Source organism: Muntiacus reevesi, chromosome 2 (genome assembly GCF_963930625.1).
Source record: "Muntiacus reevesi chromosome 2, mMunRee1.1, whole genome shotgun sequence".
In the NCBI taxonomy this organism is placed as follows: Eukaryota; Metazoa; Chordata; class Mammalia; order Artiodactyla; family Cervidae; genus Muntiacus; species Muntiacus reevesi.
The window spans coordinates 104,815,445-104,887,533 of record NC_089250.1 but is presented as its reverse complement, the minus strand read 5'-3'; the positions used below and the strand labels follow the sequence as shown (position 1 = coordinate 104,887,533).

At 44.6% G+C, this 72,089-nt stretch overlaps 1 protein-coding gene across 3 annotated transcripts; it reads right to left on the bottom strand.

Moving 5' to 3' along the window:
• Positions 1–30,114: 30,114 nt before the first annotated feature.
• On the bottom strand, positions 30,115–71,500 carry HKDC1 (hexokinase domain containing 1). 3 transcript variants are annotated; one of them, XM_065922488.1, is made up of 18 exons: positions 71,253–71,500; positions 65,630–65,792; positions 61,105–61,253; positions 60,893–61,012; positions 56,835–56,930; positions 54,916–55,018; positions 52,545–52,728; positions 49,426–49,581; positions 48,084–48,317; positions 46,734–47,038; positions 45,018–45,163; positions 44,803–44,922; positions 40,215–40,310; positions 39,939–40,038; positions 38,373–38,556; positions 36,107–36,262; positions 35,236–35,469; positions 30,115–31,593 (listed from the first exon to the last, which is right to left on the bottom strand). In XM_065922488.1, the coding sequence occupies exons 1-18, from the start codon at positions 71,313–71,315 to the stop codon at positions 31,446–31,448; spliced, it is 2,757 nt and encodes a 918-aa protein (XP_065778560.1). In that variant the 5' UTR covers positions 71,316–71,500; the 3' UTR covers positions 30,115–31,445. The 3 variants fall into 3 exon arrangements, with proteins under 3 accessions (XP_065778560.1, XP_065778561.1, XP_065778562.1); XM_065922489.1 differs by having other exon boundaries at positions 54,916–55,015; XM_065922490.1 differs by lacking the exons at positions 61,105–61,253; positions 71,253–71,500 and having other exon boundaries at positions 65,630–65,763.
• Positions 71,501–72,089: the final 589 nt, after the last annotated feature.

The following is a 72,089-nucleotide window of genomic DNA, read 5'->3' as shown; positions in this document are numbered from 1 at the left end:
CTTAGTTTTATGCCTTGTTCCTCTTAGTTTGCTCCACAGGCACTAACAAAAGGTAATGGGTGCTATCAATCTAGCACTAATGAAATTCCAATCTTTGGCACAGTCCAAAGAAAAGTATGACCTATGGGCAACAAACATTTTGCTTTGTAATTTATGATTTAATTCTATTTTTATAAAAAGAATGCTAGATAGACTAACAGAATAGCAATGCAGCCTAGGACCTGGGCTCAATCCTTGCTCTGCTACTTACTGAACTTCTCTCTGTTTCCTTGTCTATAAAGTGGAGATCATAATAGGTGAGAATGAATGACCCTCCTCTGCTTTCTTTCTTGGCTGCACCACATGGCTTGCGGAATCTCAGTTTTCTCATGCTTGCGTGTGTGCATGCTCAGTTGTGTCTGACTCTGCAGCCACATGAACTGTAGCCCGCCAGGTTCCTCTGCCCATGGAAATGTCCAGACAAGAATACTGTGGTGGGCTGCCATTTCCTCCTCCAGGGGATCTTCCCGACCCAGGCATCAAACCCAAGTGTCCTGCGTCTCCTGCATTGGCAGATGGATTATTTACCTGGGAAGCCCCTGAGCTCTCTCACCAGGGATTGAATTCAGACCGCAGCAGTGAATGCCTGAAATCCCAACCACTAAACCACCAGGGTACACTCCTATTTGCACTAGAACATGGCCTTAGTTAGTGCTCTAGCTCTGTTCCCCTACTCACCTGGTAAGGGTAGTATGTCAAATTTATTTCTAAGCATCATCTCCTAAGATAAAGATCATCCCTGATTGGTAGATTGCTCTTGTTTGAACTATAAACACTAGATAGAATGCCATAGCTTTGGGCTTCCCTCAGAAAGGTGATTCTTGTCCTGTCTCCATAGGGACCCTGGAAGATGTCCCCATGGAATTGTTACAGGAGAATTTGTCTCCTGTGGGGAAGGGGGATTTTAAGCTAAGAGGAATCCTGCACCTGCCTGATGAGATTTTGTCTCCTCCTATCTGTGAACTGCGACACAGACTCCCTCAGAAAAGAAACGCTCAGACTTGTTCTGCAGGCAAGTTGTGGTTCCTGTCTTATAGTCTTGCATGCAGAATGGGGCCAAGTGTGTCCTGTGGCAATCTTTGAATCTGGAGGTTTAGTAGAGTCTAGGAACTCTCCTGATGTGCATTGCAGATTAAGTAATGTGGAAAGCCTGGCATACATAAGTACTTAATAAGTGACAAATATTAGTACTAAACAAATATGGCCATTATTATTAATGTTATATCTACACTTACCAACTCAGAGTGGGAAACAGATTATTCTAACCCAGAGAAGCCCAGGTGTGGGTATCAAGCTGCCCATTATGAAGCATGAGAGAACACCTCTCTGTAATTCTCAAAGCTGAAATTATAAAGATATCCATTCCCTGACTATTTATTTGTACTAGATGTTAGGAGCACCATAGTGAAAAAGATTGACACAGTCCCTGTCTTGCAGAGTTTATAACAATTAAAGAGCATTGATAGTGTTAGGTAGTTAGAATAGGAAAAAGGAGTCCAGAATGGTGGTGGCTAAAAGACAAAGGGAAAAGTCAGTGAAAATAGAACAAAGGAAGGTCTGAGGACTGGATTGAGGACCTCAGGTAAAACAAACAGCCTTCCTGGCTAGCCCAATTTGCATAGGGCAGGCTCAGGGGGAGGAGAACAAACATAAAAATAGGAGCCAAAATTGGGCTTCTCTTCTCTTCACATCTTTTGGGTCGTATTTTCCTTTGCTTGCCAAATAAAACTGAGCTGTAACACTGATCCATCCGTCACTTCAAATTTTTGCTGCGGTGAGACAGAACCGAGGAAATTACAAACTCCCCTGACATCTATGTTGCCATTTCTCGGATTTAACCAGGCTGAAACAAGCTCAGCTTGGTTCCCGCAAGGCAGAGGCAAAACACAGCAGAAGCCCAAATCAGCAAAAGCTCCTGCGGTGGAAGCTGAATGCAAAGAAACCTCAGCGCAGTGGAAGTGACAAGAAGCCCAGCGTGCTGGAAACCGGGACAACAAAAACAAACTCAGCAGAAAGCTCACGCAGCTCAGTCCCAGATTCCAGACGGCCTCTGGTTGGAGTAGGAAGTCCTTGCCCCTATGGTTTGAAGGACATATGGCTAACAAAATCTTAATTCCTTTACAATCTCTTGTTTCTTGTCTCTTTGAACTCCGCTGCAAACAGGCGAGTGGCAGTGGGTGCAACTGAGGGACTCTGGAGAGGCTAGTCCCAGTGTATCACAAAGGTTCCACTATCCTCTGCGCTCTAGTAGCTGTTGCCCAAGCGGGTGGGGGTTCTTCTGGCCTTAATCTTCTTTGTGCCAAGGATCAGGCCAATGAAAACTGTGAGCACAGGTCAGGTATTTAGTAGATTTTCCAGCAGGTTATGAAGGGGATTCCTCGGCACGTTTTTTTCCCACTGCTTTTCCCTCCCATCCTTCAGGTCCTCTCTCCTGACACTTGAGCCTGGGCAAAACCCATGGTGCCTGGTTTTAAGACCTAATGAAGCCCAGGCTTCTGACGGCTCATTGCAAAAAAATTCAGTGAGAGACAGAGCAATAGGTGAGAGGTGGGTTTGTTCGGATTTAGAGAGTATAGTCCACAGGATGTGGGCCATCAAAGAGGATGAGTGTGGTGGCCATAGAATGTGGTATGGTTAGTTTTTCCAAGCTGGGTGATTTCATATGCTAATGAGTGGGAGGACAATCCCAACAATTGGGGAAGCACCGACTTCTTGGTCTTTAGACAGTGCCTTGGAACTGTCCTGGCACCTCTGGGTGTGTCATTTAGCTTGCAGATTGAGGATCAAGGTTTAGTTGAATTTGACTTGTCATCTTGAACCCATTTGATTTTAATCAGTTTATGTAATGCCCTTGGGCCATGTCATTCTTTCAAAAATTGTGCCCTTCCCCCTTCTCTCCTGTTACATGCTCTTTTCCTGAGCCCACAATGTTCTCTGGGCTCACAGTGTTGCCTCTACAATCTTCTGGATGGACAAACAGAAGATAGCTGGCCCTTGCAAGATAAACACTGTGTAATATCCAATCCCTCTAGATATTCAGGCCTTCATCTTCCACGTTTCCTACAACATGTGCAACAACAGCATCTCTCAGTGAACCCGCTACGGTGGGTGACAGGCACACAATGCCTGCTAGAAGTCCCATCTGTTGGTGGCATCCCTTCAAGGGCAATTTGGCTTCAAGGGATAATGTTTGCCACTTTGGGAGTTAGCCCTGCAGGCTCTTTGGGTCCAGATCCTTACCATCCTTCCCCTAAAGTTACAAACATACCCCCAGATCAAATATCCACTCCACTTTTATGGAACATCTGGTTTGTTGCCTCTTATCAATTTGTTCTTAAGCCACTTACTAACTCCTACAACCAAGACCCTCCCCCCTTGTAGGTAATATTGCTCCATCCTGCTTATTATTAAAATACTCTTAATGCCTCTAACAGGACCAGATAACCCACTCCTTTGTCATTACTTCTGTTATTACCTAGAGTGGGTCTATGACAATGAAATGTTTACCACTGAAAACACCCTTAACTGCTCTTATGGAAGACTAGGAGAGGAAATCAGTGATTTACATTCTCTCAGCAATAAGAGGATAAGGCTTATGGCCGTTTCATCAGGTTCTCAGTCTCAGGGCACAGACTTGGGTTGCTTTACATCATGGTATCTATTCCCATCCACAGTGGACAAACCAGCAATGAGTTAAGATTCCAACCCCTTAATTCTACCCAGCACTGGTCACGCTGGAGACCTTGGGGATGCCCAACTCCAGTCCGGGGTCCCCAGGAAGTCGACCTGCCTTGATCTGCCTAGGGATCTGGTCCTCGGAAGGTTGTCATGCCTCAACCTACTTGGGGATCTGCCATTTCAGGGGTCCCAGGAAGTCACCATGCCTCAACCTGCCTGGGGATTAGATCTCCAGGAGGCTGTCAGGCCTCAGCCTACCTGGGGATGTGCACCCTGACCCGGGGATGCCTAGCTGTCAGGTTGCAACAATACTGGGTAGGATAAGCTTTAGAAAGACTCACCCCTAATGAAGTCCACCCATAAAAATAGAAGGAGGCCTATTAGTTTTTTCTTTTCTTGCCTGTCATCACTGTCTTTCAGATGGGAAATAACCGATCCACTTCCCAACAGATGTCCTTGAGATGCATCCTTGATAACTGGAAGCTGTTCGATCCTCTAACCCCAAAGAGAAGTCACTTAAAATTATTTTGTGCCACTGCATGGCCACAGTATCCTCTGGGGGACAAGGAACATTGGCCTGAGGATGAGAGCTTAAATTACAATACCATCCTGCAGCTAGACATATTCTGCAAAAGACAAGGGAAATGGACGGAGATCCCGTATGTCCAAATTTTCTTTCAACTAAGAGACATGCAGGAACTCTGTCTTACGTATGGGATTGTTGTATGCCATAAAAGTGACCCTACTAGGCAAATGGTGTGAGGAACAGAGAATCAAGAGAAGGAAGCTCCTCATGAAGGCTCACCTCCCATGGCTCCCAAGTTGCCTGGCACGCCTTCTTTGTATCCAAATGTGCCCCCATATCCAGGAGTACCCCCTCCATGAAAGCCAACATGAGTGTGTCCCTTAGTTGAAACTGGAGGAGAATTCAGACCAACCCAGGTCATAAGCCCTTCTCCCTCTTAGAACTAAGACAAATCAAACAAGACCAGGCAAATATATACATTCCAACACATTCCCTTGGCCTTTGACTTGACCTGGAAGGATATCATGGTCATATTTAGTAAAACTTTATCTGAGCCTGAGCTTGCTAAGGTCTTAAAGGAAGCCCAAAGTTATGTTATGGGGCTTCACATGTCAAGAGATAAATACCCAGCCGGGGAAAATGCAGTACCCTTCTCAGATTCTAATTGGAATTATAATGACCCTGAGCACATTTGGGAAAGTGATCATTCTCTAATCTGTGTAAAGGCAGGACTAAAAGCAGCCCAGCAGAAAGTAATCAGCTATGACCAGGGCTCAGCAATAACTCCAGAGCCCAATGAGAACCCCATTGCCTTTCTGGAAAGGGTAAAAGAGACCCTCCAGAAGTTTGCCAATCTGGACTTAGACTCTTATGACAGACAGGAGTTTTTAAAGGACAAATTCCTGTCCCAGTGTTCATCAGATGTCAGGATAAAGTTACAACAGCTACAGTAGCAGGACTGTGCTGCCTCTTTAGATGAGATCATCCAGACAGCCACCAATCCCTTTTTTAACAGAGAACAGGAGAGAGAGGCCAAGGTCCAGGAAAGGGAGAAAAGGAAAGAGACAAGGCATGCTGGACGCCCTCCAGGGAAGCCCTATGGCAAACCCTGAGTCCTTAAAGGACAAAGCACAAGGCGAATGCCTAATCTGTACACAGGCAGGACATTGGGCCTAAGACTGTCTAAACTGTGACAAGTCTCCCAAAACGTGCTACAAATGCCATCAGTTGGGACATTGGAGGCACACTGCCCTCAGAACCCAAGAGCCTCAAGGTCAAGCGCCAAGCCTTCCCTCACAATGGTTCAACAGGACTGAAGCGGCCCACACCAGCCAACCCGCCTCTCACAAGTAACCATCACGGGCTGGAGCCAAGGGTGCAACAGGATGTGGCAGGTAGGTCCAAGAATTTCTTGATTGACACAGCGCCTACCTACTCTGTCCTGACTTCCTACTCTGGAGCCTTCTCCTCCCAAAGCTGTACCATTTTGGGTGCTACAGGAAAAACAGTTGCAAAAAGATTCACCTGAGCACTTCTTCGTTGCTGGGATGGACAAATATTTTCCCACCAGTTTCTTGTGGTCCCTGAGTGCCCTATTCCCTTATTGGGAAGAGATCTTTCTCTGCTTCAAAATCTTGCAGCTATTGCAGTCCTGTTAGAAGACGCTTTAAAACTCTCTCTTGTGGACAAACTATTTTTATCAGCCACCAAGTGAAACAACTGCTGAATGGGAGAGGCCATTTATGGATGTCTGATCAAATAATCCTCAGATATCAAGTAGTTCTGATGGAAAATCCAGGCCTGACTATATCCCCTTGTGAGGTTCTTAACCTATCCCTGAGGGCTCTCTCCCCTTTCACTCTTGCGTAGAAACCTTGGACCACTGGACAAACCCCAAGAAGTATTGTCAGAAGATCCTCTGAAGACCCTCTGATCTTGAGGAAATCTGGTACACTGATGGAAGCAGCTTTGTCTTGGATGGAAAAAGAGGAGCTGGGTATGCAGTAGTCTCCAATTTTGAGACCATAGAAGCTAAACCTTTGCCACCAGCTACTTCAGCCCAATTAGTTGAGCTCATAGCCCTGACTTGAGCTTTAGAGCTGGGAAAAGGAAAAAGAGTAGCTATTTACATTGACTCCAAGTATACTTTTCTGGTGATACATGCACATGCTGCTATTTGGAAAGAAAGAGGCCACTTGACCACCCGAGGGTCCCCAATCATATATGGTGATCAAATCCTTAGACTCTTGGAGGCAGTCCATCTGCCCACTGATGCTTCAGTCTCCCACTGTAAAGGGCACCAAAACGGGAGCACGGAAGTGGCACGAGGGAACCAAGCAGCTGATCAGGCAGCTAAGAGAGCAGCGTTACAGAACCATGACCTAATAGGGGCTGCCACCTTAGTTCCACAGACTAATTTGCCAGAAACTCCTTCATATATTGAAGGTGAGACTCTTAAAGCTAAGAGTGAGGGCTTTCAAGAAGATCATATGGGGTGGTTCCAAAAGGACGGACTTCTTTTTCTGCCTGGGAACCTCTAGTGGAGGTTGGTTAACTCCTTACATGCCCCACCCATTTAGGGGAAAAGGTCCTCCAAAGATTACTAGAAAGGTCCTTCAGAGGAATAGGCCTCCAAACAACTATAAGGCAAGTTGTCTCCTCTTGTTCCACTTGCCAATTAAACAACCCCCAAGGAACTCAAAGACTCCCGCTGGCCCAGTCCATCCAATGATGTGGAACCTACCCAAAAAAGGACTGGCAGATGGACTTCACACAGATGCCAGTTTTTCAAGGATATAGACCCTACTAGTTATGATAGATATATTCACAGGATGGATTGAAGGCTTTCCCACCCACACTGAGAAGGCTGAGGAGATGGTAAAAAACACTGCTCCATGCAATCATTCTGAGATTTGGTCTGCCCAGGTCATTACAAAGTGACAATGGGACATCATTTACTTCTAAGGTCACCCAAGGGGTCTCTAAAGCATTGGGCATTACTTTTTATCTCCATTTTGCCTGGAGGCCTCAGTCTTCAGGAAAAGTAGAGAGAGTCAACAAATTCTTAAAATCAGCGGTAAAAAAGATAATCCGGGAGACCTCCCTGGGATGGAAGGAGGCTTACCAATAGGTCTCCTCCTCACCTGTATTGCCCCTAAGGAACAGGTTGGTCTTAGTCCTTATGAGATGCTATATGGGAGACCTTTTGTTTATGCCAATGACCTCTTCCTAGATCCAGAGGCTCAAACCCTCCAGTCTTTACCATGGCTATTGGGCAATTCCAGCAAATATACACTTGTGGGGTGTCTACCAGGACCCAAAAGATTCTAAAGAGTCACCACTATATGCTCCAGGGACTCAAGTCCTAATTAAAGCCTGGAAAAATGGGTCCCCAAAGGCTTGAACTCCAGCTCACATGGAAGGGCCCCTACCCTGTAATACTTTCTACCCCCACAGCAGTTAAGGTACCAGGACATGACTCCTGGATTCACTACTCAGGAGTCAAACCATGGAAGAAAACAGAAGAGGACACTCAATACACCTGTGAGCCCCTGGGAGCTCTCAGATACCTATTCAGGACTACAAATGAGTGCCATTCTAATGAACAACCCCAAAATTAATTTTCTAGGGATAAGATTTCTCAGGACAGCTCTAAAGAGCCAACACAGCTTGGCAGGGGTTGTACTCCAAAATAGACAGGAGATGCATCACCAACGCAATGGATATGAGTTTGAGTAGGCTCTGGGAGTTGGTAATGGACAGGGAAGCCTGGTGTGCTGCAACCCATCGGGTCACAAAGAGTTGGACATGACTGAATGACGGAACTGAGATCTCTTGATCCCCGAACAAGGAGAGACTTGAGACATCTTGAATGAGACGTGTTGTTTCTGGGTAAATACTTCCAACTAAGTTAAAGAAAGTCTCACAGTGCTCAAGAAAAACCTTCAGATCCTACAGGATCTCAAAGAACGAGCTGGAGAGTTCTTGGAGTGACTACAATCTCTCTTTGAGAGATCCTTCTCATGGCGAGAGGGAATTTAGAGTTGGCTAATGCCCCTACTAATCCTTATTATCACCATATTGATGCTGCTTATGATTGCCTCATGTATTATCAATTGTCTAAACCATTTTGTCTCTGTCCAGGTCAACAAGCTAAAACATGCAGTGCCAGTTCAACATGGATATATAAAACTACACCCGATCACAGAAAATATCACGCACCCTTAGATGGACCGCTATAAGGACTCTGAGGCTTGAGACTAGCAAGAGGAGGAGGCCCAATGCCCTTCGCCATCCCAGCTCTGCAGGAAGTAGCCAGAGAGACTTTGATGCCCCAATTCCCAAAGAATTGGGCCTCCCATCTCTTGAGGGGGGAATGTTAGGTAGTTAAAATAAGGAAAAGGAGTCCGGAATTGTGATAGCTAAAAGACAAAGAAGGGAAAAGCCCACAAAAATAGAACAAAGGAAGTTCTGAGGACTGACCTCAGTGAAACAAACAGCCCTCCTGGCTAGCCCAATTTACATAGGGCAGGCTCAGGCGGAGGAGGAAAAACCATATAAAAAGAGGAGCCAAAATTGGGCTTCTCTTCTCTTCACGTCTTTTGGGTCAGCCCACCCTCACGCCTTGAGGATGTATTTTCCTTTGCATGCCAAATAAAACTGAGCTGTAACACCGATCCATCTGTTGATTCAAATTTTTGCTGTGGCAAGACAGAACTGAAGAATTTACAAACTCCCCCAATCACACTACTCCCATCACAGTAGTGCACTGTGATGTGGAAGAATGAGGAACTATATTTTGAACTATAGTTTAGGAATCCAAGGAGACTTCTCAGAGAAAGAACACCAGCCTCTGGCCCATGGCACAGACTCCTAGGGTGAATAAAAACTGGACCCCTGACACTCATCTTCTCCCTCTCGTCACTATACACATGTCAGAATGCTGCAACTGTGGATAGATTTCTTTGTATCCATGCCCTTGGGTAGTTCCCCAGGGAACTACAAAACCCAGGTTTCACCAATGGCTTGCCTTGGGCAATTGGCCAACAGCAACTGTGCCACAGGAAAAGACTTGAAAAGTGCCTACACATAAGAGGCTTTCTCTTGTTGCCTTCGGGAGCCCTGCCACTGCTGTCATGGGAAGAACCCCCAGCTGGCCTACTGGCTAATGAGGAGCTACAGTGGGGCAGAAACAGCCATCTTAGTTGAGTATCTGTGGCTGGCCAGCCCCCAGCCACCTAGGGAGTTGACAGAAATGCAGGAGTGAGCCTGACCAAGACTGGCCACATGTGCCTCAGATCTGCAGTACCACTGTGATAATGTGATTTTCAATAAGAAATATACATTTGGTCTTTGTCTCTGTTCCTGGCACAGAGTTCCTAAAACCCTTGTAATTTCCTAAGTGATAAAAACAATAGGAGACTCCATTGTTACAATATTTGGTCTTTTGTCCTCAAATAGCTCCAATTCCAAAAACAACTCAAGTGATAAAGGGGAGTGCCTTATTATTCACAAGTCCCTTTCAAGTTTATGTTAACGAGGATGGGACTGGTTGCCAGGGGGAACCAACCATGTGATTTGAGGATTGGAATTTCAGGCCCCTCCCCTCCCCACTGCCACACCACCCGTGGGGAAGGGACAGGGGCTAGAAGATGAATTAATATCAGTGATTTAATCAGTCATGTCTGTGTATTGAAGACTCCTTGAAAATCTAAAAGGATGGGGTTCAGATAGCTTCCAGGTTGATGAACACATGGAGGTTCTGTGAGGAAGGTGTACCCAGAGAGGGCATGGAAGCTGGATGCCCCTTCCCACCTACCCTGCCCTATGGATATTTTCCATTTCGTTGTTCCCGAATAATACTCTTATAAATTTTTTTCTTTTGGCCATGCCACACAGCTTGAGGGATCTTAGTTTCCTGACCAGGGATTGAACCTGCACCCTCAGCAGTGAAAGCATGAGTGCTAACCACTGGACCACAAGGGTATTCCCAAGTTACATCCTTTTATAATAAACAGGCCGTCTAATAAGTAAACTGTTTCCCTGAGTCCTGTGAGCTGCTCTAGCAACTTAAACTTGAAGAGAGGATTGTGGGAAATTCTGATCTACAGAGTCAATTGGTCAGAAGCACAGATGACAACCTGGATTTGTGACTGGCATTGATGTGGGGGTAGAGAGGTGGCCTTGTGGGATTGAGCCCTTAACCCATGGAGTTGGTAGATGGTGTCAGAATTAAGTTATAGGACAGCCTATAATTCTGGTGTCATGGAATTGTTTGGTTTGGGAGAGAAACCCCATCCTCCTGGTGACCAGAAGACTTTGGAGTGAGTAGAAGATACAGAAATGAAATGGATCTTCCTTTTCAACCACCCAGCTCAGCCCAGCCTACATTGCTATAACACAGAATCTCAAGTTTATTTTTGTAAGCCACAAAGTATGGTGTTTTTCTTTTTTAATTTATTGGCCATGCCACATAACATGCAGGATCTTAGTTCCTTGACCAGGGCTTGAACCTGTGCCCCCTTCAGAGGAAGCATGGAGTCTTAACTACAGGACCTCCAGGGAAGTCCCTGGCGGTGTTTTTTTAACATCACAATAAATAACTGAGCCCTCCAGGAGCATCTATAATAGGAGAGTGCTGAGCCAGGAGTCAGAGAGCTGCCTCCCTCTAGCCTGGTTCCACCAGCTACTACCTAAATGGTCTCGGGGAAGATGCTTAACCCCTGCAAGCCTCAGAGTGTCACCTGATCACAACTGCTCTCCTGTCTACTTAAGTAGGTCATTGCAAAGATCTCATCCAACTACTTGTATCCCTCAAGGGAGCTATTAGCATGGCCTGAATGGCAGCTGGCCATAAAGAAACTTTGCTTTCCAATAATTAATAATGCTATAAGAAGAGTTGCATTTGCACTTCTTATACATTTTTTCCTTTGATTCTGGTAACACCTTTGGAAGGGGGATAATATGACCGACACTCAGTTGTAAGAAGATGCGGACATTCAGAGAGGTGCTGTAACTTGTTCAAGGTCACACAGCAGGACACAGGGAAACAAGCATGGAGGAAGATCTCACAGACTCCTGAGACCTTGTCCCCCTCCACGAGCTGCCTGTCCTCCAGAGTCTCTGTCGTGTCATCCACGCCTCCTCATGCCTCATCCTCCTGAAGGCTGGAGTGGAGTGAATCACACATTCCCCAGGTCCAGGCCCTCCCCAAGGAGAGTCTGCAGGAACTGAGTTGCCCACTAGCATTCAAAGCAGTTCATCAACACATTCTACATGCACCCTTTCTGATACCCAGGCAGCTTCCCAAGTCTAGTTCAAACACTACCCTGGATCACCAAAGCAACCTAACAGAGAATAAACGTCCATCTTTCCCATTGGTATTTGTTTCTTAAAGACACTACGGGTCTGTCATGTGACTGAGAAGATTATGCTCTCATCCTCTTCTTTGCTTGGCTTCCTATCTGCTGTTACCCAGGAGATGGGAATGAGGGGAGAAAGAAACCCTCGGGACTGGCCCAGGGCACTCAGTGTGAAGGTCATTCAAAGCAGTGTTTCTTTTTGTCAACAAACTGCTTTGGCCCAGAGCTCCTGTGGAAATTGGTGGCATTTCCACTGGCCCACTGTGGTTCTATCAGCACACACACCCTCCTTCCTTCTAGGAGCTGGCATTACCCTGTAAGCCCACTAGTCCTCTTTCTGGGGCTCACACAGTCTCTCTTCAACTCCCTCCTCAGAATTTAGAGCATCTGTGTAAACTGAGAGCTGCCCTTCCTAAAAAACCTGGCACAGTCAACATCGCAACACAGCTTCCAAACAGATGCTTCATTTCTTGAGTCATTTACCTGAATTTAAGTCATTAAATTTAAGTCAATTTAAGTCATTTACCTGAATTTAATAACAACAACAACAAAAAATTCACAATTCATTTGCACATACCAGTGATCGGATTCCTTGTTGGTTTCCAGAGATGCTTTCTCGGTATCATCTGAGACTTTATGAGAGAGCATGAATCCTCTAATCAATTGACTTCAAATCTTTCTCTTAAACAACTCAGTTGGAGGTGATTGTAACTAGCAGTTATTGAGAGCATATTATTTCTCAGACACTGCTACAAATAAGTCAAGATACTAATTCACAAGAACATATCATAAGTAATATTATCCCATTTTACAGATGAAGAAACTGAGGCTCAAAGAGATCAAGTAACTTCCCAAGGTCACACAGCAAGTAAGTAGCAGAGCTGAGATTGGAGATCAGATTGGCTCCAGCTCCTGCACTTTTCACCTCTGTACTACACGATCCCTCAACAGCAGAGCATCAGCTCAAACGCTGACATTAATAAGAAGGGCAAATGTTACTCAGGGGAGAGAGACCCTTTACAGTTTATTAAGCTATGATGAATACCAGTACAGATTTTACCTTAAAAAAAAAAATCACAGTTAGTCCAGTTATTTAAAACCAAAAGACTTAACTGAAGTGAGTTTGGGTCCAGTTGAAAAATCACTGTGTAGGGCTTTCCTGGTGGTTCAGGAATTAAGAATCTGTCTACCAATGCAGGGGACATGGGTTCGATCCCTGGTCCAGGAAGATTCCACATGCTGTGGAACAGCTAAGCCTTTGTGGCACAACTACTGAGCCTATGTGCCACAACTGCTGAAGCCCACGCGCCTAGAGCCCATACTCTGCAACGAGAGAAGCCACTGCAGTGAGAAACCCATTGCACTTCGTTGCACTGCAATGAAGAGTAGCCCCTACTTGCTGCAACTAGAGAAAAGCCTGCACAAAGCAATGAAGACTCAGTCAGTGCAGTCAAAAATAAAGAAATATATCACCGTGCAAACTTAGGAAAGTCTTTGTCCCTCTCTGGGCTTCTTTAGTCAAATAAGTGAGTGTTAGTCTCTCAGTCGTGTCTGACTCTTTGCAACCCCATGGATTGTAGCCTGCCAGGCTCCTCTGTCCATGGAATTCTCCTGGCAAGAATACTGGAGTGGGTTGCCATTCTCTTCTCCAGGGGATCTTTCTGACCCAGGGATCAAACCTGCGGCTCCTGCATTGCAGGCAAATTCTTGACTGTCTGAGCCACCAGGGAAGCCCTTAGTCAAGTAAGTGGGTTTGAACTCCAGGATCTACCCGTTGAGATCATAGTATCTCTTTATTCATCCTGTTTTACACAGGACAGGAAACTGTCTAATGCAAAGGTCAGGGAGGGCGTGGCTCTGGGTGGAGTGTGACCACAGGGTTTGGCCGCCCACTCACTTGCCTTGGGATCACTTGAGACACCTCTGCTGGCTCTTCACTTGGTCTCACTTTCATTTTTCCAAAAGGACAACATGTGCTGCCTGGCAACCCAACTGTAGATTCTTGGCACAAAGCAAGTGTGGGTGGGTGTTTGGTTCTTTTCTTCCTTGGGAACAATGCGCTGGGTAACAGTTCTTCAGTTGGTTAGTTGGAGTCCTGAGAACAGAAAGGGACAAGAGATGCATTTGTCGCTGGATCAAGAGTCACCAAAGTACTGGGAGGGGTAGAGGCTGCTCCAGCATCCTGAGGATGGAAGGACACAGGCCTTGTTTCCAATGAAGGGGATGTTACTGTGGCCTTATGGGCAGGGGCTGGGGACCTTAGTGCCCTTGACGTTCAGAGGTCAAGGTTATGGTTTTGCTTTATGGTTATGCTTTATGGTTGTAAAGTTCTTTGTCCCACTGGGCTCTCACAGAAGCCTTGGGTGGGGAGGACAGGAATGGTGACCATGGTGAAGAGGATGGTAATGACAGTGGAAGCCCATTGCACTGAGCCCTCACTTGTGCCAGGCTCTATGCTAAAGATTTCCAGAGGCTTCCCCACAGCCTTGGGAAGTAGAAACCTTTTCCTTATGCCTAGGGAAGCTGAAGCTTAGAGATGCTGAGTCAGGTGCTCATGGAAACACAGAAGAAAAAGCAGAGCTGACTTTTGAATGCAGATCTCTCCCATCCTGGGGCTTGACTTTTGCATTTTATGGGTGCAGTAGCTGAGGCTTAGAGCTAGCAAGTAGCTCAAAATTAGTAAAACCAACTCAGGTTTTTAAATCTGGAAAGAAATGAAATGCTCAGGTTGGCGGAAAAAACAGAGAAGGTAAACCTCATCTGGGCTTTCCTGGTGGCTCAGTGGTAAAGAATCTGCCTGCAATGCAGGAGCCACAGGAGATGCAGGTTTGATCCCTGGGTTGGGAAGACTCCCTGGAGAAGGGCATAACAACCCACTCCAGTATTTTTGCCTGGAGAATCCCATGGCCAGAAGAGCCTGGGGCGCTACATGTCCATAGGGTTGCAAAGAGTCAGACACTACTGAAGCAACTTAGCAAGCACACACACACCAGCCTCATCTGTTGGTGCCAGACTGAGCTGACGTAGACCTGAGCCAAAAGTCCTAGTTACTGTCCCAGGCCACCTCCTTCTTTCCTCCTTCCATCAACAGGCCCTTCTTTCAGGACAAGACCCCCTGTTCTTCCACCTTCTTTCACAATCCTGGGAGTAATCTACTACTGTCCCTTCACCTCTTTCTTGCTTAAATCCTGCCCTCATGGAGCTTAGAATCTCTGGAAGAGAGAGAGATTAATGAAGAAATCACATGAAGGAATGCCCTGGCTCCAGTGGTTAGAACTCTGCACTTTCACTGCTGAGGGCAAGGATTCAATCCCTGGTTGGGGAACTGAGATCCCGCATGCCACACTGTGGGGCCAAAAAAAAAATTTTTTTTTAATTTTAAATGGCTTTCTCTGAATGGAGTATAGCCTTTCAAAATTGTACATCGCTATTTTGTACACCTGTAACATATAATATTATACATCAATAATACTTCAATAGTATAACTGTAAAGAATAAATAACAAAGCAACTTAGAAAAGACGTCAGAAATTTCCTAGCAATCCAGTGGTTACAACCTGGCACTTTCAGGGATGGGGCGGGGATTCAGTCCCTGGTCAGAGAACTAAAATCCCATAAACCGAGCAGCATGGCCAAAAATAAAAACAGAAAGTTTTGAAAAAGTCACACATTACAAACTTTGGATCTGGGACACATTGGTCTGGGTCAGAGTTTTCTTTAAAAAAAAAAAAAAGATTTTTTTGTTGTGGACCATTTTAAAATTCTTTACTGAATTTGATACAGTATTGCTTCTGTTTAACATTTTTATTTTTTGGTATGTGGGATCCTATCTCTCTGACCAGGTATTGAACTCGAATCCCCTGCATTTGAGGGCGAAGTCTTAACCACCAGACCACAAGGGAAGTCCTCAGAGTTTTTTCTGAGGCCTCTGAGCCAGAGAGAAGTGAGTCTTGATGAAAGAATAGGAGAGCAGGATGAAGGAGGAAGGTGTGCCCTAAAACTTATTATTAATCTATCCCTCCAGATTTGGGTCTTACTGAGAGTGGACTGGCTTGGGCCTCTAGGGTTCTCAAACGGTTCTAAAATTCTTCTCCCTGGGCCAGTGGTAGCAGCATTATCTGGGAACTTGTTTAAAATGTACATTCTTAGGCTCTGTTGCAGAACTATCGAACTGAAAACTTTGAGGACAGAACCAACCATCTGTGTTCAACAAGACCTCGTGGCCATTCTGCAACCGATCAAGTGGAGAGCTATGTTCCAGATTCCAACAGTAAAGTGGATTCACCCACTAAAAGTATGATAGGTTCTGGTTCTCTCCCACTTTCTCATGTGTTCCCTATGGAAGAGGAATTCACAGATGATCTTCTGCGAGTAGGCCTGATAGGGATCTGCAGCTGTAGAGAGAAATGGGACAAGTGATTTGATGGTGTTGAGAATGGGGGATAAAATACGAACATTTTAGCAAGTCAGATCCATTGCCCCAGACATGAGACTCCAGGAGGTAAAATCAGATTCTTTGAAAACTGGAAAGAACTTGGCAGATCATATCCTATTCCTAACTCCATTCAAGAAAATATCTGGGTAGGTGATACCCCACCCTTTAAAGTAGGCTTTTCCATTGATGGCTAATCATGTCTGGGATGAAATCTGCCTCCTTTTCTTTTTTCTTTATAAAGAGATTTATTTTTATTTTTGGCTGTGTTGGATCTTTGTTGCTGTCTGCAGGCTTTCTCTAGTTGTGGCAAGTGGGGGCTACTCTTTACTGTGATGCGCAGGTTTCTCCTTGTGGTGGGCTTCTCTTTTTGCAGAGCTTGGGCTCCAGGCCACACATGAACTTCAGTAGTTGCAGCCCTCGTACTCTAGAGCTTGGGCTCAGAAGTTGCAGCACACAGGCTTAGCTGCCTCACGGCATGTGGGAACTTCCTAGAGCAGGAATCAAACCCATGCCCCCTGCATTGGCAGGCAGATTCTTAAACACTGGACCAGCAGGGAGGCCCCCAAATCTGCCTCCTTTTGACTTCCTTTCATCAACCTTAGTTCTCTGGATTCTTGCAAAGAAGTCTTCTTTCCTATGACCTCCCAAGGATGATAATCTTGTTTATCTAAGGTTCTTAGTGAAGACACAATAATTGATCAACTGAAATATAAGAGGAGATCCCAGACTTATAAATGCTTTTATTAAAGCAAGAGTGAACATGATAGAGACAACTACAAGTACACGTGCCTTTCAGCTGGGCTGATTGACATGAAGGTGGCTTTGCAGACTGCCTCACATTCTGGAGAATGTTCAACAAAGGTTACAAGGATCTGACTCCTGACTCTGGACTAAGCTTCCCATGACACCTAGCATGTGGTTTATTTCAAGTCCTGCATTCATGACTTGGCTGGCTAGGAAGAAGTTTTTGGACTATATATGTAAACTATCAATGCTTATGGGTATTAACTACATAACAGCCAGGATCTACTTAGTTTCTGGAATAAACATCCCTCAGAACATGTTTGTTGTGTCAGTCTGAGGTTCTCGATCACATTCTACCAATTGTATGTTCATTCACACATTCATTTATTCATTCTGCATGTCCAGTCCAGTCTAGTGTCCTCAATCAACTTGCATTTGGGCACTACCCAATTTCTTCTCCAAGCTGAGAAGCCTAAGAGAACTCTAGGCAAGTTCTACTCCAAAGCTGATGCTAATGAAAGAGCTGGAGAAACAGAAATGTGACAGTGTGTGAAAGAGTAACTTAAATTCACTTTTGAACCTGCATTTTCATGCTCTCCCAACTTCCTTCGCAACACGAGGAAGAGAGTAGAAAGATGATCAGCCCAGGGAGAGCCAGACAGAAACCTAGAATACAACACAGGGGTCAGCCTCCCAGCCTGGTCATCCCACCACCACTCAGCACCTCCCAGGCCTGGGAAGGCTCTCCAAACACCACTTTCTGAAGATGAAGTCAGTCCTTGAGGGATGATATGAAATTTATCTTCAACCAAAATAAAGCATCAAAAGAAACTTACTATGAAATGGGGCTCTGACATTTCTTGCATAAAGATGATCTTTGGAGAATCACATCGAGATAAAAGCTCCCTCCTCTGAGGCTGGAATCACAGCTTCTCCATGTTCTTGATGATGCCGGACAAAAATGTGACCACATGCTCTTACACTGGCTTTCCACCGAACGCCAAAGAGTCAGCTCATTTGCCCACCGCCTCATAATAATTGGAGCCAAATCTCTGTTTCATTTTTCCTAAAAAAAAAGACTCTATCCCACCACAACAAGCCTCTACTCAGAGGAAGCAAAAGGCTTCCTAATCTCAAGCAAAAAATGCCAGCTATGTGCTCCCACAGGCTTCCAGTCCCCTGGAGGCGCAGGGCACCAGGGCTATCACAATAACCTCCCAGCCCATTCACAATTCAATTCTCTTTTGTACAAAACTCCAGACACTCTCCAACCATTCAGATCCAGGCTTCAGTCCCAGGACAGTCCACCCTGTGTTCCCCCTCAAAGCATTCTCCAGCTTCAGAAATCTAGATAGATGAGAATCTGGGACCCAGAGACTGACCACTTTGCTCCAGCCTTCTCTGAGAGGATAGACGGATCTCCAGTTTCAGCCAGTACGTGCTGCCTTCTGTGTACCAGACACAAGAGGGGAAGGGCATGGGTGAGTGGTGGGGAGTGGGAGGGCAGAATAGTCTCTGAGGCACTCGAAGAGCTGGTAGAACAGATTAAGCATGCACATATCTAAAAACGAGCCACGCGGCCACCGTGTGAGCAGTGAGCTTTGCACCAAGTGCTTTAGGTGTCAGAGGAACTGCTGGGTGGTTGCAAGAAGATAGATTTGACCTGGGACATGGGTCAAACATGTCAGTCTCTCTGGGAAATATCAACCTCCTTTCCTCTGCTCCTGCAGATTTATTTTTGTGCCCAGCCCTGTTCCCTGTCCCTCCATAGTTCACTGTAAAACATACTGTTTTTTATCAGCACTGAGGTAGCTGGTGAGTGTTATTTTATTTAAGCTTATAAGGAGCTATCAAAAAAAAAGACGTAAATCATAATAGTTATCCATGATGTATTGTTAAGTCAAAAAAGCTAGATACAGGGAAATATGTAGGCTTGTTGTTCAGTCGCTCAGTCATACCTGACTCTTTGCGACCCCGTGGATTGCAGTATGCCAGGCTTTCCTGTCCTTCACCATCTCACAGGGTTCGCTCAAACTCATGTCCGTTGAGTCGATGATACCATCCAACCATCTCATCCTCTGCCTCCTTTTCCTCCTGCCCTCATTCTTCCCCATCCCCCCAAAAAAACAAGAAATAAGTGTTGGAAAGAATATGGAGAAAAAGGAATCTTTGTGCATTGTTGATGGGAATATAAATCAGTTCAGCTACTAGGAAATACAATATGGAGATTCCTCAAAAAATTGAAAATAGGATTACACGAATCAGCCATTCTACTCCTGGGCAGTTATCCGAAGGAGATGAAATCACTATCTTGAAAAGATAATCTGCACTTTCATATTCATTGCAGCCTTATTTACAACAGTCAAGGCACAGAAATTAAGTACCCATCAGTTGATGAGTGGATAAAGAAAATGTGGTATTCATGTATACTGAATGGAATCTTATTCAGCCATAAAAAAGAAAGAAACCCTGCCATTTGTGACAACATGGATGGACTTTGAGGGCATTATGCTGAGCTAAGTAAATCAGATAGAGAGAGACAATACTGTATGACCTCAATTATGTGCAGAATCTTAAACACTCACAGATACCACCTTTGTGTGGTTACAAAACATGAGGCATAAGGGATGGGCAAAACAGGTGAAGGTGATCAAAAAGTACAAACTTCCAGTTATGAGATAAATACTTCCTGGGGATGGAATGTACAACATGATGACTATAGTTAAGAATATCATGGTGTATATTTGAAAGTTACAAAGACTAAATTTTTAAAGTTCTCATCACAAGAAAAAAATTGTTAACTATGTATGGTATAGAATTTTAACTAAACTTATTGTGGTAATCATTTTACAATATGTACATATATCAAGTCATGTTATACATCTGAAAGTAATACAACAATATTATGTCAATAAATTTTTTATAAATATCAATTTATGTTGCCATAAAGACATTCTATTATCACTACCCAATAAAACTAGAAATCAATATAAAAATAACAAAAAACATTTTCTCTTAACCCACCCTAATGATAATTTATTGTGCACTCCCCTTTTCAAGTCCTGTGATAAGCATTTTTTTCATATAATATTTTGTAAAAAACAAAAAGAAAAAGAATGAAAGGAGGAAAGAAAGGAATGGAGAAAGGAGGAAAGGAAGAAAAAGAATTCATTGAGTAGGGTTAAGGCAAATTAGGTAAAATTTACAAAAGAAAACAGAAGGGCAAATCTTCTTGGCTTTGGGTTAGGAAGTGGTTTTCAAGACATAACACCAAAAGCAGAAACAGAAGAAATAATAAAATCATTTATGTTGTTTGCTTCAAAGGACACTATCAAGAAAATGAAAAGATAACTCACCAAAATGAGAGAAATTATTTGTAAACCATACATCTGAATATAAAGAACACTTAAAACTCAACAATAAAGACAGGAATAACCTTTTTTTTTTTTAAATGGACTAAGGATTTTAGTAGACATGACTCCAAAGAAGATAGACAAATAGCCCAAAAGCACATAATAAGATGCTCAATAGCATTAGTCACTAGGGAAACGAAAATCTAAGCCATAGTGAGATATTACTTCACACCAACTAGGATGGCTGTAAACAAAAAGACTGATAGTAACAAGTGTTGGTGAGGATGTGGTGGTGCGATGCCACACCACACACACACACATTGCTGTGGTGGGAATGTAAAATGATTCAGTCACTTAGGGAAACAATTTGAAAGTTCCTCAAAAAGTTAAAACACAGAATTATCATTTGGCCCAGCAATCGCACCCTAGATATATATCTGCGAGATTCAAAATCATATGTTGACACAAGAACTTATTTTAAAATGTTCATAATAGTGTTATTTCTAACAGCCAAAGGTAGAAACAAGCATATGTCCATCAACTTATGAACAGATAAACAAAATTATTTGGCATTTAACAGGAATGGGTTCTGATACATGCTACAACATGGATAAATACCTTGAAAACATTATGTTGAGAGAAGTCAGACCCATGAGGGCACATATTGTGTGATTCCATGACGTGAAATTTTCAAAATAGGCAAATCCACAGAGAGTAGTTTTTAGGGTGATGGATATGTTCTGGGATTAGATAGTGGTGATGGTCTCACAACTTGTTAATACTCTAAAAACCACTGAATTTTACACTTTAAATTGGTGCCTTTTATGTCATATGAATTACACAAATCTAAAAAATTATGCAAATATACTTTAAAAAAATAAGACATAATGGATAATTCTTGGAAAAATACAATATACAAACTTGATTCAAGAAAAAAATGGCAAGCCTAGATAGTCTGATTATTCAAAATAATTGCAGAAGTAGTTAAAATGGCTTTACAAGTGGGTTTCACAAAACTTTCAATTAACTCTTCCAGAAAATAAAAACTCTTTCTATGAGACTAGTATAACCTTACAAAAACAAGACAATGATAATACGAAAAAGAAAGATTATAAGCTCATTCCACTTGAAAAGATGCACAATTTCTAAATAAAATATTAGCAAATCAAATTCAATAGTTATAAAAAATGATAATAAACCATGACTAAGATGAGTCTATTCCAGTGTTGTAGGGATGGTTTAATATTATTAAATTAATAGGTGATACTCATTATTGTAAGTAATTGAGAAAAAATTTTAAGTACATCAATAGACGCAGTAAAAATACAGGAGAAGGGGACGGTGGAGGACAAGATGGTTGGATGGCATCACCAACTCAATGGGCATGCGTTTGAGCAAGCTCCAGGACATGATGAAGGACAGGGAAGTCTGGCATGCTGCAGTCCATGTGGTCGCAAACAGTCAGACATGACTGAGCAACTGAACAGCAACAACAAACGCTTCCATTTACATAAAATTATAGCAAATGCAGAAGAAATTATTTAAAAACAAAGCAAATCAGTAGCTACCCAAATATGGATGAGGAAGAGAGGGATAGGAAGGAGAGATTACAAAAGGTCACAAGGAAAGTTTTGTTGCTAATGGATAATGTTCATTGTCTTAATTTTAGTAATGAGGTCATCAGATTACATCAAATTATACACTTTAGATAGATGCAGTTTAGTGTATGTCAAGAAAAAGTGCTTGTTGTAACTTGACTCTAAGAGAGCAGAATGATTTCCTTTTAGGGCGAAAATCCTTTTTATTCAAACACCTCAATGGGTCTTTTTGGTTGGGAAAGGTGAAGTTCCTTAGGCTGTCCTAGAAGTAGGGGGAAACCACAGGAGAAATCATTTACTCTGTTAAAAATAAAAGTTATAGAAAGTTTTCACTTTATGGAGGAGTCCAGAATTAAGAAAAGAGGAGAAAGAAGTCTCCAGAGAAAGTGGCAAGAATCCATATAACATGTAGCCAGCAGAGCCTATGGAGAAAGATGGCTGGTGAGAAATTCTCTGGGGCAGAGATGGTGATAGAACTTTGATATTCATATTCAATTTTTTTTCCTGGGATTTCCCTGGTGGTCCTGTGGTTAGGTCTCAGTGCTCTTGCTGCCAGGGTCAGGGTTCAGTCCCTGGTCAGGGAACTAAGATCCTGCAAGCTGTGTGTTATAGCCAAATAATTAATTAATTAGTTCAGTTCAGTCCAGTCGCTCAGTCGTGTCCAACTCTTTGCGACTCCATGGATTGCAGCATGCCAGTCCTCCCTGTCCATCACCAACTTCCAGACTTTACTCAAACTCATGTCCATTGAGTCAGTGAGGTCATCCAACCATCTCATCCTCTGTCATCCCCTTCTCCTCCCGCCTTCAATCTTTCCCAGCATCAGGGTATTTTCCAATGAGTCAGTTGTTTGAATCAGGGGGCCAAAGTACTGGAGTTTCAGCTTCAACATCAGTCCTTCCAATGAATAGTCAGGACTGATTTCCTTTAGGATTGAGTAGTTGGATCTCCTTGCAGTCCAAGGGACTCTCTCCAACACCACAGTTCAAAAGCATCAATTCTTCAGTGCTCAGTTTTCTTTATAGTCCAACTCTCACATCCATACATGACTACTGGAAAAACCATAGCTTCGATTAGACGGACCTCTGTTGGGAAAGTAATGTCTCTGCTTTTTAATATTCTGTCTAGGTTGGTCATAACTTTTCTTCCAAGGAGCATGCATCTTTTAATTTCATGGCTGCAGTAATTACTCCATCTGCAGTAATTTTGGAGCCCAAAAAAATAAAGTCTGTCACTGTTTCCATTATTACCCATCTATTTGCCATGAAGTGATGGGACCAGATGCCATGATATTAGTTTTCTGAATGTTCAGTTTTAAGCCAATTTTTTCACTCTCCTCTTTCACTTTCTTCAAGAGGCTCTTTAGTTCTTCACTTTCTGCCATAAGGGTGGTGTCATCTGCATATCTGAGATTATTGATTTTTCCCAGTGACCTTGATTCCATCTTGTGCTTCATCCAGTCTGGCATTTTGCATGATGTACTCTGCATATAAGTTAAATAAGCAGGGTGACAATATACAACCTTGATGTACTCCTTTCCCGATTTGGAACCAGTCTGTTGTTCCATGTCCAGTTCTAACTGTTGCTTCTTGACCTGCATACAGATTTCTCAGGAGGCAGGTTAGGTGGTCTGGTATTCCCATCTCTTTAAAAATTTTCCACAATTTGTTGTGATCCACACAGTCAAAGGCTTTGGTGTAGTCAATAAAGCAGAAGTCTATGTTTTTCTGGAACTCTCTTGCTTTTTCAATGATCCAGCAGATGTTGGCAACTTGATCTTTGGTTCCTCTGCCTTTTCTAAATCCAGCTTGAACATCTGGAAGTTCATGGTTCACATACTATTGAAGCCTGGCTTGAAGAATTTTGAGGATCACTTAGCAAAGTGATGCTAGCAAGCATGTGAGATGAGTGCAATTGTATGGTAGTTTGAAAATTTTTTTCTTGAAGAGATCTCTAGTCTTTCCAATTCTATTATTTTCCTCTCTTTCTTTGTATTGATCATTGAGGAAGGCTTTTTTATCTCTCCTTACTATTCTTTGGAACTCTGCATTCAAATGCATTTAAACTCTGTATTCTCCTTTGCCTTTAGCTTCTCTTCTTTTCTCAGCTATTCGTATCGCCTCCTCAGACAACCATTTTGCCTTTTTGCATTTCTTTTTCTTGGGGATGGTCTTGATCACTGCCTCCTGTACAATGTCACGAACTTCTGTCCATAGTTCTTCAGGCACTCTCTCTATCAGATCTAATCCCTTGAATCTATTTGTCACTTCCACTGTATAATTGTAAGGGATTTGACTTAAAGTCATACCTGAATGGTCTAGTGGTTTTCCCTAGACCTAGTGGTTTTCTTCAATTTCAGTCTGAATTTGGCAATAAGGAGTTCATGTTCTGAGCCACAGTCAGCTCCTGATCCTGTTTTCGCTGTCTGTATAGAGCTTCTCCAAAGAATATAATCAATCTGATTTTGGTATTGATCATCTGGTGATGTCCATGTGTAGAGTCTTCTCTTGTGTTGTTGGAGGATGGTGTTTGCTATGACCAGTGTGTTCTCTTGGCAAAACTCTGTTAGCCTTTGACATTCTTTATTTTGTACTCCAAGGCCAAATTTGCCTGTTACTCCAGGTAGCTCTTGACTTCCTACTTTTGCATTCCAGATCCCTAAAATGAAAACGACGTCATTTTTGGGTGTTAGTTCTAAAAGGTCTTGTAAGTCTTCATAGAACCATTCAACTTCAGCTTCTTTAGCATTACTGGTTGGGGCATAGACTTGGATTACTATGATATTGAATGGTTTGCCTTGGAAACAAACAGAGATCATTCTGTCATTTTTGAGATTGCATCCAAGTACTGCATTTTGGACTCTTTTGTTGACTATGATGGCTATCTAAGGGATTCTTGCCCATAGTTCAGTTCATTTGCTCAGTCGTGTCCAACTCTTTGTGACCCCATGGATTGCAGCACGCCAGGCCTCCCTGTCCATCACCAACTCCTGGAGTTTACTCAAACTCATGTGCATTGAGTTGGTGATGCCATCCAACCATCTCATCCTTTGTCATCCCCTTCTCCTCCTGCCCTCAATCTTTCCCAGCATCAGGGTCTTTTCAAATGAGTCAGTTATTCGCATCAGGTGGCCAAAGTTTTGGAGTTTGAACTTCAACATCAGTCCCTCCAATGAACACCCAGGACTGATCTCCTTCAGAATGGACTGGTTGGATCTCCTTGCAGTCCAAGGGACTCACAAGTCTTCTCCAACACCACTGTTCAAAAGCATCAATTCTTCAGCACTCAGTTTTCTTTACAGTCCAACTCTCACATCCATACATGACTACTGGAAAAACGATAGTCTTGACTAGATGGACCTTTGTTGGCAAAGTAATGTCTCTGCTTTTTAGTATGCTGTCTAGGTTGGTCATAACTTTCCTTCCAAGGAGCAAGCGTCTTTTAATTTCATGGCTGCAGTCACCATCTGCAGTGATTTTGGAACCCTCCAAAATAAAGTCAGCCACTGTTTGCACTGTCTCCCTATCTATTTGTCATGAAGTGATGGGACCGGATGCCATGATCTTAATGATCATCTGAGTTAAATTCGCCTATTCCAGTCCATTTTAGTTCACTGATTCCTAAAATGTCGATGTTCACTCTTGCCATTTCCTGTTTGACCACTTCCAGTTTGCTTTGATTCATGGACTTAACATTCCAGGTTCGTATGCAATGTTGTTTTTTACAGCATTGGGCTTTACTTCTATCATCAGTCACATCCACAACTGGGTGTTGTTTTTGCTTTGGCTCCATCTCTTCATTCTTTCTGGAGTTATTTCTCCACTGATCTCCTGTAGCATATTTGGGAACTACCGACCTGGGGAGTTAATCTTTCAGTGTCCTATCTTTTTTGCCTTTTCATGCTGTTCATGGGGTTCTCACGCAAGAATACTGAAGTGGTTTGCCATTCCCTTCTCCAATGGAGCATGTTTTGTCAGAACTCTCCAGCATGATCCATCCGTCTTGAGTGGCCCTACATGGCATGGCTCATAGTTTCATTGAGTTAGACAAGGCTATGGTCCATGTGACCAATTTAGTTAGTTTTCTGTGATTGTGGTTTTCATTGTCTTCCCTCTGATGGAGAAGGATAGGAGGTTCACAGGAAGCTTCCTGATGGGAGAGACTGACTGAGGGGGAGACTGGGTCTTGTTCTGATGGGTGGGGCCTTGCTCAGTAAATCTTTAATCCAATTTTCTTTTGATGGGCGAGGCTGTGTTCTCTCCCTGTTGTTTGACCGAAGGCCAAACTGTGATGGAGGTAATGAAGATGATGGAAACTTCTTTCAAAATGTCCCAGGCATGCACTGCTGCACTCAGTGCCCCCGACCCTGCAGCAGGCCACCGCCGACCCACGCCTCCGCTGGAGACTCCTGGACACTCACGGGCAAGTCTGGGTCAGTCTCCTGTGGGGTCACTGCTCCTTTCTCCTGGGTCCTAGTGCACGCAAGGTTCTGTTTGTGCCCTCCAAGAGTCTGTTTCCCCAGTCCTGTGTGAGTTCTGGCAGCTCTATGGTGGGGTTAATAGTGACCTCCTCCAAGAGGGCTTATGCCATACCCAGGTCTGCTGCACCCAGAGCCCCTGCCCCTGTGGCAGGCCACTGCTGACCTGCACCTTTGCAGAAGACACTCAGACACAGTTCTGGCTCGGTCTCTGTGGGGTCTCTGGGTCCTGGTGGGCACAAGGCTTGTTTGAGCCCTCCTGGCATCTCTGGTGGGTAAGGGGTTTGATTCTAAATGGGATTTCACCCCTCCTGTCTTGCTGGGGCTACTCCTTTGCCCTTGGATGTGGGGTATCTTTTTTTGGTGGGACCCAACATTCTCCAGTTGATGGTTGTTCAGCAACAAGTTGTAGTTTTGGAGTTCTTGCAGGAGAAAGTGAGCACATGTCCTTCTATTCAGCCATCTTATGCCATCAATTAGTTAATTGTTTCCTATTCTGTGATGGAGCCCCCCTCTACAGTCCCCAAATGTTTAGCTAAGTGTGTTCCAGTCACTGGCCTTGAGTTAATGGTGTTTTGGGGAATCAAAAAGGGACAGACCCACAGATCAGGCAAAACAGACAAAGAGGCAGCAGCTGTAGGAATTGTGAGATCAGCTGAGATGAGTGGGAAGCAAACTGGAGGCAGGAATTAGAGAAGTAATGGGAAGACATAAGCATTCCTTTTAGGAACTGCTGAAATACTAGGGCTGAGGGACAGAGCTTTCTGCAGTATCTGGATATAAGTATGGAGAAATAAGCCATTTCATTCAAGTGTTAAAGGAAACAGTGACTGACTCCAGGGACTAGTGAACTTGGGAATATCCAGTTAAACTTAGAACATACCTTGTGAAAGGCCACTTGAGACCATGAGAGTTAACACACAGGTGACTCGATAGGAACTGGGTCACATACAGATCATGACGTGAACTGCAGACCTTGCAGTTGTCCCTTGTGCTGTTAATCCATCCCTGCTCTTGAGGTCAATCCCTCAAGCCATGCTGATTCCCAAGGTTGTCAATAGCCTATCTTTCTTCCTCTCTCTCTCTCCTTCTCATTAGAAAAACAAAAAATAAAAGAAAAAAAACTGGAAGAGTTTTTGTGTTTTCACTTTCTCCCCAGCTTCATTCCTTCCCTGACTGGAGCAGAAAATAACCCAACTCTTTTACTTTAATCACCTCTTACTTCACCCTAAATATGAGCTACCAGATTCCTCTATTATTTATTTTCCAACTTCTCCCAAGTCCCCTGCTTTCTCTAATAAAATATAGTTCACTAGGAATTTCAACTGTGAAATGGCAAGAGAGGGAATAACAAGGCAGTAGAGATGGAAGGAAGGGGTTGTGAGAAATGCATTTGCTTCAGTTGCCAAGTCATTAGCCATTTATATGTCCAGACAATGGGCTCGGAAGGACCTTAATGCTGACATTTGAGTTGATCACACCACTGGTAAGATGCCCATAACAACCATGACGACTATAACAGAACCACCTCACATGTACAAATGGCTTATGGCTTATCCACAAGTCCACATGTTAAGCTTGCATTGCTCACACAACTGTGTTAGGCTGTTATATTATTCTCCTTTCTCACATGAGGAAGTTGAAGCTCAGGAAGTTTAAATAGCATGTCTAGTTCTTCTGAATTCAAACCATACTACCTCTTTGCCATCTAATATGCTATCCCTAAGTAAGCACCAGTTCTATTTTTATCAGAGATTATTAACCTGGACCCCATGCTGAGGGATGGGGGGTGGAGGGTGCAATGACTCTCAAAGCAAGGAGTTCATAAACTTCTTTGGGAAAGGGTTTCAACTTTATTTTAATCATTTCTAATTAAAATTTGGCCTTTCCTTCCATTACAAATATGAGCAATACCTGCACCTGTAACTTTCTCTCCAGTGAAAACCATGGAAATTTTCATATACGAGCTCTTGTTGCAAATGTCTCAAAATACTGTTTACACTCATCAGGAAGACTATGATTGTTATTAGGTTTGTCGTAGAATGCATTAACAATAAGCACGTCTATTAATACACTACCAATGTAATATTCGAATAACTCTAATTCACTACCACTGACTTCCTTTGTAATCCTAGGTATTTAATGCATTTAAAAACATGCTGAGAAAGGACCCATAGATTTCTCATGATTGCCAAAGGGGTTAATGGTCACGTTCACACACATGCATGCACACACACAGACTGAGTTCCTGATCTAAAGGATGCAGCACACAGTCATGAATTGCACGTTCACCTTGTTCCTGTTCACCCTGTTCCTGTTCACCCTATTGTATCATATATATATATAATATACCTATTTGTATAATATACCATATTGTATCATATATAAATAATATACCTTTCCTTCCCTGGTAGCCTGTGAGTCCTCACGAAGCAGGAATGGTACCTTACATTCCTTGGCTCCTCAGTGCCTAGAACAGGGCTCAGCATTTGTTGAGCTATCATTTATAGAGTATCTATTTTGTGTAAGGCTCAAGTCCCATTGGGTGGGGTAGAAGAATGGAGTGATTCAAAGGAGAGCAAAAATTCATTCACATGCTTGTTTGAGCATTCATTCATTTGTTCGTTTAGAGAACTGTCCAGCGGTACTCAATGCCAGCCACTGGGGTAGGCTCTGGGGACAACAAGAAAAATGAAACCCAACTCCTTATTCTCATGGAGCACCCATTCCGTCTGATGGAGAGGAGAGAAAACAAGATTTCTGAAGAGAGAGAGTGGGAATGATCCCATTTGTTCTGGGGTCATAGTCACGGGGAAACTCTAGTTCTTACACTTATATTCATCAGTTGTTTCTGGACAAAAGGTGGCTGGGAGAGTCACCACAGAGGTAGAAAACATAGACAACAATGCCTGTTCTAAGAGGACAAGCCTGTGGGGTGTGCGTGAGGACAGTTTACCTTGTTGTGTGGTTGCTGGTCCTGCCTAGTAAACTGTGAGAGGTTAGCCCTCCATTGCCCCGGGTGTTTCTGGGGCTGGCCGGTTCAAAGACGACAGAAAGGGTATCTGCCCTCTCTGTAGTTCCGTTTTGGTTCAAGGATTCTATGATGCTATAAGTAGTCAGAATGTTGCCTAGATACCTTGGGGCTTCTCTTTCTTGCAAGAAACCAACCCGAGAGACAAGTAGGCCAGGTGACTTCGAATCTGCCAAACATGTGCTGAAAGACCAGGGGTGGGAGAAGGTGGTGGTACAGATCCCTGAATCTCTGGGCCAGGTCATCCATCCAGGCAGGATGGCAAAGGGAGAGACTCCAGCAGAATCAGGAGAGAAAGGGACTTGGAGCTGGGGGTATCTTAGGAATAGCAGACCTGGGGAAAGGATAATAAGGACAACAAGGTCTGGGGCTAACTAAGTAAAATCTGTTAAGGTGAAACATTTCCCCAAGGAGGCATAACCTCAAAATGCAAAAAGATAACTTTAACAAACACACACAACATCCTTGAAGAGAGGTATAATGCCAATGCAAAAAAAAAAAGTTCATTTTCGTAAATCTAAAACCTGTCCACAACAGTATCTCCATACCTATTTCATAAATGTGTGAAAAACATATTTCCTAGGGAACTCCCTCATCTGTCCCCAAGCCTCAACTGAACTCTCTCTTACCCTCCCTCCAGCCTCCTCCGTTCTATCTGTTTGAAAGTCCTGCTTTAGCAAATGAAGACAATTTAGCACCATTAAGTACATGAAATAAATCAATCTGCATGGTCTGGAATATCAAATATCATTCTATTCAGTTTGTTACCCATGATAATGGCCAACACTTATTCTAAGAAAAATTTCTTGGAAGACTTTATTTCAATCATGCTTCTATCTAGGAAATATTTAATAGGAATAGCACAGTGCTGGGTTCACTGGGCCAGAACAAAAATGTATCTAACAAAGCACTTACAATCTACCAGGCCTGATAAGAAATGTGTACAGTTAACTCTGTGATAAGGTAGAAGGTTACAGGTGGTTTAGAGAATGGGAGCGGGGAATTAAATGAATAGAAAGAAAAAGAGAGAGGACATCCAGTGGGAAAAAGGTCAAGGACAGGCCAATTCCTCTTAGTTCTGGAGGGTAGAATAGACAGATGGAGCATGTAGGAGGGGCCGAGTTCCAGAGAGGTAGGGGTCAGTTTGGAAGGTGAAAGTTCTTCTGGTCAACTCCTGCTGTTCCAAAGCAAGAGCTGTAGGATCATGTGGTAAATGCCCTGGTCACAGGAAGTATTCATTCAAATCAAATTCAGATAATTTGTTGAAGATATTATAGAAAATAGTCCATATATTTTCTCCTTGTTGGTAAGAGGTTTAAAGTTTAAACCACAACTTCTGACTCTATGTGTCTCTTCTTCCACCAACAGAGCATGGAGTTCCCAAGGGATGAAATCATGTCATTCCCAGATGAAATATTAAAACTTCATTCAAAGATTCTTGGGAAATCAAATATTTTTTTATTTACTGGATTTCATATACCTGATAGTCCTTTATAAAGCTATCATTAGCAGTGGCACAAACCACCTGTAAAATGACTAACAGGTGCCCCGAACAGCACCCTCTCTGTCACTCACATGTATTGAGAAAGAAATCCTACAGGGAGCTGATATAACTCACTTTAGGCGTGAAGAGTTTCCTCTGGGATCCCTGGCAATCAATGTTTCTTCCTGGGACTGAATACTCCAAAGTTTTGTTCTCACTTCATGCTTGAAGTCAACATGACAAGTTAGAGTAGATCTCCAGGTGATTACGTGAGCCCCTATCCCTCTGAAATGTGCATTCCCAGTAGATGGCCCAATCTGCTACAAGCCATGACTGAAGCATTCCCATAAGGAAGTCAGCCAGCCAAGCCACCTGGGCAGATTGTGTGTTTGCTTCCAAGTCCAGCAGTCACAGGACCCTAAGCCACAGAAAATTAACAGCTCAGCTCTCAATTGAGAAATTTGCTGAAACGGAACCTCTCGGGACCAGTGCTTTGGTTTTTACAAGTTGGCCCATCTTTGGTACAAAGATGGCAAATAGAGAGTCATTTAATGCCGTTGAAAGCCAGTAACAAAATTCTAAGAGTACCCAAGAACCTGGGGTTCTCTTTTGATCATCCAGAAGGTGAAGCCAGCCAGAAGCTTGCGTGTTGGTCTCGACATCTGCCAGAGGAAAGGCTGGTCAGTAGCCAAAGAACACCAGGCCCAACCCCAGGGGCTTCCTAGTGCTCCCTCTGTGCCTGCTGTAGCCTCTTGGCCACAGCAGTGATCAGAGCTGCTCCCTTCCCACTCCCGTCTTCTGACAGCATGAACATCACATCACATTGAGGAGCTAGTTCTTTCACAGTTTCCCGCAGTATCCGAGAAAAGCTATAGAAAGAGAAAGGGAAAACATCATTGGCACTTAGTTGTGGCATGTATCAGTAGTTCATGCCTTTTTATGAGTAACGTTCCATTGTACAGATGTGCCACATTTTGTTTATCCATTCATCAGTCATCAGTTGATGGTGAGACTGTAAACTTGCATAGCCATTATAGAAAACAGCATGGAGGGTCTTCAAAAATTTAAAAGTAGAACCAGCACATGACCCACTAATTCCACTTCTGGGTATTCAACCAAAGAAAACAAAACACTAAATAGAAAAGCTACATGTATTCCTATGGTCATTGCAGCATTATTTACAACAGCCAAAATATGGAAGCAACTCAATTGTCCATCAATAGATGAATGGATAAAGAACTATGATACACATACACATATACACACAACAGTATATTAGTTATAAAAAGGATGAAATCTTGCCATTTGCAAAAAGATGAATGGATCTAGAGGGAATTATGCTAAGTGAAGTAAGTCAAACAAAGAAAGACATACAGCATGATTTCACTTATATGTGAAAAAACAAAATAAAACAGAGCTACAGATACAGAGAACAAACTACTGGTGGTCGTCAGAAGGGAGGGGACTAGAGGATCAGGCAAAACAGGTAAAGAGGATTAAGAGGTATAAACTTTCAGTTATAAAATAAGTAAGTCAGTGGGATATAATATACAGCATAGAAAATATAGTCAATAATATTGCAGTAACTTTATACAGTGACAGATGGTTACTAGACTTATGGTGGTGATCAATTTGCAATGTATATAAATATCAAATAATTATGTTGTATACCTAAAACTAATATAATATTGCATGTCAATTATACTTCAGTTAGACAAAAAGATGGTAAATTTTTCCCTTAATAACCTTAAGCCTTGCAACCCACTAGTATAGGATATTTTTCCAATTATTTAGGCCTTTCTTAATTTCAACAATGTTTTGTAGTTTTCAGTGTACAAGTCTTATACCTCTTTTGTTAATTTACTGTTAAGTATTTTATTCTTTTTGATGCTATTTCAATGGGATTGTTTTCTTAATTTCATTTTCAGATTATTCATTGTTAATGCATAGAAATGCAGTTGATTTTTGTATACTGATCTTATGTCCTGAAACTTGACTGAATTTGTTTCTTAGTTCCAAAAGTTTTTCGTGGATTCCTTAGGATTTCTATATACAATATCATGTCATGTGCAAACAAAGATAGTTGTAGTTTTGTTTTTCCAATATGGATGCCTTTTAGTTCTTTTTCTTGCCTAATTGCCTGTCTAGACTTACACTTGATTCTCCCTTTGAGGTCACATAATTTTTTGATCTGGATCCTATAAGCCTCTCCCTTAAATAAAGACTTGACTGAGAGACAAAAACCACACAATCATCTGTAGGCAGTGTTAGAAACAGCACAATGTTGAAGAACAGTGGTAAGAGTGGACATCCTTGTCTTGTTCCTGACTTTAAGGTGAAATCATCCATCCAGTGCTTCCCAGTAAGTATGGGAAGTGCTTCCCCAGTAAGCATCAACTGCGGGTTTTTCACAGATGCTTTTATCAGGTTGAAGGAGTTCCTTTATTCTTAGTTTGTTGAGTGCTCTTATCATAAAAGGTGCTCAATTCAGTCGCTCAGTTGTGTCCGACTCTTTGCGACCCCATGGACTGCAGCAAGCCAGGCTTCCCTGTCCATCACTAACTCCCAGAGTTTACTCAAACTTATGTCCATTGAGTCAGTGATGCCATCCAACTATCTTATCCTCTGCCGTCCCCTTCTCTTTCTGCCTTCAATCTTTCCCAGCATCAGGGTCTTTTCAAATGAGTCAGTGCTTCACATCAGGTGGCCAAAGTACTGGAGTTTCAGCTTTAGCATCAGTCCTTCCAATGAACACCCAGGACTGATCTCCTTTAGGATGGACTGGTTGGATCGCCTTGCAGTCCAAGGGACTCACAACAGTCTTCTCCAACACCACAGTTCAAAAGCATGAATTCTTCAGTGCTCAGCTTTCTTAATAGTCCAACTCTCACATCCATATATGACTATTGGAAAAACCATAGCTTTGACTAGACAGACCTTTTTTGGCAAAGTAATGTCTCTGCTTTATAATATGATGTCTAAGTTGGTCATAACTTTTCTTCCAAGGAGCAAAAGTCTTTTAATTTCATGGCTGCAGTCACCATCTGCAGTGATTTTGGAACCCAAAAAAATAAAGTCTCTCACTGTTTCCCCATCTATTTGCCATTAAGTGATGGGACCAGACGCCATGATCTTAGTTTTCTGAATATTGAGCTTTAAGCCAACTTTTTCACTCTCCTCTTTCACTTTCATCAAGAAGTTCTTTAGTTCTTCTTTGCTTTCTGCCATAAGTGTGGTGTCATCTGCATATGTGAGGTTATTGATATTTCTCCCAGCAATCTTGATTCCAACTGGTGCTTCATCCAGCCCAGCATTTCTCATGATGTACTCTGCATATGAGTCAAATAAGCAGGGTGACAATATACAGCCTTGACATACTCCTTTTCCTATTTGGAACCAGTCTGTTGTGCTAGATTTTATCAAAAGTTTGATCTGCACCTATTGAAATGATTATATGGTTTTTGTCCTTTGGTCAGGTATTGGTTCAAAGGAAGAGGCTTGCAGGAATCACAGCAAAAATCTGTGACTTCAAGGGAAGAATCAAGAAAACAAATCAGTCAGTTATCCTGGATAATTAGTCAGCATCATAGGAAGGGCTAAGCATCAAGGACTACAGTAATAATATGTTTATCTATATATTTCAGCATGATTAGAAATTTTTACAAGCTGGCTAAAACCTTTCTTCATCTACCAAGGTAAAATGTGAAACATTAAATAAAAATAAAAACTGCCATCATTGCCATCTTCGTAATATGTCACATAGTCTACAGACACTATTTAACTGAATTCTCCTGACAACCTATGAGGTCGGTATGCTTTTTATCATCCTTTTACAGATAAAGAACTAGGGTCAAAGAGGGTAAGAAACTGGCCTTGGGCCTCCCAGCTTCTAAGCAGTGGAGCCAGGATTCAAATTCACTCTTCATCCTTCTGCCTGCTGATTCTGAGCTCATACTTGACACACTCTCTGTGGTGTGCAAAATACTCAGTTCTCATTGCTCCCTGTGAGGTCACTTTGGACTGTGTTAATGATAACCACCTGTATTTACTGCGTGTGTGCTAACGTGTTTCAGTCACGTCTGACTCTTATCGACTCCATGGACTGCAGCCTGCCAGGCTCCTCCATCCATGGGATTCTCCAGGCAAGAATACTGGAGTGGGCAAGAATACTACAGGCAAGAATACTGTTGCCGTGCCCTCCTCTGGGGATCTTTCTGACCCACAAATCGAACCCATGTCTCTTATGTCTCCTGCATTGGCAGGCGGGTTCCACTAGCACCACCCAAGGGCTGTGTAAAACACTTTACATGTATGAACTCACCCAATCCTCATGCAGGCCCCTGATGTAGATTATTTCTGCCTGCCTGATACAGATGAGGAGCCTGGGGTTTGGGGAGGGTGGTGAACATTCCCACATCATAGCACTAGGAAGCAGAGCCACTTTGTCTGTCAGCCCCAAAGGGGTCCACAGTCAGCCTCAGCCCCCAGCCCTGAGTCTCTGGGGCACTCACTGCGGGTGCAGCTTGTACAGGGTGCCGTCCACGCCCACGGTGATCCTCATGTGCTCAAGTCCCTGGTCTTCCCTCCTCTTCTCCACGATGGCAGCCAGGCCGGCACCATAAAGCTGGGCGGCCCGCCGGGACACAGCACCGCACACCTCCTTCACCACGATGCTGTCCTCACACGTGCTGTCCAGGCCGAGCTGCTGCAGGATCCTCCTGACCTGGAGGAGGGCCAGCCGGTCGCTGCCAGCAAGCAGAGCAGGATGTCAAGACCTGTTGCTGGGGCCCTGGAACCTGCTCCCCAGGACTCCCAGCCCCCCATCCCTAGGTGCCTGAGCAGGAGAAGAAATGGTCCCAGCAGAGGCAAGGTTGGAGCAGGATGCCTTAGAAGCTGAGATTCTAGAAGGTCTGTCACCCCCAGAAAGGGGGTGACAGAATAAAGTATGAGCACATCATCTTTTCAGAATCAAAAGAGGATCATTTTTTTATTATTTATTTGGCTGCACCAGGTTTTAGTTGCAGCTTGTGGGATCTATTTTCCTGACCAGGGATGGAACCCAGGCTCCTTGCACTGGGAGCACAGAGGCTTAGCCACCAGACCACCAGGGAAGTCCCAGAAGAGGATCATTTTTTAACCTAACCTAACTCTTCTGTAACCATTTAGGAATCTAGGGGCCCAGACAAGCTTCTGGCTCCTCAGCTGGGTGCTGTAGTACTGATGTAACTGGAGAGTGGGAGCAGCCCCATGAGGCAACCCTCTGCCCAGCCAGGCCCTTACTCTCTATTTTTAAATTTCAAATCTGCTGGAGCCTGGTGATACAGCAGCATGTCCCAATATAGGACCTTTTACATCAAGCGGGTGAAATTGACCACGAGTCACCTTTCGATCTGAGACAAGAACTTGGTTTCAAAGATGCCCCTGGTACGGAGACGTTCTGAAATCTGGCCGCGGAAGAGGAGACCCTGCTTGGTCAAGTCGATCAGGATCTGCCGCACAATCTCCCCCAGGTACATCCCACTGGTCATTTTCTCGTATCTGTTGAGAGAAAGAGAGACAAGGTTGGTGTGGCAGGAAAACCAGTGCTGGTGAGTGGTTCCCAAGAGGATCACATGTCAGAGCATGGAAGGCGTGCCACTGGCATCCACTAGCTGCCTGGGTCACAGTGGGGTGGAGTGGGCAGCAGGCCCAGATAAGTGCATGCAAGAGACAGTATGATGTGGGAAGGCCAAGCTTTGGAGACATGTTGAGCAGAAGTCAAGTTCCAGCTCTGCCACGTATTAGCTGCATGACCTGAGTAAGGACTATAAGCCATCATCTATGAAACAGGGAGCAAATCACTGACCCCACAAGGCTGTTGGGAGCCACGCATCTGGTGCACGGTAGACCCGAAGCTAAAATAAGTCCCTTTTCTGGCCCCAAAGCTAGTTTACCTTGGCTTTGTATTTGAAAAAATCTCCACCAGAGCTTCTGTTCCATGAGATAACACATTTGAACTGTATACACACACCATGCATGGTTCAAAATGTTAGCTCCCTTCCCTCTTCCTACCAGGCTGTGAGCTCCATGATGGAAGGTGCAAGAGAAAAAGAAGCTCTACAATCAACAGGCACTGACCAGGCACTCTGCCCAGGTATGTGTGACAGTATCAATAACAATGAGGTGCAACTGGACTCCCACTGCCTGCAGGATCAAGTGAAAATCCGAGTGTGCCTGAGACTTACATGCTCGACTTTCGTTCTCTTAACTGCTCAGGATTTCATCAGTCTAAGGAACCAATACTCAGACAAACAATGGGGACAGCAAAGTAAACCCAAGTATGTTGCCCCCTAACACTCTTCACTCCAGAAACGAGGACCTCCAACAGATTCAGACACAAAACTTGGATGCCCCAACTTGGAATTCAGGTCCCTTGTGATTTAGGCCCCTGGTTCAGCTGGGCTTACAGTAACTCACCCGCCTCCCAGCTACAAAGATTAGAGCCAAAGGAAGATGTGGGACCACCAGGGCTGGCCTTGGTCTTGCCAAGCCTCTTCCTACTGAGTGTTCTCAGTTGAATAGTCAGCAAGGCGTCTGAGACCCAGGCATCCCATCATATTTCCTAGCTCAACTTTTCCACTTGGATATTTTCTCACAGTAAATCTATATCTTTATCTTATTTTATATAGAAAGACACTGAGCTTAGTCGTGACAAAGACCACATGGTCTGAAAGTAAAACATTTACTCTCCGAACCTTTACAGAAAAAGTATGCCAACTCCTACAGAAATAGACGGGCCCAGGCTAATAATCAGTTCCCCCCATGCTAGCTCTAACCCTTTCTCTCTGACTAAAGAAGCTATATGAGAATGCAAATGAAAATGTATTCTGTTTTCTGTTTATTTTTTTAACCATTCATTGTTGTCAGTATTTTTAGTATGGTTAGCAATTGGAATAACCCTTACAAGTGATTGTGACCCATGCTGGGACATGAGGTCATGGCTGAGAACCAGGATTCCCATCCTTCACTTGCAGTTACTTCCCCAACCCCAGAACCACAGAGGTCAGCAATCTGGCAGCCTGCTCTTGAAGGATTGAGGATATCGACCTCTAAACAGGACTTACCAGAAACCCATCTTGAGAGGCCCACCATGCCCTTGCCGTGTGACATCAAGGCCACAGTGAATAGACTTCCTGACAACCTCGGCCTCATTTCCAAAGCCACCTCTAGACCTTATGGTAACGTTATAGTAATTAGAAAAAGGTACACTTTCTGTTTGTTGCAAACTTATCATAACATTTTGCTGCTTCTGTGTCCATGCTCTAGTTGTGTCAGACTCTTTGTGACCCCAGGGGCTGTAACCTGTCAGGTTCCTCTGTCCATGGGATTTCCCAGGCAAGAATACTGGAGTGGGTTGCCATTTCCTTCTCTAGGGAATCTTCCTGACCCAGGGATAGAACCTGTGTCTCTTGCGTCTCTTGCATTGCACGAGGATTCTTTACCACTGGGCCACCTTTGCTTTTGTTCAAATTAGACACTTCACTGACATCTGACAAAGAGTTGTCATAAATATACAAACTATACACATATCTGTAATATGAAAAGGGCACCCCCATAGATCTGCTGAAGTTGGACAACTTACAGAAATGTCCACACACCCTCTTCTCACCTCTGTTTGCCAGGATTCAAGGACCCCTCATCCACCTCCTTGTCATATTGGGTCTGGATATCATCTAGGCAGCCATTATCTCCAAATCCTCCCCACTCGGTATTAATGCACATTTTCCCTTCATCCCCTTCCACCAGTTCAATGTTTCTCATTTCCTCCATGTAGCACATGTTGCTGCCTGTTCCTGGAAGGAATCATGAAGGGACTTTAGTCTTCAGAAGATACCACTAGGTCTTAAAGAGCCAGCAGGGTACAGAAGATAGGAATTTAGGTTTGGAGTCAGATACAACTGGGTGTGGACTTCAGCTTTATATTTATAGTTGGGTGACTACAGGCAAGTATTTCATCTTTCATAGATCCAATTTCATCTGTCAAAAGAAACTAACACCTGTCTTATAGATTTGTTATCAAGGAAAAAATGAGATGATGTAAGTTTCCTCCACATAGAATTCGAACCTGTGATACCATTATCCTCCTCCTCACCCTCCTCATTATTGATAAGCCACAGGCACACAAAGTGAGCTCCAAGTAGTCACAGAGTTAGCAGAGCTGGAACGGACCACGAGGAACCATCTAGTCTTGGATAAGCAGACACTTGGTATCTGAACGCCACCCTGTTCTCCTTTGTCCATGACCTGGTCTCAGAACTATTCTCAAGACAACAGTCCAGGCAATTATCATCTTCAGTCAAACAAATCTCACCTCTTTGACCTCCCAGATCTAGCCCAACCCTTCCCCTGGATGAGGAAGCTTAAGTCCAGACAGAATAAGCAACCTGCCCAAGGTCACAAAGCAGGTGAGGTTTAGAGTGAGATGAAACCTCTCCTTGGCACTGAAGACATCTCAATATATCCCCATCTCCGTGTGCTATGTACTACTTACCCTCAGGAAACCCAGACAACCAGCTGGAACAACTTTCTCAGATTCTATGATTACTTAACCAGTGCCTGTCACTTGGAATGCCCACCGCCCCTGTCTCCACCTGTTCAAATGCACCTGTCTCCTCACCACTTACAGTCATCCCCCTGGAATCTACCCTTGCCTTAATCACTGCCAGACTTTTCCAGAAGACTCCTAAAATGCCTGTATCATAACTTGGGCCACTCCCTGCTCCTCTCCTAGGTTTCTTTCCAACTCTTCCCCATCCTGTGCACCTTCTGACAGCCAGAAGAAGTCAGAGAACAGAGGAGGTACAAGTTGGAGCTGGAATGAAAATCTAGCTCTCTCAGCTCCAGGCCAACCAACATGATCCAACTGTGGTCTCCCTCCACCCAGTAAAATCTGCCCCAAGGCCCAAATGTGAAAGTTCCCTCTTTCCAAGTTATTCTTCTTCCTCAACAGAAAAGACAATCTTGGTTTAGAACCCTTAGGGAAAAAGATACTAAGTAAAGACTTGGGAATTAGGAGACCTGAAATCCCAATGTTAACTTCATCTCAGCCATGGACAAAGCTGGCTTCAGAGCCCCTATGTAAAGGAATAATGGCCCCCTGCCCCTCAGTATGTTAAAAGGAAACTTCCAAAAGATCAGATGGGAGCAGGCCAATGGGACATGCCTGATCACTCACCTGCAATCAGGCCAACCTCACAATTTCGATCTTCATAGCCACAGGTCATCATGGTCCCCACTGTGTCATTCACAACTGCAACTATGTCCAGGTCAAATTCCTGCAAAGGAAGAGAGCTCTACTGTAAGTAGGATGTGCAGGCCAAACAGTCTCAAGAGGGGCACATCAGACTGAGGTGGGCAGAGGCCAGAGTCACAGGGCTGGTGTCTGATGACACAGCACAGGGGCCTTGGGGAAGGGACAAGGTCAGGTATGCACTTCAACACCATATCATACATTTCTCCTCTTGATGGCCTCCCTGAGCATATCCACCACATCTTCCCCTTCACAGTCAGTAGCTTTGAAGCCTTTGGTCCACTCAATGAGTGTTCCCTGAAAGAAAGGAAGGCAGATTCATTTGAGCAATAGTTTGCTGGAACCACTGCACCACCTCAGCATCAAATAGAAGCAGGGGACTACAGCTAACTGCTGGCCAAATGCTTTTCACTGTGCTTCCATCTGGATCCCTAACACTGAACCCAGAGGCACCACGAAGCATGCTCAGACAAGGTCTACTGCTGGGTGGAATAATCGCAGAAATTTACATCAACTCACGTTCCCTGGCCATGACTGCACAGAACAAAGACCACTGCTGATTTATCCAATCAATCACATCTTCATGATCAAAGATAAAGCTACAAAACGTTCATCAAAGCATGGTTTCACAGGGAAAATGGGTGGCTAAGGCAGCAAAGAATCTGCCTGCAATGCAAGAGATGTGGGTTTGATCCCTGGGTTGGGAGAATCCCCTGGAGAAGGAAATGGCAACCCACTCCAGTATTCTTGCCTGGAAAATTCCACGGACAGAGGAGCCCGGTGGACTACAGTTCATGGGGTCGCAAAGAGTCAGACACAACTGAGTAAATAACAGACACACACACACACACACACATTCCGTCTTTCCAACAATATGGATCTATCATTGTATATCAATATAGGAAATGCTCTAGAGCCACAAAAACATAAAATTTTAAGAGAATGTTAGCCGTTAGAGGAAGATGTTTACCATACACTGTTAGGTGAGCTCACATTAAACAAATACAGATGGTGAACTATTCTATTATTCTTCTAAAAACCACACACACACACACACTCAAATCTGGAAGAAGGTCTGGAACAATGCATACACCAGAGGGTTGGCAGTGATTCTCTTTAGATGTAAGATTACAGGTACCTTTCGGTCTCTCCTTTTTGCTTGTCCATATTTTCCAATTTTCCTAAAATCAATATGTCTAACTTTTTATAATACCAAGAAGAAGTATATCTAGTTTTTAAAAAGATGGTTACACTGTTGGCCAGAAGCAAGAGGTATCTAGCCTCAAACTCCATAGCCTAGAGCTGGGGGTGGGTGAATGCAGGGAAAGCTGGGGTGTCTAGGCCAGGAGAGTGGCTGGGATAGGAGAGATGGCCAGAAACTCTAATGGCAGCACCCCCAACCCCAGGGCATGAATGGCCACCTCACCCTGAGGCCCTCAGCTCTGGGCTCCCCCCTTCTCTCCACAGTCCTTGGGAAGCTGGGCTTCCTTGCTCCTTTCCTGGTGAATATGTGTAGAAACTTAGAGATTCAACCCCAGTTGAAAAACCTTTCTAATTAGTTGCAATTATACCAAATCATATTTTTTTAAAGTCTCTCTTTTTTGAAAAACTACTGGTTACCTAAATGAAGAGGGGTGAGGAGAGGGGCAAAATAGGTAAAAGGGATTTAAAGATATAAATTACTAGGTACAAAATAAATAAGTTACAAGGATGCAATGTACTGCAAGAGAATATAGTCAGTATTTTACAATAATTTTGTATAGAATACAACCTATAAAAATATCAAACTATTATGTTATATACCTGAAACTAGTATAGTATTGTAACTCAACTACATTTCAATTATTTTTAAAGAAAGTTTTTTTTTCTCCTCAGCCATTGGTGTCTTTGCTCCAAGCTCTCCACTGGTCTCCCTTCCTTCTTAGTTATGTCTTCATGAACCTGTCAGAACTGCTGGGAGGGAGGCCTGGAGGCCCAGTGGCCCAAGGCAGGAGGAGCAGCTGTGTACTGGCGCCTGTGGACCACTCAGGACCATGGACAGCTGCACGTGGCTCTCCCCTCCCCACCCCCGACTTCCATTTCCATGTGTATTAATTTTTAACGGCAGTAGTAATACAAGAATGCATTACCTTTGTAAGAACTCAGTGCTATTGATAACAACAAAGTCTCCTCTAACTCCCCATCTCCCTAAATGTGGGAGGTAACCTCTATTATCAGCCTGATAATGAATCCTTACAGATTTTTTTTCTATTTATGTACGCTTTCAAATTCATACTGTGTGTGGACTATTGCAATTTGTCTTTATCCATAAACTGTAGCCCACCAGGCTCCTCTGTCCATGGGATTTCCCAGGTAAGAATACTGGAGTGGGTTGCCATTTCCTTCTCCAGGGGATCTTCCCAACCCAGGGATCGAAACCATGTCTCCTGTGTCTCCTGCATTGTCAGGCAGATTCTTTCCTCTGAGCCACCTATGAAGCCCTTGTTTTTCTCATTCAGTAATATATCTTTTATACCATTGCTGGTCAGTTAAAATGGAAAATACTCCTCAAGTATAACTGCATAGAAATTTTAAAATCCACAAAACATACGTATGAGTACTATTTTAATCCCTATTTTTCAAGTAAGGAAGTAAAAGGTGCAGAGAGGTTAAATCATTCACCCAAGGCCATACAGCCAGTAAGTGTGGAGAAGCCAAGATGCAAACTGAGGCAATCTGGTTCCAGACCCATGCTCTCAAACCATTGCACTCTGTTGGCCTCCTGACTGGGTAGCTAATGTCTGTGAAGCATTTAGTATTACATCAGGCACCAAACAAGCACTATGTACGTGTTTGTTAAATAAAAATCCAGTAATCTCATATGAGTGATATACTATATTTAGTCATTTTTCATTTTAGGGGAAATGAAAATTTATTTCCATTTTTTATTTGTCATTTTCCATTGCCAGGCATTTGGGTTATTTCTAATTTTTCATTATTAAAAAGTGATGGTGTAGTGAACATCCTTGTTCATTAATCTTGAGAAATGGGTCTTATGGCTCTTAGCATTCTAGCATTTTTAATTTTGAGAGATCTAGCCATATTACCAGATAATTTCACCTTCTGAACCCCTCTTCCTGTCTCTGAATGATTAGGAGTGAGAGGTAAGCCTGGTGAGTGGGTTTTCATGGCATTCTCAGAGCCCTGGAGAGTTCTGTTTCAGTTCTGGTTTTGCAACTGCTGTTTAGATGAGACTGTATACCTTGATTTCCTCATATGAAAAACAGATAGAAAATAAAATGCACAGAACAAGGGTAGGTACTATTTCTTGATTTTTTGGTCTTAATTACATATATATATGTAAGTATACTGGGTATTACAGCCGAATGGTCCAAAAACACTGGGTTCCAGGTCCTGAGTGCAAAGTGCAAGAACCTGGGCTCTCAGGTCAGTGTCCTGGACTGACCCCTCCACCACTGTTTATAGACATGGTAACCTGGACAACTTAACTTCTCTGTGCCTCTGCTTTTCTTAACTACAAAATGGTAATTAAAAATAGCATGTAAACATACAATAAAATAACATTCAGCTTTAAAAAGGAATGGAATTCTATGTGAATCACCCTTGAGAACATTATGCTAAATGAAATAAGCCAGTCACAAAATGACAAATACTGTTATGATTCTACTTAGATGAGGTACCTAAGATTGTCAAATTCATAGAGACAGAAAGTAAAATAAAGGCTGTCAGGGGCTAGGAGAAGGGCAAATGGAGAGAGATTGTTTAATGAGTATAGAGTTTCAGTTTGGGAAGATGGAAGACTTCAGAAGATGGATAGTGGTGATAGTTCACAATGATGTGATGTACTTAATGCCACAGCACAGCTGTACTTTTTAAATGTACCAGTGTATACTTAAAAACAAGGTACACTTAAAAATAGTCAAAATGGTAAATGTTATATAAATTCTACCACAATAAAAGATGATAAAATAAACAAAACAAAAATAATATGTACATCATGGAGACACTGACTGGATCAGACAAAGTCTTAAATCTTTGGTGTCATTCTTATCATTGCCACGAGCTCTCTGCCTGACTTGCTGTGCTGACCAGGGTTCTCTCTGTAAATTGAAGGTGGTGTTCTGCTTTTACACCAGATCAGACAGTTTGACTGACATAAGCCTATTAGAGAGCAAGAGGGTACTCTGTTCTTCTTGAGCAGGTAAATGGTGCTTTTATCCATGAAAAGTCATATGATACGCATTTTTAAATTATTATGAACAATTTATTAAAATTATCATCCATGAAGTTCTTCAGTGTCAACAAAATATGTGTCAATGTGATCAATGTCTCCTGAGAGTCTAATATCAGGAAAGAAATGCATTTCTTCAGAAGCACTGGTAAGCTTTTGTTCATCAGACAATAAAAGCCTTACAACCTACTGTGTTTCCCTGTTTACACTGACCACCCAGGAAGACACATGCAATATTACAGACTAAGAGTTATAACTTGCCTTAACTGGTCATTACCTCTTATCTCTTGATAACATGCCTTGACCTCTCTTTTAACAGTAATTTTATCCATGTGTCCTTTTATACAACCCTAAAGCATTTTGCAAATTTCAGTCCATAAAACAGTAATAGTGAAAATGGAACACAGTAAATAGAAAAAATTAAATAGTCTAAATTCTTGATCATGTCTCCCCAGCTGCTCTGAACCTGAGACCCCTAAATAAAGTGAATGGTGACTCAGAGCTGCCTTGAGACGCCCCAGGTGCAGGAGGGAGGCCCTCCAGGCTGGACCGTCGTACCTTGTCAATGCTCGTCTGCCTGCAGGGAAAGGAGAACGTGAAGCCTAAAGGCAGCTGGGCTCCCTTGAGGCCCATGTAGTCCAGGAAGTCGGCGATGCACTGCACGATGTGGTCAAACAGCTGCAGGGAGAGAGAGCGCAGCATGCTGGACCTGCACTGTCTGGGGTGGATAGCAGGCTGGCCCCTCGGAGGGTGAACCCCTGGCCGGCATTTACCTCCTCGCCCGTGCCCTGCATGATCTCCAGGGGGATGGCGAAGATCTTGTTGTACATCCGCACTGACCGTCGTCCACTTCTGATCTTTACCAGGAGGACCCGGAAGTTGGTTCCCCCCAGATCCAGGGCGAGGAACTTTCCTTTCTCTGTGGTGGAGGAAGCGAGGGTGGCATCCCACCAGCATGCACTGAGCAGGGCCTCGTGTGCAGGCATTGGGAGGAAGAAGAGATGCCGAAAGAGAACAGCCCTAGAGCTTGTTGGCCTGAGGTTCAGGGGCCACAGGGGCGTGGTGGTCAGCCAGCATGGTGTCAGAGCCCTGGGCAGGCATCCTGAGCCCATCTGAGGCCAGCTTGCTTTCCTCGGTGTCTGCTAATGGCCATTCATGATACTTGTGTTCAAGGAACCTCTGAGGGTGAATCCAGGTCAGGCTACCTGACTACAGTGGACTCAGGAAGGTGCTTCCATTCCGTCTGTAGGGCCTGAGGAACTGCTCATCCCAAGCATGAAATGATTCTCTGTCCCACTCTTCCCATTCCTGGATTCCCACGCCCCCACCAGACTGATAAGAAACCATATCAAGTCCAACACCCATTACCACCTCTTGCTTCTCTGACATCTCAGAGATCATAGTCTGTTCTGGTGATCCCTCCCCTTGCTGACTGCCTCATTCACTCTGTTATAATCACACTGGTCATTTTTCTATTCCTTGAATTTGCCAAAGCCCTCACCCCCGGCCAGCTCTCTTACTCCTGACTCTGCTCTATTTGTCTTCATAGCCCTGTTATGACATGGCATCATCTGGTGTTTATTTGTTTACTGTCTGTCAGTCCAACAGAACAAAGGCTCCATAAAGGTAGGGACTGTATTTTCTTTACTGCTCTGCCACTGTGCCTACAACAGAGCCTGACCTATAGCAAGTACTTAATGAAATTTTGAGGAATGGAGGCAAAAGGAAAAAAGAGATGAAAGAATGAATAACTGAAGAGTGTTTTTTCCTGCTCTCATTTTCTCCCCCCAAGTAGACTCGAAGGATACTGGCTCTGGAAAAGATCTTTGTTGTTGAGAGACTCCAGGTGCAGCTGTATAACCTTAAGTATGTCACCTAACTTCTCTGAGTCTGTTTTGGCATCCATAAAATGGGAATCATTCCCTCTTTACATAACATACAGAGTGGTTGTGAGCACAAAATGAAATTAAAGAGTCAAAAGCAAACTAAAGAGATGAAGCATTTTACAAAGATCACTATATCTTAGTGAGATTCATGAGATGCAAAGAGGTGGAATTACTTGTCTAAAGAACTGACTTCACTGTTGTGTAGCTTCTGTCAGCTGAGCACCGAGGACCAGCAAAAGGATCAAGTATCAGAAAAGTCAGGGGCAGAAAATGAAGAGAGGGGAGAGGAAGAGAGCCAAGCCCCAGGAGAGAAGAAAGCCAGAAGAAAGGGCAGAAGACAAGCCAGACACGCCACAGTGTCCAGATGGTAGCTCCCGGGGACAGCGTCTGTTCTGGGTCTTCACACACATGGAACCTAACTTAGGCATTCTTCATTGCCAGTGTCCTGGATCAACCAAAGAACAGATTCAGCAGAGTACTCTCCCTCCCTCCATTATAGACACGAACCCAAGGCTCTTGAAACAAAGATCCTAACTGGGTTTTAAGGAGCTTAGATGGAGCTCTGAGTGGCCCATCAGAGAAGGGAGTGGCGCAGGGCCCCACCTGTGCCATCCGGCATCCCACAGACGTAGGTGGGCAGCATCTTGACTGTGGCCAGCGGGTGGGTATCCTTCTTCAGCCCGTACTCAAACTCAACCTGCATCTTGTTCCGAATGCCCACCAGTTGCTCTTGGGTCAGCTGGAACAGAGCCAGCACCTTGTCAATCTGCTTCCGCTGGGCCTGCACGCGGGAGGCTACTGCGGTCACCATGGCGGCGCCCTTGGTGCTGCCACTCTCGGACAGCAGGAAGCGGACGTCACAGTTCGGGACCAGTTTCCTCACCACCTTGTGCAGGCGTTTCGGGTACCTGAAGGCAGGGGTGATGGCAAAATATGTAAAAACCATAAAGGCCCAGGCCCAGCCAATAGAAACAGATACAGGTGAAGCAGTGGAACAGCATCCTGGGGAGCCCTGCTGGGCCAAGGCTCACCCCTTTAGTTGCTGGATGGAGGGAGACGATGGGGGTGACTAGTGTAGGCTCCAGGTCATCTGAGGGAGTGGAAGGGACCCTTGGAAGCCTCAAAGAAGTGGTTATTTTATCACTAACATTACAACTAGTAGGGCATATCCACACATAATATATGGACTTCCATGGTGACTCAGCAGTAAAGAATCTGCCTGCAATGCAGGAGCTGCAGGAGACGCAGGTTCAATTCCCAGGTCATGAAGATGCCCTTGAAGAGGGCATGGTAACCCACTCCAGTATTCTTGCTTGGAGAATCCCATGGACAGGGGAGCCTGGTGGGCTACAGTCCATAGGGTCGCAAAGAGTCAGACACAACTGAAGCAACTTAGCATGCACACACTCATAATATATTGATTGAACATCATCTCTGCCCACAGGGAAAGGGTTTTTTTCCCCCAGCTCCTCCCAGGTCTACACGCCTGACTTTCAATTACACCTCTGTTAGTCAGAGGGGCTTTCATTCTCCCTTCTTCTGTGTTTTCCTACCAGTATCCTTCATGTGAACATGGCAACCTCTGCCATCCAGATATTTCCCTATTTATAACTGGACATATCTTACTTTCCTATCTTAACATAGTGAGTATTCAATAATAATAGATAGATAGGTGAATATAGGGATAGACAGATAGATAAGCACATGGATGGATGGCCTTGCTAGTCAGGCTATTGGCTTTAGCAAAGCATTCCTTTAAGAATGAGCCCCTAAAGCAGCCCTGCCAGCTAGATGAATGTAATCTCTAAATTCACCCTTTGCTGTATAATCTCAGAACCATAGAATATGGCTGGTTCTGGCAATCCAGAGAAGCGGCATAGTTTAGAAAGAAAACTGGACTCTGCTCCAGGGGTGATTGCTTGCGGAGGGTGTGGGCCGGCGGCCAGCACTCACTGGGGGTGGATCTTGTAGAGTGTGCCGTCCATGCCCACCGTGGTCCGGAGCCGTACCAGCTTCTTGTTCTCCCGGAGGCGTGTCAGGATGGCTGCCAGGGCGGCTGCACAGAGATTCGCTGAGCGGAAGGAGACGATGGTGCAGACGTGCTGGACCGCAATGCAATCTGCATCCGAAGGTTCCAAGCCCAGATCTGTCAGGATCTCTCTCGTATTGGCTAGGCCTTCTTTGTACCTGGCCAGCGGACAGGAATGAGAGGACCACACTGCCCCAATCCCATGGGAAGCCCCCTCAGAGAGAGTGTTCCCACCTCCCGGGACTGTGAATATGCACAGGCTGGCACATCGTCATATAATAATAATGATGATTTCAACAATGATCATGGCGGCCACCACTTATTGCTCATTCACTATGTGTCAGGTGCTCGTCTAAGGACTTGACATGTGTTAACTCAGTCCTCACAACAAACCTGGGGGGAGGACTGTCATTATCCTACTGTGCAGAAGTGGGATCTGAGGCACAGACAGAGTAGGTAACCTGTCCATAGGCACACAGCTGGTGAGTGCAAGGGTCAAGATTTGAACTCAGGCAGTTAGATTAAGGAGTCCACTCTCTTAAGCACCCTGTACTGCACTGCCTTCCATAGAAACTCAGCCCTGCCAAGCTCTGCATAAACACAGACTCTGGAAGTCAGATGTCACCCTGCTGAGCTCAGAATCTAAGCTGATTGCAAAGCTCAGGGCAGTGCCAGGGTTTCTAAGCTTGAGGAACAGGATCTTGAGTCAACTGGGGCCAGTCACCCTCAGCAGTCAGCTCCCTACTGCAGACCTTTGTGTGAGCTCTTCCCTCTAATCACCAAAGCCAAAACCAAATGCAGTCCCTGACAGCAGCAGGTAGAGAAGATTATTGCTGTAGTGGGAATTCTTAACTTGGATTCCATGCTAGGACCTTAATGGTTCCAAGGATGCCCTGATATTATGAGTAAAATTATGTGCAAGTGTGCATTTTGGGGGTAAAGTGTCCAGAACTTAGACTCTCCAAGGGGTCTGCAACCCTAAAAAGGTTATGTCACCAGTTTAGGGAGGAAAAAGGCAACAAAACATGAGAAGAGGGTAAACCTCCAACAGCAGAATCCCTGGCTACTGAAACCAACCAGAAGCCACATGTGAGGCATGACAGGCACTGCTAAGCCACCTGAAGCCGTGCGCAGGTCTGAAATTGTCCCGGTGAAGAAGGAAGATCTGGTTCCTCCTATGCACTACTCCCATGAGCATACCATGCCTTGGTTGCCCGCACTACCTCCTTCAGAGTCAAGGTGGGAGGGACCCTGCCAGTAGCTCACCTCTCCATGGCAGCCACATGCCGTGTTTCAATCTTGCCCTTAATGTGAAGAGCAGAGGATTTCTCGCCACCAAACAGGAGGCCTGTCTTGGCCATCTTCAGCAAGATGAGCCTGACGAGTTCACCCAAGTACAGGCCGCTGATCATTTTTTCAAACCTACAATTTGGTGAACAGATAAGTAGCAGCAATGCCTTTGATTATGCAGCATTCCTTTCCCAAGCCCACGAGCCATGGCCCAGGGTCAGGGACACAAGTAGTGGAAAGGCCTCTTTCCGGGTCAGGAGGCCTCAGTCCTTGCCCCACCTTGAGGTGCCCTTCGGAGCCCACTGCAGCTCTCTGAGCTGCATTATCCCCACTTATAAAAGAGGAGCACTGAACTAGAGGACACCTATGGTTCTTTTCTGATCACAAAGTGCTTGAGTCCAAGAATCTCTACTTCAAATCACGCTTGGCCATGGGGGTGCCAGTCTCATATTAGATATAAGGAATCTCAACTTCAGAGAATTTAGGTACTTTCCCAAGATCACTAACCACAGCATGACAAATCCAAATTTGAAATTTTTCCAACTCCTACATGTTTCTGCCCAAGAGAAAAAGATGTGTCTGTTAGTCGGACTTAGATAGCCTCAGAGAGGTTCTTCAATATGAGTAAAATAGATAACCAACAAGGACCTACTGTACAGAACAGGGAACTCTATCAATAGTATGTAATAATCTATATGGGAAAAAAATCTGAAAAAGAATGAATATATGTATATGTATAAGTGAATCACTTTGTTGTACACCTGCAACTAACACTATAAATCAACCATACTCCAATAAAATTTTTAAACATAATAATAAAATAAAATCTATAGACACACACAAAATAATATGGGTGAAATGTCCCACCAGGTTACCCACATGTGAACTTTCAGTCTGCATACAACAAGCAATTACTAACTGTTTCCCAAGTAAACTATTAAATATAATTTTTATTCTGCAAACATAATAAAATACAAAATCAAGGACAACCAGTTTCCTAATTAACTTTATATCCATTTCATTATAAAACATCTTAAAATATTGCAAAAATAGAAGACAATAAAAAGAAATCCCAGCTGAGCCTGGGATAGTGGAATTATGTTAAGTGAAATGAATAATGTGAGGATGCCAAAGTCCCCACAATGGACCCAGTTTCTTAGGCTGTGACTGTTCTGTGTCACCAGCAGAATGGGTGTGTGCTGGGGAACAAGTACATGAAAACCAGAAATTTGTTCCTCAGATATTCACTTCTAGTGTTGAGTGGTTTCCAGGAGGCACTTAAAATGTTTATTCACCAGGGCTTCTTGGGAAAATGGTTGATTCCATTGCTGGGACTGGGAAAGTACATGGTGAGCCTGGAGCATCTTACTGTGCAAGAAAATAAGGAAGTACTTAAAGAGTGATGGGAACATGTCAAAAGCACTTAGGGACTAGCTTGAGGGAGCTTCCACTGGCTAAATCTGAAAAAAATTGATAGGAAGGAATGATTAAATAATGATAGGAAAAAGTTAAAATTCATTAAATTATAAAAGAATCCGTATTAGTATAAGGAAGTAAGTGGAGGAGATAGCTCTTCCTTACAGTATTCCTTATAGTAGAATAGCAACTAATAACTGCAGAGGGAATGATGGATCTAGAAATTCATCAATGGATGCTAAAACTAGAGAGTAAAATTTAATGAGACACAGGATAATTGCATAGTCTCAAAGTATCTCTTCACCAGATACTTATTCATTACAGAGGGAATAACCTTGCGGTGGAAAAACCTCTCAAATATTCCCTTAACCAAGTGATTTGAATTTGTGTCATCAGTAACTGAAGAAATATTACACACTTCCAGATCTGATGCCCTGGGAAGGACACACACCACTTGTGTGAAAGTCCTGCTAAAATCTATCACCTGAATCTAATCATGAGAAACGGCAGACAAATACAAGCTGAGAGACATGCTGTCAGAGACATGTCTCTCAGAGACAAGCTGAGAGACCACACATGATCTGTATTCTTGAAGACCATGAAAAGCAAAAATATATTACAGAAGACTGAAAGAGGCTGAAGAGATACAGCAGCAACATGTAATGTGTGATCCCGGACCTGGACAACTTTTCTTTTTAAATAAAGGACATTAGTGGGCAGTAGGTGAGTTTTGAGTAAGATCTATAAATTAGATATTAGAACTGATTAAATGCTAATGTCCTAATTTTGGTAATTACACTTTGGTTATATAAGAGAATGCACTTGTTCTCAGGTAATATTCTGAAGTATTTAGGGGTGAAGGGATATTATATTTGCAATTATAGTATCAGATGGTTCAGAAAAATAGTTTTATTCGGACATATGTGTATTTTATACAGGTGTATATTTTATGTGTCTGCGTATATACATATACACACAGATAGAATGTTACTATTTGGGAATTTGACTGAAGGTTGTACTATTATCATTACTTTTCTATAAGTCTGAAATTATTTTTAAAAATTGTAAACATTTTTTCATTCAACAGACACTTTTTTTTAACAAACAAAGTTGCAACAACATATGAAGACACTATGTGTAGAAAGGAAAGGAAATCCCAAGTGTAGCTGCCCTCGGGAGTTCAGCATGCAGTCAGAGCTGAGGCAGACCCTGAAGGCTCAGGGTACATGTGAGCGTGGGATGAGAGTGCAGAAAGTCTGCGTGAGACCTCAGGCCGGGGGGGCTCCCACCAGGCGCTTCGTGATGAGGCCTCGGAGAAAGTGAGGTGCAGCGGAGCCCTGAAACGAGTGAGGAATGTGTGCTTCCTCAGGCTGCACTGATCTGTTCTGTGACCATTCATTCCAATGGGCCAAAAACGCAGGACTTGAGTTCACAGCTGTACCTCCCCTGCCTCTGGATTGAATCTGATCAGCGATATGACCTGGGAGAAATCACTCGATTTTCTTTGGCTTCCCTTTCCTCAGCTATCTGGTGAAACTGAAATATCAATACAAGCCTTGCCTCTTAAACGCCCGTGATGGAGAACAAGCGACAGCTAAGCCGTCTCCCAGGTACGCAGCGTACCTGCGTGAGCAGACAGTCACTGGTGCCGTGCCCAGATTACAGCACAGAGTACTCACAGCTGCTTCCCGGGGTTGAGGGAGCCGAGGTCCAGCTCCCGGTCGAACTCAGTGCGGATGTCCTCCAGGGCCCCGTCGTCCCCGAAGGCCCCCCACTCGGTGCTGACGCACATCCTCCCCTCGTCGCCCTCCACCAGGTCGATGTTGCTCATGTCCTCCATGTAGCACGCGTTGGTGCCGGTACCTGGACGAGGGATCAGAGAGAAAACGGACAGCCGCGAGGGCGCCCAGCTGGGCAAAGACAGAGGAAACTCTCAACCTCCCGAGAGTCCTCTGAATGCACCACAAAGTGCTTTTGATCCACTCCCGGGGCTGGTTCTTGCCGAGGGAAGCGGCTTTGGCAAGCCCGGGAGTTCATGAGGAATAAAGCTGACATGTCAAGTCCACACTTGTCAGGGTGTTAATGGTTTGCTGTTATGAATGGAGTCGATTGTGAAGAAGTCCCTGATGAATATGTATGAAAGCTGACAGAGCACATTTACGGAGAGGAGGATGAGTTAACTGAATCTTATGTTTTTAAAAATTCACCGACTCACTAATATTTTTAATCCTTTCCCTGTGCTACTTGGCCTCTTCTCTATTTGATACTAAAAATATTCCTTACTCATAGCCTGCCAAAAATTGTTCTTAGCATAAGCTACATCCTTATCTTTCACAGTGATGAGCTGTCACATAAGACAGCAACATGCCATTATTCAAACATAAATTCACTCCAAGGAAATGCCTCAAACACTTGAGCAGTGAGGAGAGGCTGCAGATAGGCACAACCTGTTTGAGACAGATTGGGATGATGGAAACGTTCCAGCTGGACTGTGGTGATGATTACAAAACTCAATAAATTCACTAAAATCACTAATTATTACCTAAATGAGAGGGTTTTTATGCTTCAGTAAACGTAGTCTTTGTTTGGCCATGACACGTGGCACGTGGGGTCTTAGTTGGCCAACCAGGGGCCAAACCTGTGCCCCCAGCAGTGGAAATGTGGGGTCTTAACCACAGGATTACCAGGGAAGTCCCAATAAAGCTGTTTTGTTGTTGTTATTGTTGTTTTAATTTTAAGTATCTTCCCCTGGCTGATGTTTAGTTCTCAGGATTTTAAAGCCAACATGAGAAATAAGAGATGTAGGCAATCAGATTGTAATACAATATTTGGAAAAGGCTTTTCTCAGAAACGCACAGACAGTGGCACCCAATTGGCAGGCAATCAGACAGAGTCAGTAAGACAGACACAGCGGACTGTAGCAGATGCCATGCCGGGCAAGCGCCCGGCCCGTTCTGAAGTGTGGGGCTCCAGAAACTGGAAGGCAAATCAAGACCCCCAGATGTAAAGATCCTGCTCTTTGGGAAAGTCAGACTGAGGAGAGTGAGATGCAAATTAAGAAAAAGCAATTCAGAAAACTTTCCCCAATAGTAGCAAAGGAATAGGAGGGTTGAAGGGACATTTGAGAACAGCCTATAAATCCAGTCCATTTGGCCTTACTGAGCCCACACAGCATTTTCATGGACCCTCCGGGAGGGCCCCCTTCCAGCTCAGGTGTTGAGACCACCCCCAGACACTCCCACTCTGCTGTGGCCTGGTCCTGCGCCACAGAGCGCCGTGGCCTCTTGGCTGGCCTTACCCCCGGGAGTTGATTCTCTATACAGCAGCCAAACAAGCTTTTTCAAAGTGCACACCCCACTTGCCCATCCACCACCCAAAGTCCTCTAGTGCCCTGTCTCCCATGGGTTTAAAGTCAAAGGCCTTCCAGGGACCGTGTCCCATGTCCTCGGTGATCTGCCGGGCCCCAGCCACTTTTTCTCACCTGAATGGCCTTCTACTCTCAGCCTCACCCCCTTTGATTCACAACCATTCAGCCTTTTAGGGCTCCTCGAGAAGCCCAGACTCATTCCCCTCTCACAGGCCGCAGGATTCGCTTCCTCTCCATCTCTGCTTTGCTCCCTCCTCCTCATCACTGAGGTCCCTGCTCAAATGTCACCCCTCAGGGAGGTCTCACCTCACAACCCCACTACACACACTCTCAGTCACATCACCCTGCTTTATATTCCTCATCACACTAACCACCTGAGATATGATTTGCTTAGGCCCTTTTGGTCTCCCCCCCACCCCTGCACTGAAAGTTTTACAAGTATAGGAATCTTTGGGACTCTCACCATCGAGAATCTGACGCAGAGCCCAAGGCCTAGCACGCAATGGTCACTCAGTAAACACTTCTTGAATGAATGCGTGTATTAATTTTCTATCTCCCTATGTTGCTTCTTCTAAGTAGAAAATGCCAATACTCTTCCCACAGAATTTACTCAGTTTCCTGAAACTAAGCCCCAAACCAGCCCCTTTCAACCCACCTCCAAAGAGCAAGGCAAACTGAGTTACCAATGATGACACCAACTTCGCAGTAGGGATCGTCATAGGCACACGTCATCATGGTCCCCACGGTATCGTTGACCAAAGCCAGGATGTCCACATCTAAGTCCTGCTGGGACACAAGTCGCAGAGGGCATCAGTGTGTGGGAGGGAGGCGCTATTCCCTTATTTTTCCCCATCCAGGAAGGTGCCTGGTTGAGAGAATCATCAGATCCTGCCTTCTGGGCCTGCCTGTAATAAATAAGGCCTTTGTCCCACAGCTGTTGTCTGCCTTTAGTCAAGATGTTCTGACTTTTCCTGCTGACCCCTAGATCCTACACACCTGTGACTCAAAATGAACTAGCAAAACAGGAAAGAACTGTTAGGGAAATTAAAATGGAGGTAGTCTTGTTCAGGATTCAAAATTAGGGGAGCAGGCCTCTGACTGACTTCCAACCTTGACAGAACTACATGTCTGCTTGCAAGCACACTGGTGGTTACCAGCAAGTCAAGTGGCACTTTAGATAAGAAAAGGAGTGGGTGTTGGACTTTCTTAAGCCCCTGGAGACCTCGCTAGTCCCCCAGGGTCTAAAGAATCTCAAGATTCACAAGTTGAAATGAACGGCATTATAAAAGTTAAAGGAAAACCAGAGTTGCATTTTTACATGAAAACTGATTAATAGTATCAGTTTGCAGGCTGGGATTATAAGCAGAAGCCCCCAGAACTGCGACTTGAAGTCTCGCCCATGGTGTGGATGCACCACCTTGGACCCTTTCCCCAACTGGGGCTCCAGATTGCTGTTACTTGGGACTTCCCAGTGTTGTTCAAGTATGGATGTAGGCTGCTGACCCAATTTGGTGATATAAACACTGTTATTCCTCTCTATTATTTCTGTTTCTTCTAATGACTGTACATTGAAATTAAGTTAAATAATCTTCTAGAAAAAATTTAAATTGTTAAAAAAAAAAAGAAGGAAGGACTTTGTCAAGGTTTAAGGTCCAGGGAAGAAAAAAGAGCAGTTGAGACTGAAGAGTGAATGAAACCCATGCTCCTGTTTCATGGGCGAAGGCCTCTGAGCAATGAAAACATGAGGGACAGATCTCCAGGACTCCAGCCAGTGCTTGAAGAACCCTGAGGAATCATGTCTGTCCTAAGGGCAATGGTGTTTCCAAGAGAAAACACCAAAGTCCTCGCCCACAGCGACATTTTAACCAGCCTCAGCCAAGTCCTCTCCGTGAGCAGCACCAGGGGTTTCCTGTTCTATCAAGTCAACTAGGGTTATTGCACCACAGTTCCACAAGGTTTAGGAGAGCATTTTAAAGCAAAATGAAAACAATAAGAGAAAAAGTATACAAAAGTATACAAAAAGTATACAAAAGAGAAAAAGTTGCTATGATAGCAACTTTAAAGAGAAAAAAGACTGGAAGGGTATACTTCAAAATATTTCTGACATTGTCTGTGTAACAAGTCAATGGGGTTAATTTGTGTACTCAGCTCAGCCAGGAGCATAGCTTGCTTTAATAGTTCTTTAAATTATTGTAAAATGTATCCAACAAATAGAGATATTCAATGAGTAGGGTGTGGAAAATGGGACAGAGAGCCAGACAGGAAAGACAATGACCTTTCATGCCTCAGAGAGGAAAGGTGAGCATCACACACAGCATGGAGTCTAACCAAGACCCCCTGAGGAGGCTGTGGCAGCTGGGGAGGTCCCAGGGAAGTATGGGTCACCCTTCAACAGTGATCAGAACACTGACCACATACCAGGCCCACAGAAGGGTTTATCCAAATTGGCCACATCTGTGCTACAGTGAGAACTTTCTTAGGATCAGGTCCTTCTCTGATTCTCCTTCAAGAGCAGGCACAGTAGAAGACAACCCTTCCCCACCCCCACAAGAGATAAGGGCCAGAACTAGGAGAGCTCCCCACACTCACAGGGGTTCCTTACCTGGTGTCTTTTCATAGCATTGGTCAGAGAGCGCACGACGTCTGTGCCCTGAACTCCCCTCGCCTTAAACTTCTTCGTCCATGAAAGCAGGATACCCTGGGGGAAGATATTAGATCCAGACAAAACAAAGAAGGCACTCGGTTCTGAAAATGAGCTGCAGAAATTTCATGCTTACTACAGTGGGTCCCTTGTAGCCTTCTCTTTAAATCGAGTCGCACCAATTCTTTCATTTCCTTAGAGGCCTTTTCTAATAATTTCGACATGCTTATTACTCTCATCTGAGCAGTTTAAAATACTATACACAGGGGCAGAAAGAACAATGGCTGCAGGGTCAGAATGCTTGGGTTCACAATACATTGTCCACGTCATTTAACCTCCCTGAACCTCAGTTTACTCACCTGGAAGTGGAAACATCACCTCCCTGCCTCTGTCACAGGAGTGTTCTGATGGAAGTACCCGGAATGTGGTAGACACGTGATGTGTGCAGAATGCCTAGCTTGCCAGGCCCACAAAGCAGAACCAACATGTTACCTTGTAAGACTCTTTTGGGGACTTAATTTCAACTTGGAAAAATGGATCTCAATATGCATTATCAATTATCTGCTTACAAGGGGTGTTTCTCAAAGAGTTTCGTGTCTAACATAGCAAATAATCACAGGATTTTTCAGACTGAAGGAGAACTTGAAGATTAAAAGATGCCCAAGGTTACCTAGTGGAGAGGAGTTGAGCCCAAACTTACAAACTCTCTGACTAGCCCCACCCCCTCAGCTTATGAATAAAGCAGACAAGCTTCAGAAAAGAAGGAAGTTGCTCCAAGTCGAATAGTCAGTGAAGGAGAGAGCCCAATTGGAACAAAGGTTTCTGGCGCTAACCCCCTCCCCACACCCCTCTAATCCCCACCGCACTTCAGAGATCAGGTTTTTCCCCTGCACCACAGCGCTCCCTAGTGGTAGCTCCCCCTAACTTCTTCTCTCTTAGGCCATGGTAACTCTTGGACAGAGGAGTGAGAGATTGGTGGTGTCCCCGCAAAAAGGATGCCAGCGACAATGTGGGACCTTAAGGGGAGACATACGGGGGAGTGGTGAATAAATACATGTGACATATTGTTAACTGGGGGACAAAAAGCTGTACATACAGCATAACACCAGTATTCAATATAGATCCGATTGCAAGGGGCTCAGACAGTAAAGAATCCGCCTGCAATTCAGGAAACCCAGGCTCAGTCTCTGGTTAAGTGAGATCCCCTGGAGAAGGAAATGGCTACCCACTTCAGTATTCTTGCCTGGACATTTCCATGGACAGAGGAGGCTAACAGGCTATATTGTCCATGGGATCCCAAAGAGTCGGACGTGACTGAGTGGCTAACACTTTCATGACTGCAAGGAAAACCCAATAATTCTAGTAGTGGGTATCTCTGAAGGCTGGGATTAGAGGAGATTTCTATTTTCTTCTTTAAAGTTTTCAATTCCGACACTCTTTTCTCTCTCTTCCCCCCCCCCCCACCTTTAAGAATTATTGCCATTTTATCATCAGAAACACACATACACACACAGAAATTTTTCTTTAAGACTTTTCTGTTTCCTCATTTAAACAAACAAAACAAGGGCAAAATGACCTTCTCCTTTAAGTCCAATGCCCTGATCTTCTTTAGTCATTTTTTAGTGTCACGAAGACTCCCCCTCGGTCACACCCCCTCATGAAGTCTTCCCTTTCCCACCTCCTTCTGCACCTACATGGCCGATCAGACTCCATCTTCTCCAAAGCCTTTACTTTCATGTCACAAATTTACATGCAGCAGAATCGTGGTTAAACAGCTATGCCCACTCTCGGTTGTTATTACTAATGCATTTCCTTGTGACTGAAACTTTTCTACTTTAGACTTCTCTGAAAGGCAGCCTGGGAGGAAATTTTATAAAATGCAAGTAATTCAACTAGACTTTGAAGAGAAATATTTTCACCTTTACTTGATATAATCAAGCCACCCTTGCCTAGTTTAAATGTCATCTGAAAACTCTCCTTGGGATACAACACAAAATGGGTCAAAATGCTTTCAGGCACCTGTTGGTATTTTTTAAAAAACAATTTTATTTACTTACTTTTGGGCGGGGGCAGAGGGGGAATGTGGCATGCTGCACAGCATGTAAAATCTTAGTTCTCTGACCACTGATCAAGCCTGCACCACCCTCCCTACCCTGGGAGCAGAGAGGATAAACCACTGGATCATCAGGGAGTCCCCTGCTGGCATTTTAAACAACTTTCTAGAGCTGTGTCTGTTTGGAAAATCAGTGTGGTCAGAGAGTTTGTAAGCTTGGGCTGAGAAATTCTTGGCTGTGTGGCCTTGGAGAAGTCTCTTAACCTCTCTGAACTGCAGTTTCTTCAAATATAAAATGGAAATAATTTTATCTGCCTCATATGATTGCTTTGGGATTTTAATGAGGTTATACACATGGAGAGTTCAACATAGTACAAGTGTAAAAATCTGAGGTGTAGTCTATCATCATTATCATAATCTTCCTTCTTCTTAAGGTCTCTGTTCCTAAGCTCAAATAAGAGGTGTTTAACTCTCTGGAGAACTGAGGCCTGATTTCCTGATTCCCCCACTTCCCTTACTGATATGGGGGAACTCTGTTCTTTGAGCGTGCAAAGACAAGCAAAGCTCCTCTTCTAACTTCCCTGAAACCTTTACACTATTTCCCCCCCAATTGTTTCTTTAGAAAATAACTCATCAGTAAACCTCAGCCCATATCCCATATAGACAGATGATGGTAAATTCCCATTCAATGGAATCCAGTAAAATGATTGATTGCACCTTTCAAATGTCAGGTAGTTATCAAGCAGCTATTAAATATAAGACACTGTGCTTGAGACCCTAGAAATGGACAGGAAGAACAATATAAAATAGTGCCTGCCCTCCGGAAATATCTGTTCAGTTGAGGGACAAGGTACAAAAGCATGAAGAGACAAGCTGTATGGGTTCATTCATTAGAACTTTGACGCTACCATCGATGCGCCAGGCACAGTGCTCAGCACATTACAGAAGCTTTGTCTGAGCTTCACCTCAGCCCAGCGAGTAGACAGTATCCCTGTTTTATAGATAAGAAAACAAGGAACCCAAGAAGTTAAGTCACTTGCCCAGGGGACAAAACATGTCCTGAGCCATGATCCAAAGCCAGGTCTATTAAATGTGAAAACCCACTCCCTTTCCACTATCCCATAATCAATTAACGTCTCAAGCCGACAACATCAAACACATCCCAAGTCAAGGTGGGTCCATGAATCGGCTGTGAACTGGGTGCCATGACCGGTCTGGGCAGCAAGAGTTCAGGGACCATCACTCCAGGCAGGAGACCTGATTCAAGACAATAGCCTCCTGGCCCCAGAAAGCTCACTGTCCTGTTATATGGCCCTTTATTTATTTTCACAGATTCATGCAAGATCAGGTTTACCTTCTCCCCATTTACAAACTGATACTCTGAGGCACAGAGAGGTGGATTGCCCGAGTGCCCAGCTGGCTACTTGCATCCCAGAGACCAGGGCTGCTCAGTAACACTGTCACTCCAGTGACCCCACCTCAGCCCTTCTCCTAAGGGCTCACTGTAGAGGGAGACTCCCCCTACCTTCCCCTTCTTATTCTGGTTAACTATGTCAGTGCTTCCGAGTGTGGTCGCTGGAACAGCAGCATCCATGCCACCCAGCAACTATTAAAAACACAAATCTAAGGCTCCATTGGTTAAGAAACTCCTGCATGGGGCCAGCAATCTGTGTTTAACAAGCCATCCAGGGGTTCCAAGGAAACCAAGGTCTGAGAACCACTGAGCTTGGTGGTGAAAACATTTCATTCCTTGTCCCATGCCCAGGGTAAATGTAAACTCAAGGCAGCAGTGTTACCATATTCTCTGCCTCACACATCCACCTCACTGTTTAAAGACAAAGAAAAAACAAACAAGAAAAGTCCTGCTGATCTTTCCTGTTCCCAGCCTGACCCCCTCACATGCCACATTCTCCAGCCCCAAACCCAAATCCTACACAGCTTATTCCCTCCCTTGCACCAGCCTTACCTCATCTAATTTAGTCTGTTTGCAGGGAAAGGAAAAGGTTAAGCCAAGAGGTAATTTCTTCTGCATCAACTCTTTGGTCTTCATGAAATCTGCCAGACAGTCAGCTACGTATTCAAACAGCTGCAGGGAAGAGAAACCACCGGACACAGGGTTAAGGTCATCCAGAAACTTGGCACCAAGGACCACCTTTGAAGAGCCCCCAGTCTTGGTACCTCTGTGCCATTCCCTCGGATGATTTCATTGGGTGTTGGGTAAAACTGACTCTCCATCTGGACATTTCGTTTCCCCTCTTCAGAGACTTGCACCTTCAAGACTCGAAACTTGGATCCTCCAAGATCCAGGGAGAGAAATTCCCCATTTTCTATGAAAAATATAATCCCCCAAAAGTTATCATTTACTGAGAGTCTGCTATATACAAGCTCATTAGAAGTTGGACTGTGGTAAACATGAAATCTCACACCCCCACAAGCCAGGTATACCTGTGTGCCAAGACTCTAGAAGTGTGACTGTTGATTTGCACCCTCCCAGTGAGGGGCAAAGTTGGGGTGTGACCCAAGTCTACCTGCCTCTGCAGCCTAAGCCCTGCCCACTGGGCCATCCTGTAGAGAATAAATGTGTTCATCGGGAGAGGGGAAATGTGAATGCACTTTAGGAAGGTGGTATTAGAAATGTGCCTTGAGAGACTTCTCTGGTGGTAGAGTGGATAAGAATCTGCCTGCTGCTGCAAGGGACATGGGTTCAATCCCTGGTCTGGGAAGATTCCACATGCTGCAGAGCAGCTAAGACCATGCACCTCAACTGAGCCCGCGCCCTATAACGACTGACACCCATGCACACAGAGCCTGCGCTCCGTAACAAGGCAAAATGCTGCAATGAGAAGCCTGCACACCGTAACTAGAGAAAGCCTGCAGGCAGCCAAAAGACCCAGCACAACCAATATTAAAAAAGAAAGAAAGAAAGAAATGAGCCTTGAGGATGGAGCTTATTCTAGCACACCACAACCACCACAACCAGGAAGGGAGAGTTGATACTTCACAAAATGCAAATAAGGCAGAAAAGACAGGAGGATTTCAGGGAAGAGAAACACCAGCTTCATACAAGCCTCAGTCTCATGGACAGAGAGAAAATACTCTAGGAGGGAAGGGAGACAAACACCTAATCCTGGCCCTTAAGGAGCCAAGGATGCTTAATATTTTGGGCCAGAGTCATTCCAAAAGGAGAAAATGTAACATGACCTCGCCCAGTATAAGACATGCTATTAATAAGAAGGTAGAAATGACACATGTGTTGGGGTGATGCGGCCCATCCTGATGACTTCAACTCAGTCATCAGCATCCAGCCAGCCAGAATTTCTGCCTAGGACCTGCCAGTGTCTTTAGCATCAGCCACAGATATGGGATGGGAGCTCGTGTGCAGACCCTTGAACCAAGTCTTCATACAGAATTAACTGTGCTGGAAAATTGGCTGCATGTACCAGGCATGCTTCATGACACATACCCAAGGCATGTATAAATGAAATTCTGTGCACACCAATCTGGTCACCCAAATGGCCTTTTTTTGGTACCATGTGACCCTAGACACAGCTGCCTGAATCTAAGGGACCAGCTGGCCATTCGGAGTCACTGCTTGTAAAATGTGAAATAAAACACAGGGAAATTGCTAGTGGGTGGTAAAAACAGAAATGGAAGTGTCTTGCATACCAGAGGTCAGCTGGTAGCCAAGGTGGCCACATGGATGTAGGCTGAAGCCGTAGCCATCGGGCTTTCCTGCCCTGGCTTCGGCAGTGTCTGGCTTGCGCCCCTGCTCCTTCTCCACTCTCTAGCGCGGCACCTCCCAAAGGTGCGCAGGGACCGAATGGGCAGATTTCTGGAGATTCACGATCTCCAAGGGGAGAAGCCTGGGAAACTATGTTTAGGAATTACCCCATTGAAGTGAAAGTGAAGTGGCTCAGTCGTGTCCGACTCTGCGACACCATGGACTGTAGCCTACCAGGCTCCTCCATCCATGGGATTTTCCAGGCAAGAGTACTGAAGTGGGCTACCATTTTCTTCTCCAGGGGATCTTCCCAACCCAGGGATCAAACCCAGGTCTCCCGCATTGCAGGCAGACGCTTTACCATCTGAGCCACCAGGGAAGTCCCCCAGGAGTTACCCCAGGTGAGTCTTATGCTTAGGCAAGTGTGGGACCTTTGTCCCAGTGCAGACGTCTGGGGCCCTCAGCTGATAACACAGAGGCTGCTGGCCTCACCCACAGGGCTCAGCCTAGGAGGCTGCCTGGAGGCAGAGGTCAAGAAGAGAGGCCAATGGAGACGGGCCTAAAGAATCACTGACACATTCACATCACAAGATGGGCGCTTTGTGTCCCCCTTCCCTTGTGAGTGGTGGAGGAGAAGGCACGAAGGACCACCACGCTTTTACGGCTCTTGCAAGAACAGTCAAGCACAGTCCCTGACTGACAGCTGGGAGCTAACTCAGGCTCTATCAGGTTACCCGCCTCAGGCAGGTTCAGATGAAGGAGGGGAAACCAGAGAGCAGGCCAACGCTGAAGGATTTCTTCTGGAAACTGCACAGATTTCAGAAATGGAGGCCCCGAGAGATTAGGAAATAATCCTGAAATCAGACCAGGAGCTCACAGGAGCTCCATAGAACTTGGGACATTTTGGAGAGTTTCAAGCATTCCTTGCACATGACCTCATCTGATGCTAATTAGCCTGCAAGTTGGTGGACAAACTGGCCACATCTCTTTTGCTAATGAGAACAGTGGTTCTGGGACTTGACAAAGGCATGTGGCTCCACAGGCACGCTGGACCCAGGGACCTCACTGCTGCAGAATCCCTGGTGAGACTGATTGTGTAGTGAGAGGTTCTGAGGAGACCATGAAGTCAGGAGGTGGTGTCTCCCGGTCTGATCAGGAGGTAATTTCTAAAACTTGGTCAGTTTCACTTCCAAACCTTCCTGAAGCAGCCAACAGCCTCCAGACCATTGAAGGCTGCTTTCCCTTGCTTCTGGGGACACACCTCTACAAGAAGAGCCAAAGCACTGGAAGTCAGGAGGACTCTGACCTGGTGCTCCCCAACACACGCACACCTCATGACTCAGGTGCTTCTCAGAATGGCCCCAGAGGACCCATCAAGGACCACAGTCTTCTCAGCATTCTCAAAGAGCAGTGTCAGAACTCAGCAGAGATTTCAAAGCAGGACTGTCTCTCTTCAGAGCTTGTGCTTCTCCACATGGTACAATACCCATGCCGTCCAACCCCCACCACAGTTCCCAGGAGCCTCTCAAATAGCAGAGTCAAGCAACTTTGGCCGAGGTGTTCTCCCAGAGGGGCCCAGAGCCCTGCTAACCCAATCAAAGGTCCCTAAGAGCTCCCTAAACTTTAGTCCTTGCTCCCTTGAAGGCCCCAAAGCCCCTGCTGGAGCTTGGGTGGAGCACTGGGACTCTGACATTGGGGGGAGCCCCTGGGTCCTCACTGCTCTCATCTGACTTGGGGATAAGAGCTCCACCATGGGGTTCTTATGGGGATTGTATAAGACAGCGAGTCCCTAGCACCCCATGACCACAGGAGGCGTGTAGTAGATACCAATTTCTTTCCTTCCTATGACTTTACCCAGAGGCTGAGAGTAGAGCAATTTGATGGCAGAATAATAGTTCCCACAAGATGTTTACATCCCGATAACCGGTCCTATGAATATACTAGGTTCTCTGACAAGAAGGAATGAAGGTTGACGATAGAATCAAAATTGCCATCAGTTGGCCTAATGTAATCACAGGGTTTTAAAGTATGGAAGAGGGAGGTTGAAGGGTCAGAGTCAGAGATTTGAAGATGCTACACTGGGGCTTGAAGATGGTAAGGGCAGGAGGCTGGGAACATAGGAAAAGCTGGGAAATGCGAGGAAACAGACTCTTCCCTAAAGCCTCCACAAGGAATGCAGCTCGGCCACATCTTGATGATAGCCCTTGATTATAGACCCATCTCAGACTTCTGACCTCTGAGGCTGCCAGAGAATAAATGTGTTGTTTAGAGCTACTAAGTGTGCGCTAACTTATTATAGCACCAAGAGAGAACACATTTTACAGATAGAAAAATTAAACATTTTGCCAAAGGTCACTGATGAATGACAGACCTGGGCCTAGAACTCAGGTTTCTTCAATTACCATTTAATATTTTTTCCACTATACTATCTTCCACTACTTGCTATCTGTAGCCCAGAACCTGGGTACTTAGGTGTGAAATGCCATTTACTATCCATTCTGCGAACATTTCAGGCCCAGTATGCATCCAGGACTGTGCAGCGCTCAGAGCACTGCGGTGAAGAAGATGCAGACTCGGCCCTCAGGGAGCGCTGGTCCAGTGGGGAGACTCTCATACACAGCGGGGTGACAAGAACTTAACCCAGCATGGGGATGCTTCCCAAGTGGAGTCATCGATCTCTACACTAAGGTGGAAAGGCCAGGCTGGTGTTCATAAGGGGAAGAGTGTTGGGATGCTCTAGCAGGAGAGGGAACAGAATGCATAGGGCCAAGGCAGGCAGGGAGAAAACAAGATGAATTTGAACTTTGGCTCAAAACTTTTGATATGGAACATGACTGAAACATAGAGTCAGGAAGGTGGGAGGGGGGTGTGGAGAGAGGGCTTGGAGAGGTAAGCCAGGAAACAGGAGACAACTTCAGGTACCCATCCGTCAAAAGGGACCCAGGGGGAGCAGTGTCCCCAGCCACCCCCAGCCTCACTCACCCGAGCCGTCTGGAATGGCCCTGACGAAGGTGGGCAGCATCTTCACCGACGCTGTGGGGTTGGTGTCCTTCCCCAGGCCCTTCTGCATTTCTGCCTGGAACCTAGCCATGATGTCCAGAAGGGTCTCATCGGAGAGGCGCATGTGATACAGGAACCTGTCCACCTGGAAGAGAGTGCGGAGTGACCAGGGTTGGCTGCTGGGGCACCTGCCCTCCACTCAAGGCTGTTCATTCCCACTCTAGGCAGAAAGCTGCATTCCTGACTCAAGACAGCTTCTTCTTCTTTATTTTTTTTTAAGATTTATTTAATTTTTTTTGGCTCTGCCAGGTCTTCGTTGCTGTGCCCGGGCTTTCTCTAGTTGCGGCGAGCAGGGGTCACTCTCCAGCTGTGGCGAGCAGGCTTTTCACTGTGGTGGCTTCTCTTGAGGAGCACAGGCTCTCGGCTGAGTAACTGTGGCTCATGGGCTCAGCTGCCATATGGCACGTGGGATCCCCCCGAAGCAGGAACTGAACCCATGTCCCCTGCATCGGCAGGCAGACTCTCAACCACTAAACCACCAGGGAAGTCCCTGGGACAGCTTCTTGATGTGGGTCCCCAAAGGTCCCTTGCCTGACCCCTCACTGAGCTTAGAAGAACAGAATGGAATGGAAAACTGAGAGGCGAGGGTAGGGACTTCTTCCTCTGAAGGACAAGCTCTGAGGAAAAAATGGTTCCCTCACTTTTCTGATGGGACAATAGAGGGGCGAAAACGAGGACTCAGTTTCTAATTCCCAGTTCAAGGTCCTCACCATTGTCCCATTGCCTCTCCACTGGAAGAGACTCACTTATAGAGTGAAGCTTAAATTCCCAAACAGGGAAGCTTTATTTTATGCAATGATAATAATAGGTATTCACATGTCTCCCCTTGTTTATGGGCTGCTAGGAAGCTCAAAGCTAAATTCAATTTCAGAGTACAATCTCTGAAGTCCAGTGCTTTAAATTTCCTTTTTAACTGAGGTTGTTCTAACTAAGATGAAGTTTAATTTTTAAAGCCAGCTCAAATTGCTATTGGAAATGAGTGGATGTCACTCATACAATAAGAAAATCAGGACAAAGGACAAATGCCCCAATGGAAGAAAGATGTAAAAATTATTCTTGCTGTTCACAGTCCATTTTAACGTAGGAAGTCACATCTTACCACCTCCCTGTGCTAACACGAGTCACTCGGTGGCGTGGCTTGGACTCCCGGGGCTCGCTGGGTTGGAGAATTAGAAGGGACAGTGGGACAGGTGCCCTGTATTGCCATCCTGCTTTATATACTGAACAGCCTCTCTATTCATCCAGGTCAGAAGAAGGCTTGATCTGGGCACATTCCTGTAGGAATTGCTTCCCCACACTTTTCCCTGAGGCTAAGAACATTGGTTGCAGTCTAAAAAATGCTTTTGTATAAAAAAAATAAAAATAAAAAATGCTTTTGTGTATGATACCTCGTCTAATCTCCAAGATATCCATTTGCGTCTCCTGCATTGTGGGCAGATTCTTTACCGTCTGAGCCACCAGGGAAGCCCGTTGAGGCAGCCAGCTAAAGCCAAAAGGATGGCTCCTAGTTGAGAGATGGGGACTCCAAGGCTCAGAGCCACTAGGAGAGCTGCAGGTCAGGGGCAGCACTGGGATTCTAATTCCTCCACGTTCCTCACTCCCATGGCCTGGTTTTGCTTCACAGCTTTGTGCAGGATCCGCAAGTCTAACAGACAAATTATACCAAAGCCAGGGGTCACACGACATTTATCATAAGACAGGTACCCAGCCTTCAGCCAAGCCTAGAGGGCAGGCATCTCAGTTCAGTCCAGGGCCAGTATGGAGTCCTACGCCAGTGAAGTGGTCCATGGCTTTGGAGGCCTGGGGGCCAGAAAGAGGCCAGAAGACCATCAGAGAGCCATTAACAAAAGAGGACAATTGGGCTGTCAGCATATTTGAGGAGATAGGATAGAACCAGGTCATGCTTCATTAAGAGCTTTCTGTTCACCCTGAGTCTGCTGATGACTAATTGGTTGGCACAGCAACAGACAAGGAGACCACCGACGGAAAGGACATGACCCGAGTGATTGGGGCTCAGAGAAAGGTGAGATGTGTCCCTCAGGAGCTAAACTTGCTCCTTTAGCACCCCCAAGGCCCTTCAGACAGTGGCCCTGAATCTACTGCTCATTTCTTCCCATCCCCAGAGTATAACGAGCTTCTCTAGGCATTCCCATAGCATCATCCTTTGTAAGTAAGTAATGGTTTTGAGGCCCTTTGGCTGTCGTTTGCCAGCTGACGTTTAAAAGAGTCATTCAGGACTTGGGGCTACTACTCCTGCTGTTTCAGTAAGTTAAAGTTAAGTCAAAAAAAAATGTCAACTAGCATGGCTTTCTTGCTTTGTATATATTTTTTAATCTTCAACAACACCTGGTAAAGTGAAAAGAAGAATGAAACCTGCTGCTAAGTCACTTCAGTCGTGTCTGACTCTGTGCGACCCCAGAGACGGCAGCCCACCAGGCTCCCCCATCCCTGGGATTCTCCAGGCAAGAATGAAACCTACACTGGGACAAAGAGGCTATATTTTAAACCCAAACAGGTGATTTGAGGACTATATAACCAGGAACACACATTGCAGGCACCAAGGAAGGTACTTGAGTTCAGAAAACCAAGCCTACTCTCAGAGTGCCTCACAAATCATGTGACATGAGATATTTTCTAAACAAAAGAACCAAGTAGAACATTTAACATATAAAGAGCAAATTCAAAAATGTAAACTCAAAGCTGCTGAATTAGAGAATGTGGGAGCTGGAAGGGACTTTACAGATCACTTAGTCCAAAGGTCCCATATTACGAATTGAGAGTCATAAAACGGTTCAACTCTTGGACCCAGTGATTTCACTTCTGGAAACCTATCCTTAGGAAACAATCCCAAATATGGAGAATATTAAATGCATGTCTATGTTTAACATAGCAATATTTTAATTGGCAAAAAAAAAAAATGTTTGTGAAAGTAGCTGAATGTCCAAAAAGATGGGGAAGTTTAAATTCTGGCATATCCAACTTAATTGAATATTGTTATTGTTTAGTCACTAAGACTCTTTTACAGCCCCATGAACTGTAGCCCAGTGACTCCTCTGTCCATGGAATTTTCTGGGCCAGAATACTGGAGTGGGTTGCCATATTCTTCTCCAGGGGATCTTCCTGACCCAGAATTGAACCCACGTCTCCTGCATTGGCAGATGGATTCTTTTTTTAAATTTTTATTTATTTTTTAATTGTGGCAGGTGGATTCTTTACCATTGAGACACCAGGAAAGCCTCAACAGAATATTAGGAAGATATTAAAATGATAATTATGGAGAAATCTGTACACGTGGTTACGATATAGCATTAAGTGAAGGACACAGATCCAGAACAATATGCACCATATAACTATAAAAACGTCCACTGTGAAAAACGACTACAGTCTTCCACATGGCAAATATGAACAGTGTTTATGAGAAGGATGGGACTAAAGGTAACATCTCCACTTTTTGCAATGTTGACTTACTAAACTGTAAAAAGTACACATAGAAAACCCTAGCCAGTCCTTCTCTTATGAATGAACAATCTGCAGGTCAGTGACCAAGCTCAGCTCAATGCTATCAATAGGTCAGATAATGTCAATACATGGAATTGGAAAAGCAGCTCTAAGAGTGGTTTCTCCTTTCTCTTATCTTCCCTTTCTCTCTCTTTCCCTTTCTTCTTCCTGTTTTGTTTTCATTTTAATGTTGGTATAAGCAGGTTTCAAAAATCGTCCCAGGTTCTGAACATTAACACTTGCGGGCAAGTAGGGCCCAGGATCTTGACAACTCTCGATGCAGGAAGCACAGAAGCTCTGGAGCGGACTGGCTTCTTGACCGGGAGGGAGAAGGAGCCCATGCCTTTTGACCAGACGTATTGTCACCATGAGGAGGGTGAATGAGTTGTTGTTTTTCTGAACCTGTGACTCATCCAAGCAGCTCATAAAACCTTGCTATGCCAGACACCTGCTGGCCCACTCACTGCAGGTGGCTGGAAAAAGTTCCTGACTATCCTTGCTCACCTCACCCTTAGCTTTCTCCCTGGAGAGAGAGGGGTCACCTCCAGGCCTTGACAAATACCAATCCTCCTCCCAGAAGGACCGAGAACAGATTTTGGTGGAGGCTGCGTACCTTGCCTCCTGGGCTTGCACCTGCGCTGGTGCACAAACATGTCCAGCCTGATTCCAGGGTGTGACTAAAGGTTAACCACTACGAAGGGGCCCAGGGAAACGAAACTCATTTGCTAGAACTGGAGGTATAGAGGTTGCAAAGACTCCCCTTGGGGGCTGGAGAGACACCATGCAGCTTGCATCTTGACTAAGAAGTAGATGAATTCTTAAGCAGTGCTGTTAGCACTTTTCCATCTCCTTAAGCTCGTAGAGGGCTCCATGAATCTAATTGACAAATGGAAAGTCAGATAACTTAACTCTGACTCATTTACATTTTAAGATTTGCTGCAACCTGCAAGCCAGCTCCCTAATGAACAGAATGTAGTGGGAGGTTATCCCACCCAGGGCAGGGGGCTGCCCAAAGGTGCCATGCTTCCTTCCTTTCAATCTGAAAGGCTAGGAAGCATCATGACACAGTGGAAAGAATCTGGAGGAGGAGTCAGGGGCTTGGGTTTAATCCCTACTCCACTTTAAATACCGGGGTAATCTTGGCTAAACCAACCTACTGGCAGAAGAAGAGGAGAACAGAGGATGAGATTGATTGAATGGCATCACCAACTTCATGGACATAAGTTTGAGCAAGCTTCAGGAGTTGGTGATGGAAGTCGGGAATCGGGAAGCCTGGCATGCTGCAGTCCATGGGGTCACAAAGAGTCAGACAAGACTGAGCAACTGAACTGAACTGACCTGCTGGGAGAACCTCTGGTATCTATAAATTGAGAGATTCTCGTGTCCAGAGCCCTGCCACTGGTGTGGCTAGAGTGGCAGGCTGGGCTCATTCCAGGCTGCCAGGAGAGAATGCTGTTGGCCTCCAGCCTTGGCAACTTTTAATCAGCCCACCTTGGAATCAGTTTCGTAGACAGGTTTCTTGGGCAAAGTGGCAAAATAATGCACATCATTAATAGCACACCCCTGGCAAACAGCACATACCAATAATTTATATTTCGATTACTATACGTGGAATCTCACACCCCTTTTGGTGTTTGCATTTATATCTTTTCAAGCATGTGAAGAATCATGTGAATTACTTCTAAAGTTCTCAAACTCTTTAAAAAAAACAAAACAAAATGATTCTCCTTTGTAGCCCTCCCTCCTAAACATCTCTCACATCAAACACAATAATCTCCAGGCTTTCCAAAGACTCTCTCCCCATCCCTTTCCTGTCTGGTGTCTGCCAGGAATTTTTGAGTGAAATTGAAGGCTCAGGACAGTATGAAATGTACAGCTGGTGGGAGATTTACCTCTTTGTCCCCTTCTGTGAGTTTTTTTTTTTAACTGTTCCTGTGTGCCTCGTGCCTATTCTAATAAGCTCTCTTAAATCTTTTCATGTGTAGGGGCCAGTTAACTCTATCAGGGAAGACAGAACCAGGTATCTCTCAGCTCTGAGAGCGCTTACCTTCTTGATCTGATCCTCCTTCAGCTTGGTGAAGTAAAACGCCATCAAGTGTACCGCAAACATTTTCTCCAAGTTTGGTTTCTCCTGAGGTGAGCGGAGGTTTTTGTGCAGGGTTACTCCCACGTCTCTGGAGAGCTGCCCACTTCCAGTCCAGCCTGGAGGCTTCCAGGGAACTAGGTGCTACAGATTAAATACTTGCGGGCTGCTTAGTTCAATGATTAAACTTCGCCCCCAGCCTCTGGTCCCTCCCTCCGGCACACACTAATAGGAGGCTCGGGGTGGTAGCTGAGGGTTGGTGGAGGGCAGGCAAGGGGTGGGTTGCTTGACTCTTTGAGAACTGGGTGTCACAAAATCTTGTTGCTAAGCAACATGCTCAAGCTAGTGCCCCACCAAGCCCACTCAGCCAAGGAAAATCTTCTGAGGAGTTGACCATTAAACAAGCCAATTCCTAACCAGCCGAGCTGCTCTCCAAAAGTCTAGTCTCAGGCTTTTCCCTTTGGTCCCTTCTTCTCAACACAGGGACGTGTTGGATCCCTGCTCTTCTAGAGCACTATCTTAATTAAGACTAAGTATTGCCCTGGTCAGAAGATTTCAAGAATGTTGGGGCAAATTCCTTCATTTGTGACAGATCAAGATCTCTTAGCTAACAGCCTGCGGTAATGGAAAAAAAAAATCAATAAAGGTTTATCTTTTTAGAATGGTAAGCCGGAAAGCCTTGATTTCCCAGATAAGGAACTAGGGAAAAAATATCCATGAGAAGGAATGAAATCACTGTACTCATGGTACTCACTGTGCTATTGGCGAGAAAAATCGAAGTCACAAGCAGGAAATGTCTCA

Coding starts and splice junctions, on each gene's coding strand:
- HKDC1 (XM_065922488.1), bottom strand. CDS start 71,315: ATGTTTGCGGTACACTTGATGGCGTTTTACTTCACCAAGCTGAAGGAG. Junction 52,729..54,915: donor CGAAGTTGGTGTCATCATTG/GTAACTCAGTTT, acceptor TCCCTCGTCCAG/GTACCGGCACCAACGCGTGC. Junction 40,039..40,214: donor AGGCCATCAAGAGGAGAAAT/GTATGATATGGT, acceptor CTTCCTTTGCAG/GAATTTGACCTGGACATAGT.